At 30.1% G+C, this 71,848-nt stretch overlaps 5 protein-coding genes and 1 long non-coding RNA gene across 21 annotated transcripts; 5 read left to right on the top strand and 1 right to left on the bottom strand.

The window, feature by feature from the left end:
• Window positions 1–2,152: 2,152 nt before the first annotated feature.
• Window positions 2,153–5,260, top strand: LOC137820699 (uncharacterized). 2 transcript variants are annotated; one of them, XM_068624899.1, is made up of 7 exons: window positions 2,439–3,094; window positions 3,219–3,326; window positions 3,584–3,746; window positions 3,833–4,009; window positions 4,097–4,180; window positions 4,307–4,388; window positions 4,515–5,260. In XM_068624899.1, exons 1-7 carry the CDS (start codon window positions 3,063–3,065, stop codon window positions 4,949–4,951), a joined length of 1,083 nt encoding a protein of 360 aa, XP_068481000.1. In that variant the 5' UTR covers window positions 2,439–3,062; the 3' UTR covers window positions 4,952–5,260. The 2 variants fall into 2 exon arrangements, with proteins under 2 accessions (XP_068480999.1, XP_068481000.1); XM_068624898.1 differs by having other exon boundaries at window positions 2,153–3,326.
• Window positions 5,261–5,770: 510 nt separating this feature from the next.
• On the bottom strand, window positions 5,771–6,455 carry LOC137821214 (uncharacterized). The gene is made up of 2 exons (XR_011082754.1): window positions 6,268–6,455; window positions 5,771–6,150 (listed from the first exon to the last, which is right to left on the bottom strand). It is a non-coding gene; the product is annotated as an uncharacterized lncRNA (long non-coding RNA).
• Window positions 6,456–17,870: 11,415 nt separating this feature from the next.
• Window positions 17,871–19,234, top strand: LOC137820701 (large ribosomal subunit protein P1). Its single transcript, XM_068624900.1, has 3 exons — window positions 17,871–18,109; window positions 18,196–18,402; window positions 19,039–19,234. The coding sequence occupies exons 1-3, from the start codon at window positions 18,032–18,034 to the stop codon at window positions 19,090–19,092; spliced, it is 339 nt and encodes a 112-aa protein (XP_068481001.1). The 5' UTR covers window positions 17,871–18,031; the 3' UTR covers window positions 19,093–19,234.
• A 3,143-nt stretch (window positions 19,235–22,377) lies between these two features.
• On the top strand, window positions 22,378–33,367 carry LOC137820702 (protein EMBRYO SAC DEVELOPMENT ARREST 30). The gene is made up of 11 exons (XM_068624901.1): window positions 22,378–22,866; window positions 23,729–23,966; window positions 24,066–24,150; window positions 25,628–25,698; window positions 25,798–25,886; window positions 25,984–26,227; window positions 26,897–27,009; window positions 27,626–27,716; window positions 27,917–28,045; window positions 31,131–31,684; window positions 32,507–33,367. The coding sequence occupies exons 2-11, from the start codon at window positions 23,799–23,801 to the stop codon at window positions 32,952–32,954; spliced, it is 1,992 nt and encodes a 663-aa protein (XP_068481002.1). The 5' UTR covers window positions 22,378–22,866; window positions 23,729–23,798; the 3' UTR covers window positions 32,955–33,367.
• Window positions 33,368–37,092: 3,725 nt separating this feature from the next.
• Window positions 37,093–43,387, top strand: LOC137820703 (serine/arginine-rich splicing factor SR34A). 8 transcript variants are annotated; one of them, XM_068624904.1, is made up of 14 exons: window positions 37,110–37,265; window positions 37,928–38,190; window positions 38,341–38,450; window positions 38,945–39,010; window positions 39,605–39,679; window positions 39,756–39,888; window positions 40,235–40,281; window positions 40,359–40,416; window positions 41,980–42,029; window positions 42,108–42,164; window positions 42,377–42,456; window positions 42,542–42,613; window positions 42,693–42,729; window positions 43,088–43,387. In XM_068624904.1, exons 3-14 carry the CDS (start codon window positions 38,364–38,366, stop codon window positions 43,106–43,108), a joined length of 783 nt encoding a protein of 260 aa, XP_068481005.1. In that variant the 5' UTR covers window positions 37,110–37,265; window positions 37,928–38,190; window positions 38,341–38,363; the 3' UTR covers window positions 43,109–43,387. The 8 variants fall into 8 exon arrangements, with proteins under 8 accessions (XP_068481003.1, XP_068481005.1, XP_068481011.1 ...); XM_068624910.1 differs by having other exon boundaries at window positions 42,545–42,613; XM_068624906.1 differs by having other exon boundaries at window positions 37,127–37,265; window positions 38,345–38,450.
• A 10,655-nt stretch (window positions 43,388–54,042) lies between these two features.
• LOC137820704 (polyadenylate-binding protein-interacting protein 12-like) lies at window positions 54,043–60,740 on the top strand. 8 transcript variants are annotated; one of them, XM_068624913.1, is made up of 12 exons: window positions 54,043–54,459; window positions 54,551–54,597; window positions 54,672–55,213; window positions 55,316–55,438; window positions 55,857–55,901; window positions 55,978–56,050; window positions 56,133–56,245; window positions 56,349–56,408; window positions 56,525–56,572; window positions 56,749–56,817; window positions 60,229–60,290; window positions 60,387–60,740. In XM_068624913.1, the coding sequence occupies exons 3-12, from the start codon at window positions 54,734–54,736 to the stop codon at window positions 60,442–60,444; spliced, it is 1,131 nt and encodes a 376-aa protein (XP_068481014.1). In that variant the 5' UTR covers window positions 54,043–54,459; window positions 54,551–54,597; window positions 54,672–54,733; the 3' UTR covers window positions 60,445–60,740. The 8 variants fall into 8 exon arrangements, with proteins under 8 accessions (XP_068481014.1, XP_068481016.1, XP_068481012.1 ...); XM_068624915.1 differs by having other exon boundaries at window positions 54,109–54,459; window positions 55,328–55,438; window positions 55,972–56,050; XM_068624911.1 differs by having other exon boundaries at window positions 54,133–54,459; window positions 55,972–56,050.
• The last annotated feature ends 11,108 nt before the right edge of the window (window positions 60,741–71,848 follow it).

Genomic DNA, 71,848 nt, shown 5'->3' on the forward strand with positions numbered 1-71,848 from the left:
CAGTTTAAAAAATTAAACAAGATGAAGACAGAACTGAAAAAAGAAATACACATACGCAATTTAAAATTTCATTGATTATGATTTCATATATTAATACTTCACCTACAATTTTGTTAGAAATTCAAATGTCAGTCTAAAATATTTATGGACTATAAATGAGAAAATTGAATAAAATATAAAAAATAAGATTCACAAACTCATTTTCTTAAGTTTTTGAATTGAAAGATGTTTCAATTTCTAAATGAGTTTCATTCGGATATCATTGTTGTGTAATATCTCTAGTGAATCTCTTTCAAAAAGATCCAATAATAATATTAAAACTGATTATGTAAAAATTGTTAATAAAATGATTGTGGTTTTAAAATGTTTCTATTAATTTTTATTTTTATTTTAAGATTTTAAATTCGAAATTGTGTCTATTTTTTTATATATGTTTGACTAATCTTATTAGTATGGAATCATTTAATCAATCTCCCTTGGAAATCTCAAAAAGTTTATATTTATTTGTATTTTATTTATAATATTATGCTATCCAGCTATAAATTTTAAATACAATTATTTTTATTTTTTCCATATTATGATCATAGATACTATATAACGTGCAATTAAAACTTTTTTTGCATAGTTATCTAATAACAAAAAAATATTTTCTTCCTTTTAATATATTGAACATTGTTTTGCTCCAAATAATATAATTATTATAAACATTAATTTTAAATGTGCTTTTAAGAAGTGATTTTTACACACGCAACTTAATTAATCCATAACTGACACATCTCTAAATTTTTGAATCGTTATCTGTAGTTGCTAGAGTTCATTTAAACTAATTGAATTTCTTTTAAGTCTAGAAAATGCTTTTAAAAACGTCACGACTTTTTTTTTAATATTACATGATAACAAACATTATCTAAAATAATTACCTGAATATATAAATAATTGCCAAGTCTAATTCACTTAGTTGGGTGACATGTTCAATTTCTATAAATAAAAAATAATGATTAATTATTACTGTTAAAGGCGAGACACCTTACCATTAAGAAATAAAAAAATATAATTACAATTTATTAAAATCGATCAACTTCGTATCAATAAAAAATTATTAATATAATATATTTATATAAATTAGAAGTATATAAGATATTTTAAAATATTCATTTTTTTGCATAAAAATATTTTGTCGAAATAAAAATAATAATATAAATAACCGTAGATTAAATTTAGTATAGATGGAGTAAGAGGTATAAGATTTCTTGAATGAATGACTGCTACCAAATAGAAAAAAACTGATGACAGATGGACGGTAATATTTTGAATGCATAAATATCATCAAATTAGTTGTATTTCCTCTTCTGGTTGGCTTATGATCTTGGGCGATCCTTGGTGATTAAGTAAGTACGTCGATTTATCGTAGGTGTAGTTCAACTTGGTGATCAAGTACAACTTTAAGTTAGCAGAAGTCTTATTTGCCTGCGCATAAGATTGGGGGACATGTTGGGTTATGGGTCTTGGGTCGACCTTTGGTCATTTAGGTAGAAAGCCGATGTAAATAAATAATGTAAAAGAAATAGAATAGTACGAGAATTTGGATTAATTAGCATTAATCAGACAGTAAAGAGAGAATCATAACGACAGACAAATGGTTAAGACTTACTCTATATATACTAGGTAAAACATCTCATATAGACATATCACAAATTAGGTTAAGAGCACACTTGTTCTTGACTACCTTGAATGTTCTGGGTTTAGGTCTCCAATTGGCCGGGGGCGTCACACTTTCGTGTTTAGAGCATTGTCCGAGTGAAGTGAATAGGCAGCGCCTACCAAGCAGCTCCGCCATGTGTACGAGGAGGATGCTGCCATACTTGGCCGTAAGGACCCGAACCCAGTTCGGCTCTTGTAACACCTCTAAACAAAACTATGGGCATCTCAATAATAAAATAAAAAAAAATTGTATTTATTTAGTGAACATAATGATTAGTAATAGACGTTATAAGAGGATTGAAGGAGATTTTTGAAAGAAAATTGTGATATAAAAATATTTATAACTATTTTTAGCAAATTAAAGATTCGCAAAGGATGTGTGTTCAGTATTACCTAAAGTATGTAGTAAAATGTAGTATATTTTTGTATTGATAAAAAAAAATCTATTTGTATGGAAAAAAAAAGAATAGAGGCAGAGGTAATTGGGAAAAGTGAAAGAGAAAGAAAAGAAGATACATGTGTGCCGAAAGGAAGAGTCATAAGAAATGCAAAAAAAACGAGTTCCCGCAACGTGAAAAACAAGGCCTATGAAAAACTCGGTAGTCTGGTCTTAAAAAACCACACCTCACTCGGTCCTTTGAAATGGATTGTCTCCATTAACTTGTTGTGAATTCTCGTATACTATTTATTTATTTGCCTACAAATCAACCCACGAAGCAACAAACACCGTCAGTCAAATTGAGAAACAACGTTAGACTTCCACCTTCACGGTTTCTTTCGGTTCTACGTCAGTGTCGAATAATTCACACGCATCACTCCTTCGCCACCGTTCTTTTTTATGTGGTCATTCTGATTCCTTCCCCTTCACGCCCCTTGGCTCCTCCAAACACTTATCCCTTTCCTTCTTTCACCGCCATTGGCCAAATCACGCCACGGCGTCGTTTTGCGCCAAACCCTCCTCCTCCTCTTCCTCCTCCTCCACCCTTCCCGTCTTTATCCACACACCCTTATCGCCCCAAATCCTTTTTGTCTTTCTCCCCCTCTGATTTTTCGCCAAATTTTTATCTTTTTGTTTCCTCTGCTTGATTTTTCTTCGCCTCAAATATTCTTCTGCACCTCCTTCGCCCAAACCCCCTTTTAACTCTTGTGAGGAGCTGAACAGATTTTGGGGGTTCTTTCTACTTATTATTATTATAACATTCCCTCCTAGTTTTTTATTTTTTCTTTCTTCTTCTTGTTATGCCTTTGCCACAATCTTTATACGATATGTTGGAGAACCCTGCAACATTGGGGTTGTGTACACTTGTTGGAATGTTTTTGAGTCCTCTCTGTGCAGCATTTTTCGTTGGGGTCATTGTTGGATGGTTGTGGAAACCGAAATGGGCGAGGTTGGGTAAGGAAAAATTAACTACTTCTCTTGTCAAATCCTTAGATTTTGCCTCACCCTCCTCGGCTTCTTCTCCTTCTAAGTCTGTAGTTTCTACCATTAAGAGTTGCTATTCGTCTCCTTGCCTTAGTTCCATTAAGATGCAACGACCAAATCCAGAATCTTTGGCCCTGAAGAAAGGAACAGAGAAAAAAACTTCTTCTTCATCCTCTCCCGTCAAATTTGCAAGTTCCGTTAGGTATTTTTTTAATTTATCCATTATTCTTATGTTATTCTGATAACATAAACAGTTGTTGCACAAATACAGGGTCTAAATCCATCTATTTTTTTTGTTGTTCTTACAATGAAATTGGGAGAAAAAAAATGGAGACAAAAGAAATTTGGACATATTGCTATGAATTTGTAACATGTTAGCCAGACTGTTCTTTTGTTTTTGACAAATTAGAATGTGGTGTTAGCATGCCGTCTTATTTATCACTTTGTTTTACCTTGTAGTTCACCCAAAGCTATCGAAGAAACTCCTGATGCTGTGACAACAAGGGATTTACATCATCTGTGGTTGCTTGTGGAGGAGAAAGATGGAAGTCTCCCTTGGATTCAGATGATGGATCGTTCTACCCCTACTATGTGTTATAAAGCATGGCATAGAGAGCCAAAGGTATGCTATTTCCTTCGTAAAATCTTCTGGTCGTATTTGAATTACCTACTTGGTTGTTTTTAATATTTGTTTTGTTGGCTTGTTAGGATGGTCCTCCCCAGTATAGAAGCAGCACCATTTTTGAAGATGCTACCCCTGAGATGGTGAGGGACTTGTTTTGGGATGATGAGTTCAGACCTAGATGGGACGACATGCTTGCAAGCTCCTCAATTATTGAAGAGTGTCCCACTACTGGTACCATGAAAGTGCAGTGGATACGGAAGGTGCATAACAGTTTTTCCTGATTTAAGTGTATTGAATTGTGCTCTTAGCTCAGTGTGCTAATGGATGCTAATTAATCTGTGGAACAGTTTCCCTTTTTCTGTAAGGATAGAGAATACATAATTGGTCGGCGAATATGGGAATCTGGAAGACATTACTATTGTGTGACTAAGGTATGAGAATAAAACTCACCTTCTTTTGTTCTGGAATTTTTGAAGATGTTGACTGATGGTGGTTATTTTCCACCGTTATTACAGAGTTATGCTTAATTTTTATTTTTTTATGTTTTGTTCTTTCAGGGAATAGATTGCCCTTCAATCCCTAAAAGAGATAAACCTAGACGTGTTGATGTGTACTACTCTAGTTGGTGCATTAGAGCAGGTGAAATTTGATACCCTTGTAATTGAATTACTCATGTATCTACTTGTTCTTGTCTATCCCACCACTTAAACTAGCTGTTCCGTCACTGATAGACTTGTTGTGACTGATATGGTATTCTTGTAACAGTGGAATCAAAGAGAGGTACCGGCCAGTTAACTGCCTGTGAAGTCTTGCTCTTCCATCATGAAGAAATGGGCATTCCATGGGAAATTGCAAAGCTTGGAGTAAGGAAAGGAATGTGGGGAACTGTTCAGAAGATTGAACCTGGTTTGAGAGCCTATCAAGAAGCAAGAACTTCTGGTGCTGCACTTTCTCATTCAGCCTTTATGGCTCAAGTCAACACAAAAATAAGTCCCGAAGACTTGCAAACCGTTGGGGCCAATGATAATTCAGAGGAGGAAGAAAGTGTTACTTCTTATCAGAAACCACAGGGCGTGAACATTCCCAAGATGCTAGTTATTGGTGGTGCTGTTGCTCTTGCTTGTAGTCTTGATAGGGGTCTAGTGACCAAGTATCTTTTATTTGGTGTTGCAAGAAGATTTGCTAATATAGGTAAAAGATAGTAAAAATGGAGGAGGTATCAATGCCTTGAATGCCATTCTTTTGGACGATAACTCTTGTTATTATTACTCGATAGTTTAGAATTTAAAGACTCTTTTGTGGAATAATTAAGTTATAGTTAAAAAATAATATATATAAAAAACAAGACAATCCCAAGAGGGTGGAGGGAGTAGGTGGCGATTTTTTTTTCTTGGACTGAGTAGTTCTCGTTGGTCAAGATTCAAGGCTGTAGAATTTTAAGCCTGTGTAAGTTGGTGTAAACTCAGTATCAATTAAAAAGGAAATTCAAAGAAAAAGTCTTTTTGTGGCTCCTTTATTCTCCAAGACCGGTAACAATTTTTAGATTCTATTTGCAATGCTTGGAGCTAATGAGTATTTCGCTCTGTCAGGCGACATCATCTTCCAACCACCGAGATACTAGTTTTGAAATGTTTTCATCTGACTATGTTTTTTGTGCGTTTAACGTCTATTTCTACAATTCTACGTTCCCCAAAAAAAAAAATCCAACATAAAAATGACAGTGGGATTCGTTATTTTTAATTTTAAATAAATGCATGTAAACTGCCTCAGTTTTAAAAATTCAAGAAGCTTTAACAAATCATGAAGAAAAGAAAATAGACACTAATATGATACGGTCACAAAGATACGTATAATTTTTAAAAATACGGATACACGGATCTATATATATTATATAATTATGAATTATATAAATTGACAATAAAGATGTATGTGCGCAGGTATGTTCTAAATTATTTTTTGGAGCAGAAAGATGGATCTATATATTATGTAATTATGAATTATATAAATTGACAATAAAGATGTATGTGCACAAGTATGTTTCAAATTATTTTTTGAAGCAGAAACATAAGAGTGGGGTGCTTTTGTCACATATTATTTTTCATTATATTTGAACTAATGACATGTCAACGCTCCTCTGTTTAAAACGTTGCCAAAACCTAGTGAAGGTGGAATTGATATGAAAAAATAATGAGGTTGTTGGGAGGAAATATCACATAATAACAAATATGTGTACGAGTACAAATAGTCCCCATCCCAAGCAAATTCAATTCATCACCAAGGTTTCGAAACAATCTAAACCATCAAGCTGTGGTGCCAATTTTGGCTTTTGAAGGCTCTTTGCTCCTTCATTCATTTCTGCTAGCATCTTTTGACTGGATACTGATGACCCTTGTTTGATTTCCTACAGACAAAACATCTTGAACTTTAGCTATACAAAACATTGGATATATAGCCTTTCTTACCTTGACATGCCCTTATGTTGTTCCTAAATAAAACAATAGAATGCAACCTTTCTTACCTTGAGATTGTTTCTGCCAATGAAATAAAATCCAGCAGCAGCAGCAACGGCTGGCACAACTGCAAAAATACTTCCCATGGCCATTATTCCCCTTGAAAGCTTAATTCTTGAAAATGGAATGAACAACTAGTCTTTCAGCCATATATAAGGCAAGGGTGGACCTAAAGAGACAGAGAAGATGCCTTGGTGATGAAGAGAAGCAAACACTGATCTATAAAGATAGGAAAAGGATAAAAAGACAGTTGAGTAAGTTTGCACTATCTTGAACTTTGTGAAAAGTAAACTTCAAATGGCGGGATCATGGGAATATTTAACACCAGAAGACTTCCCTTATTCTATATTTCTGCTGTAAAAAGCCTTTATTTTTTTTCCCTAATCGTTAAGAAATTATATCATCCCTTGTTATTTCATCAGAGTTTGTCACCTATTCCACAAAGTATCTGTAAAAATTGACTGCATCTGTAAAAAAAAAATTAAAATTTCAAAATTTAATGCAAATTTTGAACTTTATACAAATAAAATAAGTGAACTTTTAATAGTTTTATCTTTTAAAAGAAATATCAGTAAGAGATAAGAGTGTAGTAAGAGATAAGAGTGTATATAAATTGTTATTAACCTTAACTTTTATTCATTGTGAAACTTTTCTTAAGAAAACATCTGCATATTGTTGATTTATTCTTTACTTAAGGCGAGTCACTACCTGACCCAAAGCTAATTTAGCGCACTCATCGATGAAATCCGAATTTCAAGTCCCATTTAAGCATATACGTGCTAGATAATTTGTAAACTAAAATCAGATTACATGATTACACAATAATGCAAGAAAGTTCTCAAATGTAAAGGTGATTCAAACACCATATTCTGAGAGGGAGAAAGTAATTTCAATTTTTCTTATTCTTCATTTCATAATGCTAATTATATGAATCTCTGCAGAAATTATATACGGTCCGTATGCGCAACATAAAAAGAGGTAGATTTGATTAAAGGATGTGATTGTTGTGTGAGAACCGCACATGTCATTTAGCCCCTGCTTTTTTCCACCCTCCACCGTCCCTTCAGTTCTTCCCCTTCCAATTTTTTTCTGCTTTCTTACAGAAAACATGTTTTTCCTTCTTTTGTTGACTCTAATGAAGTACAGGAGGAGGAGATTTATCCACCTGTTAATGTCATGGTCGGTTTTTAGTATGTTGAAGCAGAGTGGAATGGGAAAAGAAGAAGTACGCAATTTTGGTGGCAATGAAATTACGTGCACCACATGCGTTGAAACAAAATCTCCACGTGCTTCATATTTTGCTTTCCTCTAACTGAATAAGTAATTACCGACCAAAATACTTTTTAGTTATCCCTTTACCTTGATTGAATTGTGTGGATGATGAGTGTAGTTATTAAGAACTGTTTTCTCTTCATTATCAGATGCTTGCTGCCACTACTTTCAGACTGTTTCATTGCCTTTAATGGAAGCAGTTTCACGTTATTATATATCCAGTTATTTAAACTTAATAAAGTGCATAAGTTTTAAACATTCCTATTAGTTATGATTTGGTTAAATATGGTTTATTTAGTCATAATTTATCTCAATCGTAGTTAATTTAAATAATTTTTTTACATTAAACTGAAAGAACGGTTCATATACACGATGATCGATGAAGATTGCTGGTAAAAAGGTAGAACTGCAATTACGGCCATGAACAACAAGAAGACTACAATTTCAAAATTCAACTCGGGGCTATACACACAGAAGGTTTCTGAACCATTGGTTAAACTATACAGTAAAAATGAATTGAATTGTGGCATTTTTTTATATGACGTAATTATTACAAACAAATTGAGATGGTTGGAGACGAAGGGAATCCATCTAACATGGGACGATGGATTCGAAGCAGTGTAACCCGTCGAACTCGGGAGCAAACCTGGGCCTCAAACGGGCCGGGTTTTGCTTGGATCCATCGGTGGATGATTGGTTCGGATCTTTTCCGGCGGTTTTAGAGTCGGCGGAGGAAGAAGTGGCGTCGGAGTTGGGTCCTTTTACCGGGCCTAGGCCCAAAGCGAACCTCCAGTTGTGGCCCTCCGCGATCTCGAAGTGGCTGAACATAGACATGAACATGTTGTTGTGTTCTGAGGATTTTGAAAACAGGTGTCTGTTATTTTGCTGAGGTTGTTGTGTGTGCAACGATGCAAGGATGATACGTGAGTATTTATATTGGATTAGACGAATAGGTGGAAAGGAAGAGTCGTGGGAAATTTGATTTGGATTTTTCAAGAAGTTTCTGCACTTATGCGGTGTTTGGCTGGACGCGGCTAGAAGTTTCGTTGCATTGACACGTAGTTGAATCATTTCGGTCAACCTTCACCTTCGTTGACTCCTCTTATGGACAACCAACTTTGATTCAACTCACTCTTCTCCTTACACGCTTCACCAACAACTATCTCATCTTTATACCTTATTACAACACATTAATTGAAAATTACTATAATAATACAATAATCGTTGCATATTGGTTAGTGATAATGTAAAAGCCTTGCTATCACACATCTATAATTACCGAGAATTCATCTCCCTTACTCAACTTCTTCTTCCTATTCATCTCTACCTAACTCTATAAACCTGCATCTTTCAATTTTTGCACCCAATCCTCCTCCACTACAAGAACAATCTACCGCACGGGCAATACAGAGAAGAAAATGATATCAAAGTGCACTCTCCATTGATTTTCACATCCACTTAAATTGTAGTGTCTTTTATTTTAATATTTCTTCTATATCTTCGTACACATATTCTTTTGAATGTGTATCTGGATACATTATCTTTATTGCTTATTATTCTCTGAAATCTTTCCTAGTTTATCAATTATAATGATAATATATTAGAATATTTTTTAACGGTTGAATCGTATCGAACTATTAATGATAATGTAATTACTCATCATAATTAGACAATAATAATTAAAACATTCAAGAATTTCTTCTTCTAGATCCCACATCATACTTAGAATGTTTACTCAAGAGTCACACCTTGTTCGGAACAGTTCATAGTCCCTTGACCTCAAGTCCAATAATTTAAAGAAGTTTATTTAGTAAAATAAATTATGTAAGTCTTTTTGAATAATTCTTCTTAATGTTCAACTAAATGAGTTGCCTGATTCATATTGACTCTAAGCTATTTTGATCAAGACTTGAATCCAACAATTAAAAAAGAAAATTGATTCGTACATGTATTCTTAACCATTGTTTTTCGCTTGTGGTTGCTAGTCACTAAAAAATCTTTATATCATTATCAAACTTTTGAAAATCATCACGTTGTAATAAAAAATATTTACACCATATAAAATGATTGATCTTAATATGTGACCATTGCGGTCATCATGTAGGCGGTCTTACGCTTTGCGCTACGTAGGCACTCTTACGCTTTATGGTTGTCACATAGGTAGTCTCATGCTTTGCATACGCCACATTGGCACTCTCACGCTTTATAGTTGTCACATAGGCAGTCTCATGCTTTGCATACGCCACATAGTTAATCTCATGCTCTACCTATATAAATAAAATTGCCACATTAAATACTTAAAAAAATAATAAAATAAAATATTGATAAAAAAAAATATAAAAAAATTATTATGAAAAATCCCCTATATATAATTATACATATAATATAAAATTAAATTAAAAAAAACAGCTAATTTACCCATCTCCTGTAGCCCAGATACTAAAATGCTCAAACAATCTACCAAAATATAATTATTAAATAAGATTTACACTTTAATTGGATTTGGAGAAAAAGAAATAAAGAAAACAAAATATGTATAGATAAATTCCACAAATAGTATAAAATGAATGTTTAATATAATTTATATAATTTGATTGATTTCATAGTACTTTATATAATTCCTATAATTTCCTGAATAAAAAGAAGTTGCTGTGGTTGTTTTGTGTTTAATTGATAAATGAATCTATAGCAAATTAATGAATTCATTTAATGGTTAATGTTCACCATCATTAAAGTGTGGATAATTTGCTTGGTGATAAAGTCTGACTTGTTTGTATAACTGTGTGACATATGATACTGATGTAATATGAATAGTTTTGGTAAAATTAATTTTAAATCACTTGTAGAATTTTAAACATTTATTTTATGTCAAAGTAGAATTGAATCCAGTATTAAACTTAACATGCCCTAATCTTGATTATAGACCAAGCTTGTTTAGAACTAAAATGGTTCAAAAATAAAAAAATTTAATAGTGTTATCAAATTTTGACTTTTTATAATTTTATAATTTTTTATTTTATTTTGATAATTAAATTATTACACTAATCAGCAATAAGAAAGAAGAAGAATACTGCATCAAAATTCAACTTCAGATTTTCAAGTCTCTTAGAAACACAATTAGATCAGCACAATACATGGCTTTTTCTCAAGAACATAACCACTAATAAAAATGAATTGAATTCGCTAAGATTATAAGTTGTGAGTTTAAACGAATTGAGATCAGAGACTAAAGGAATCCATCTAACAGGGTAAGATAGATTCAAAACAGTGTAACCCATCAAACTCCGGCGCAAATCTGGGTTTCAAACGGGTCGGGTTTTGTTTGGGTCCAGCTGCCGGCGATGGATTCGGATCTTTTCCGGCGGTTTTGGACTCAGCGGTGGAAGAAGTGCCTTGGGTGTTGGGTTTGGAAGACAATCCTTTGGGGCCCGTGCCCAAGGAAAAACCCCACTTCTGGCCCTGTCGGATCTCGAAGTGGCTGAACATAGACATCATCGTGATGTTGTTAAGGAAGTGGTGGATCTGTCTGAGGTGGTAGTTGTGTTCTCTGCAACTATAGCATAGGAATGAGAAGTATTTATATTGAATTAGAGGAAAAGGGTGCGAAGAAAGGGTAGTGGACTCTGGTAGAAGTTTGTGTGGTTGACACGAAGTTGAATCGTTTACTGGTTCAACCTTTATCTTGTAATGGTAAGCCAAGTTTGATTCAATTTAATTTTCCATAAATTTCTTGACTCTTCTCCATACGCGCTTCTCCTCCAAACACCTCATCACACAGAGATAAGTCTTACTAGTATAATATGATTTATTCTTTTTTTAGGTTTACGTTTCATTTTTTCATTTTGTCTGTTCAAGTCAATCCAAATATAGACTGTTTTGTAAATTAGATCAAAGGTGATAGCAGTTTGCATGATTAAGGTACAATTTCTTTACGCTTTTGATGAAGGCAAAAACCATATAACACTCCCACCTGTCATACAAAGTGCAACCTGATTAAATCAATTACGGGGTCTATGTGCAATGGATAACAATGACCAAGTTTGTTTTTGTCGAATTCTTTATTGCACCTGAGCCTTAGGTATTATATTATGCCTTGCAATATAATTTATATTCTTTTATAAGAAAATTGTAAGATCAAGTGTAAAAATAATCGCATGAGACAATCGTTGAATTTTCTAATTGAAATCAACCGATGATTTTGATGAAAAGGTTTTTTCGTCATGGATATTACTTTTGAAATCTGAAAGCATAATTGCAATTTTGGAATTTGCTCAGATGGTTAAGGGTTAAGGATTTTATGTGAAGGGGTAATTTTCGTTGGAATTAATTGTATGATAGATTTATAATTATTAAAGTGATGAAATATTTATGTTTTATTTAGTTTTAAATTAATGATAAATTTCATATTAATTACATATAAAATGGATGTTAAATTATAAATTATTAATTTATAAATAAATTGAAATTTATTATTATAAGGTATTTATGGATTATTCAAAGGTTGATTAGTTATTTTTATAAGTGTTATTAGCTTTATTTATATATCCAAAGATAATTAATATTTCTAGTTAATATATATGTCTTGCCGAATAATGTTGTGTATTAATGTATCACCCAAAGGTGAACATTAGTATGCATAAAATGCTTGTTTGTTATTTGAATTTGTATTAAATGTGTAATTTATGACTCAAAACATTAATGTTAAGCATGTATTAACTACAATATTTGTTCTTGTATCTTTACATCTGCATGTTACGTCTCTTCCCGTATTTAGTGAATTAAATTTTTTAGTGAACATGTCCAATTTCACAAATTGAGAAACACGCAGCTATTACTGATGCTAGTAACAATGAAAAGAAAGCTCATTATAAGGTTTGGAAAGTTCAAACCGACTTAGCTTGATGATGTTTATGCGAATGAGCATAACAAGTAGTATTAAGTCAGCTCTACCCAAAATTGAGAGTGCAAAAGAATTTATAAGATTTGTAGAAGAGCACTCTCAAACTATTGATAAGTTTCTTGTCGAAACATTAATGAGTACCTTATCTACCATGAAATTTGATGGTTCTCGTATTATGTATGAACATGTTATTGAGATGACAAATATTGCAGCAAAACTTAAGTATCTTGGAATGACAGTGGATGAAAATTTTCTTGTGCAGTTCATCTTGATCTCATTACCGTTTGAGTACGGCTCTTTTTAAATCAACTGTAATACCAAGACAAATGCAATATGCATGAATTGCGCAATATGTTAGTTCAGGAAGAGACCAAACTTAATAATCAAGGAAACCACTCCATTCATTATGTGAATAATCAGGGAGCTAGAAAGAAAGTTCATAAGAAACATGAAAAAGGTAAAGGACCATCAAAGATTAACGAGTCCTCTACTAAAACCTATAAGAAAAATGACACATGTCATTTATGTGGGAAATCTGGACATTTCTACAAGGGTTGCCCTAAACGTAAAGTTTGGTTCGAAAAGAAAGGGGAGCATAATGCTTATGTATGTTTTGAATCAAACTTAACTAAAGTTCCACATAATACTTGGTGGATTGATTATGGATTTACAACTCATGTTTCTAATATGATGCAGGGATTCCTTTCAACCCGATTCATAAACCCAAATGAGAAGTTTGTTTTCATGGGGAATAAAGTGAAAGTTTTAGTGAAAGCTGTCGGGGCTTATCATTTAATCCTTGACACTATATTTCATTTAGACTTGTTTGATACTTTTTATGTACCTAGTATTTTTAGGAATTTAGTTTGTTTGTTGTTGGATACTCTTTTAAGTTTGGGAATAATTATTTCAATTTATATAAGCATGCTTGTATGGTTGGATCTGATACACTTTTTGATGGTTTATATAAATTGAATCTTGATAATTTATATGTTGAAACTCTTATGACCTCGCATCATAATGTTGGTACTAAACGTAGTTTAGTGAATGAATGTTCTTTTTACTTATGACAAGCGTTTGGAACACATTTCCAAAGAAAGGATGCAAAGATTAGTAAAAAAATGAAATACTTTCGAATCTATATTTTACTGATTTGAATGCATGTGTGGAATGTATTAAAGGCAAACAAACAAAACACAAAAAGAAATGAGTCACAAGAAGCACTCAACTTCTTGAAATTGTACACATGGATATATGTGGACATTTTTTATTTAAATTCCTTCTACAAAAAAATGTATTTTATCACTTTTATTGATGATTTTTCATATTATGGTTATGTTTATCTACTACGTACATGAGAAATCTCAAGCAGTGAATGCCTTGGAAATGTACATAAATAAAGTGGAAAGGCAATTAAACGAAAATGTGGAAATTGATAGGTCAGATAGAGATGGTGAATATTATGGAAAGTATGGTGAAAGTGGACAACACTTTGATCCATTTGTTAAGTTCCTTGAGAAACGAGGTATTTGTTCTCAATACACAATGTCAGGTACACCACAACAAAATGGTGTGTCAAAAAGGCGTAATCGAACCTTAATGGATATGATTAACAGCATGTTAAGTAAATCATCTTTACCTGTATCAATGTGAATGTATGCTTTAAAAACTGCCATGTATTTTGTTGAACAAGATTCCTAGTAAGGCAGTTCAAAATACACCTTTTGAATTGTTGATAGGTATGAACCCAATTTGAGACACCTGCATGTTTAGGGTTGTCATACAAAAATTAAAATATACAATTCGCAAAAAAAGAAACTGGATGCAAGAATAATCAGTGAATATTTCATTGGTTATTTAGCAAAGTTAAAAGTATATATGCTTTACTATATAGCCATGGTACAAGAATTATTGAAATTGGAAATGTTCGATTCATTGAGAATGGTGAAACTAATGGGAGTGAAACTTCACGAAATGTGGAGATTAAGGAAGTTAGATTACAAGTTCCTTTAACTAGTACTTATACTTCAAAATTTGTTGTTCCTCATGTTGTTGAACCACACAATGATGAAGAAGAAGAACAACAAATTATTGATCCCGATATTAATAATGAACATATAGTAGAACAACCACAAGAAATAATATTAAAAAGATCTCAAAGAGAAAGGAAATTTGTTATTTCAAATTGTTATATGGTTTATCTACAAGAGTCAGAAAATGACTTAGGCATTGATAATGATCCAATTTCTTTTTCAGAAGCCATAAATGGTGATGATTATGATAAGTAGTTAGATGCCATGAAAGATGGACTTAAATCAATGGGACAAAATGATGTATGAGACCTTATGGAATTGTCAAAATGATGCAAAAGAGTTGGGTGTAAATGGGTCTTTAAGACTAAATGTGACTATAATGGTAATATTGAACGTTACAATGCTAACTTGTTGCTAAAGATTTTACTTAGAAGGATGACATTGACTATAAGAATGATATTGATTATAAGGATGACATTGACTATAAGAAAATATTTTTCTTATGCGGCAGACCCACAGGTTACCTCTTACGCGGGACAAACTAGTAAAATAAATTCATACCCCTTACACAGGGCGGACCAACCTAACCCACATTTTACGGACCAAGAACATAACATACCTCTGCGAAACGGGTCAACCCACATTGTCACTTATAATTCAAACTCTCCGCATAAAAACACACAAGAACACTCTTTCATAAGAAATGAGCATAAAGCATAAGAATAAAGAAAAATAAGTACTAGAAAAAATTAACCTTCAAACTCTCAGTTTGAAACTGCAAAAAAAAGTTTTAAAAAAATATTTTTAATAAATTAATCCTTTATAATATAATTTAATTTTATTAAAATTATATTTTGTAAATAAATAATTGAAACAAATATTAATATATTATTTTAATAATATATTGAAATAAATTATTTTATTCTCATTTTAAAATATAATTTTTTATATATTAAAATTTATAATAATTTAAAATTTATTTTAAGTTTATTTACATTTTTAAAAATCATTTTTTTACATTAATTTTTTAAAAAATAATATTTTTATCAATTGGGAAAAATTAAAATCACGATTAGGAAATTTTTCTTCCATTGTAAGTGATTAATTATTTTTTTTATTAGTGTTGGAAGTAATACTTAGGTTTTGAATTTATTAAATTTTCTTTTAATTATATTATTCTTCTATATGGTTGATAAATATAAGAGTTTAGTCACTTTTAACTTATTCAATAGAGATTTATTTAATATTGGAAAATATTTTTATACCTAAAATATTGAAAATAACATTTAAAAGAAAATTAATACAAGAAACAAGTTATATTTGAATTAAGATTCGTGGTTTTCTTTATCGGCAGATTCGTTTATGATGATGACTGAGATTTATTTATTTGAACTTTTTTTTAATTAATATTAGTTTATGAGTATTTTTGTATGTGAAACTCACCCTAATGGCTTTTTTACCTTCTTACCAATTCTTTAACCTTCAATAAATTGTTAATAGCTTAGAATATAGACTTGTTTATCTTGTTTTAATTTTTTTTTATCTTTTCTATTTTTTTATCTTTCCGTCTCCCCTATTCATCTTTTATTCTTATTATTATTACTAGCAGGAACACAGGCACGTCAGTGTCTGTGTATCCGCATTTTTTATTTTTGTTTCTTTAGTATTTTTTTTTTCAAAAACAATTTCTCTTAATAAAATTAAAATGAGAAGTTAAAGGATATACAATTAAAGAGTAGGTTAATAAAATAGTGGAGAGCGGTAATTAAAAGTTATATATGGCAAAGAGAATGAATGAATTTATTTATTTCCATGAAAGTTAAAAGGAAAAGAGAAAAGAAAGTGAGAAGTATGGTAAAAAAAACGTGTTATGTGTAGTGGAGAGAGAGAGTGGGGAGTAGGTACCTATATATGAGAGAGAAGGTGGGAAGTAAGATAATCATAAAATCCGTTTCTTAAATCAATTTTAATAAAAAAGAATATTAGTTTAAATAAAAAAAAGTAACGTAACAAATTTCCACTTTCCCACTAGAGTGGTCCACAAAATATTACAAATATTTTTAATTTTTTATTGAATAGAGGAGAAGATCTTTAAAACAAGAAAGTAACTAATCAATCTATCTACTCTCTCCACTCTCAGTTAAATAATAACAAATAAAATAAATTTTAAAATTATTTTATTAATTTTTGAAATTATAAAATGTCCAAATAACCAAAATAAATTAATACAATAAATTATTAAGTAAGGATAAAATGGAAAAAAAATTAAGAACAGTTAAGAGGGGAATAAGAAATGACATAATAACCATAATATAATAATAAAATTAAATATTAATATAAGGATAAAATAGGAAAAAAAATTAAGAGCAGTTAAGAGGGGAATTCCTTTTATATATAGGTATAGATTATTATTTATTCTTGTAATTAAAGTGAAATATTTAATTTTAAACTTTTTTAATAAATAAGTAAAATTTCATGGACACGAACACTATGATAGTCCTTTTTGATAGTCCTTTTTGGATTCAATACTTGTTTTTTAAAAATTCATTCTTCTACTGGTAAACTTATTACTATAAAAAAATTCATCCCTCAACAAAATGTAAACAAAATATAATCATATACTAAAAAGAGAATATTGGAACAAAATAATGAATATTAGTGAAAGAGGATGGTAATAATAATAATTTGAGTTCATAATTAAAAAATTATTCCAAATTTATTAAATTATCGTGCAAAATAACAAAAATATAATTGATTAACTGTAAAAAAAATTAAAAGAAATATTTTAGATTAAATAAACTATCTAATTTATATAATTAAAAAATTATTTACTTTCCATTTTTTTTTCTTTTTCACCCAAACCCAACCCAGTTAAAAATAAAATAAGACTCCCTTATTTTAGGATCTGACATGAATAGTTGAAATAAAGTGAATTATAAAAACTAATCAAATACCTGCACATTATATTATACATGTATTTTGTTTATCATTTCAATTTTTTAAGCTATTTTTGAAGTTATGTTGCACCATAATATCATCAAAATATTTTTTTTCCATGTTAAAATTTGATAATACACTCATTTTGTATAAATTTAATTTTTTTGTTAATTAAATAATTCCATCATACTCACCTTTTTTTAATGTACTTACTACATTTCTAACACGTTTTATTTGGCATAAAAAAAATGCACAAAGTTGAAGAAAATCTATAGACAAGATTAAAAAATAAAAAGAAATAAAAAGTGTGAATACAAGCGTTAAAATGTTAATAATAATCTCATTTAAAATTTATTAAAAAAGTAAGAAGATGTTTTTTTTTATCAAATACTGATTTTAAAAATTTCTTAAAATACATCTTTTTTAAAATAAAATTTATATTTACTCGTTTAATAAGGAAACGTAGTGAGCCAGCCCAAATAACCTCGAAGGCCCATGTAATAGGAAACCAAACAAAAGGAAACCCTACTTAGACTCTACCAACATTATATATTCAATCGTCCTCCTCGCCAAAACCCTAGTTTCATTTCTCTACAACTTCGCAAGCAGCAGCTTCTACTCGATCCGGCCATGGCTGCTATGGATTCTGGTGTTCAGGGTTGCATCTTATCCGTTTTAATTCTCCACGACGAGGAAATCGCAGTCACGGTTAGTTTACTATTTCATCCTAACCCTTCTTCTTCCATTATTATTCTCCCTCAATCGTAGATCTCAATTTCTGTGTTCCTTTTTAGGCTGAGAAGATCAACGCTTTGTTGAAGGCTTCCAATGTCTCCACAGAGTCCTACTGGCCAAGCCTCTTCGCTAAGCTCTCTCAGAATAAGAACATCGAAGACCTCATCTTGAACGCTGGTGGCGGAGGTGCCGCTGTCGCCGTCGCGGCTCCCGCTGCCGGTGGTGCTGGTGCCGCTGCTGCAGCACCTGCTGTTGAGGAAAAGAAGGTAAAGGGTCTTGAATATACACCTAACAATATTGAAAATGCTTTAAGATTATTGATGTGATTGTGATGTTTAATGTTAGATATAGTTTCAAAAACCAGGACTCAATTGAATATGCTAGTTTGAGTCATACTGATTAACTCAATCTTCCCATCTTCTAGGGAGAGGAATAATTGCATATTTAGAAATTGTATTTTTTGAGCAGGAAATTAATTAGACCCAAATGATATTTTGCTGCATAAACATGCCCCATGAGATTTAAACCTAAAATGCAACTCTAACCTAAAGTTTCTCGCTGCTCTTGTTGTGATTGACATTGATAGCAGACCCAGTTTGACTACATGGAATTTTTTTAAACTTGTAATTAAGTAGTGTTTGTTTTTCTACATTATGTATGGTCAAAAACTTTAAGGCATGTTTTGTAATATTTTTGGAAATCTTATATGCTTTTATAGGTAATGGCTATATGTAGTAACATGCATTGCACAAACATTTTGATTCCACTTGAATGTTTAGTGTTAGCAGTATGCACTGCCCAGACATTTGGTACCTTTTGTTTGGTTCTTGTGTTGTGTTTATTATTTATCTTCCCCTTCTATTCATTATTTATTCAAGGTTGCTTTCAATTTGTGTTTACAGGAAGAAGTGAAGGAAGAAAGTGATGACGACATGGGATTTGGTTTGTTTGATTAGGTCTTTTTAAATAGTTGTAGCCAGTTTTTGAGTATTTGAATTTGAAACATGTTTTGTTCTATAGAATTTTTATTGCTGAGATTCTTAACCATGATTTTTGGTGGGTTTTTAATATATCTGTTGCAATTAAATTTCTGATCAACCTATTTATTTTATTGTTTTACTCTTTGCTAGTAATTTCATTTTGAAAGATTTCAGGTGGTTTTCTGCCTAATGACTGTTGTAAAATGAATATCGGTTTAGTATTTAGTGTGGTAGTACCACACGCCATAGTCTTTTTGAGGTGAGATCTCTGCATACATTTTCAGTTCGAATACTGAATTATACCTTACGCTTGATGGTGTCTTCAGATATCTCTTAATGGAATTACAGTTTTGAAATTTAAACTAATAGCCCGTGTCATTTTGGTTTGCGTTTTCGCTCGAGGGGTTTCCCCCTTTTTAATATAATTGGTATAGATGTTTTAACAAAACTGAGGGCAAATATCCTTATCAAAGAGTCTTTCTGTTGGTCAGATGAATTCAAGATAATTTTATGAAACGCTAGTGAGGGCTATCATTTAATGTGAAGGAAATTGTTTTTTCCTTTTGTTTCGATACTCTTCAAGGTTATTCGATATTGCTGACAATGGTATTTTTAGTTTTAAATATCCTTGTTTAAGTCTCTTCGATATTGCTGACTATGGTTATTCGATATACTATGTACAAGGAAATGTGTAGCTGTTGTATTAATTTAGGCGTATATGGATGAAAAAAGTCAGTAAGATGACTTTGAAATCATGTAGTTTTCGAAAAAATTTGAGAGACCTAATATATTTGAAAGGCTAATTTAGGAGTTGAGGAAGGAATCCAGTTTGAGGTCCTAAAATTTTGGCTGAAGTAATATTTAACCAAGTTGGACTTGGATTTCTAAGATCCGTCTTTATATAAATGGGGATTCTAGGTGATTAAAGTCGTCCACTAAACATGATTTCAAGTTCTTTCAATGACCTGATTTTTGTGTTAAATTCAGCTAAGGAAGTTCTGCTCATCTCATTTTCGCCTTTACATACCTTCTGGCTTCACATGATATCATTTCCAAGTAGTCATTTTGAAAAAGTATATTTTGAAAATAAATAATTTATAATTAATCTAACAAAAGTTAATATTTAGGTAAATTTTCCAAGTATTTACTATTTGTTCTAAAGCTTTCCTGAAACCAAAATATGGGGAAAGCTTTGGTAAAATTGAAATTGGGTCAAAACTTTCTGAATTCAATATTCCATAATACAATTTAAATTATTCTCTTTCGTTTCTTAAGCATTAATTTTATTATGAAATGTTTCTAACGACTAATATAAATTTTTTAATTATCAGTTTTGAGTTATATATTTTAAATTTTTTACTCAATTTTTTTCTATCATGCTTAGAGAATATATAATCTGAAATTTATTTAATATATCTTACATAACATTAACACTGTTTAGAAAGTGTAAATATTTTAGGGGATTATTTTATTCATTCTAGACTGGAGGTACACAAGAAGATAATAATTTAAAAAATGTAAAGAAGATAATAAAACAGAGAAACAGTGTAAAGGAGGTATTCTTAATTTTTTTTTAAAGTTTTATCACTTAATGCGTTAAGACAGAGAAAATATTTCAATGAAAATATGTATCTTTCTTCATAGAAAATTTGTTTATATTTTAAAACATTTATACATAAAATACCCTAAGGTTTTCTTTTGGACCATAAAATATGAGAATAGGCTCTAAACCTGCTTTCTTGACTAATTTGTTTCAGGATAACAGTACAAAAATTAATAAAAATCATCTTAATTCAACAAGAATTTGAGGTGAACTTAGCTGAAAAATATCAAACATCATTACATAATGTTGGATGAAAAAGTTATTTAGATATCTCAATTAGTATTTCTAGAACATATAAACAAATTAAGGTTAAATGTCATTTATAACTTTAAAGGCCAATTTGACCTTTTGTTTAATTTAGTTTAATATCTACGTTTCCATATACAATAAAGAAAACAGTGGAACCACTTTTCTTTTTGGAAATGTGTTGCCAGTATCGTATGGCGCAAAACTTGATTCCTGGATTCAAGCCTTATATTATGGAATTCATATATAGTTGTAGAGTTTATTAAGTTTCTCAGATTCATTATCATGTCATGATGCTCAAATTGATTCCTTTTTTTAAACTATTCAATAAACTCATAATTTTTTTCTTATTTTAACAAAACTGACTACGATTGACGTAGATAACTCACCAAAATAAAACTTTATAAAAAAAACTACAATTCAAACACTAAGAAACCAAGGTTACTTAACTTTACAATCCAAGGACCAATTATTTTCATTTTTAAATCCCTGCATTTTTTATTAAAAATTCAATGGTAAAAAAAAATCTCAATATCCAGTTCTGTCAATATTTGAATTAAAATTAAAAAAGTTTGTATTCATAGGAGAATTATTTGTATTCATAGGAGAATTATCATTATTCGTTAGTAATTAGTAATCAGTAATATGTCTACACATTAGAAAAATAATTTATAATTGTTTACTAATGCAAAACTTTACCGAGTGGATCGACCAAATAGTAGAATATTTGAATAGTTTACCAATTTTTTTAACTTTAAATTTGATTGACGCCATTGCATATAAAAATAATGCAAATTTTTAATACTGAATATGCTGTTTTTTAAATACCGCACTTTTAAACATTTAATTACTATTTTTTTAATAGTTTTGCAAAACGGGTGGTCGAATTTGATAAACAAAATATGTTAAATGTGTCTGACCAAATCACTTTTTTAGATTGCATCTTTTAGGCGTGACCCAACTTATGTCTAAAATAGATCAATATTAATATGATTAAAAAAAACATTTCAAATCTAAAAAAATAAAAATAAAACATGTATTTTTAAAATTAATTTGAATAATTAAAATTATTTAACTTGTTTCATGTAGATATATAAATTCTAAAACATATACGTTTTAGCAAAATGTTACTACTTTCAATTTTTTTAGAATTATAATTTCTTTTTATGTAAAACGGGTTAAGCTTTGTGGACTATTCCGACCGATTAATCATGTCAAATCCATTTTGCAGGAAGGAAGTAAAAGGTTAAAGCGAGAGAGAAGTATATAAAATGTTTATTTTTTTAGAAATTGTTTAGTATTTATAACATGAATATTTATGATATTATAGATTAAATTGTTATAGAATTAAAACAATGTTTTTCTTGTTCTTTTGGAACAATATAAAAAAACACTTGATTTTGCCCCTTCCTGTTATTTACCTTCTTAAACGAAACAAAGGTTGTAGTAGAAGGATGTTGTGAATGATAGGGCATGTGTTTATTATTAATAATATTTCCCTTTTGAAGCGTTTCATTGATAGATGGAGATGTTGTAGTAGTGGTTGGACTTAGCAGTTGAGATGAGGGAAGAGTATGAGTGAATAAAAAGATCGATGTGACAGTGAGGTGCAAGGGGCGTCACCGTGATTTTGGATCCACAATCACACCCAAAACAAAATCCATACACATTCAAACCTCTCTTTCTCTCCTTTACCCCAAACAACAACGCACCCTTCATCTTCCTCACACACACTCTTCTTCACACTGCCCCAATTTCTCAATTTGTCAATTCCGAATCTCGCCGCCACCAACCGCGGAATCGTTTGAGCTGAGACGCCCCACGCTACGCTACGTGCTGGCTGGGCGCTTTCGCTCGCTTCCCAACTCTCTTCCCCGCCCTCCTCTGATTGCGAATCGCAGGTTCGCTTTTCAATCCCTATTCAATTCTCTCGTTGCTCGGAGCCAATTGCATGTGCTCACCTTCTGATCCAACGCTCGATTCTCTGTCGATTCTTTTTTAGGCCTTTTATGTTCTTTTCGTGTTTGCATGGTTGACTTTGTCCTGAGATATGCTGCTTCGATACTCATTTTGTATCCTCCGTGATTGCAGAGGAGAAATCCATGGCCGTTCGCCTTGGATGTTGCGCGTTTCTTATGATCTGACTAGTTAAACTATCTGTCTTTTTCTGTAACATTATTATTTTAATTTCTTTTTGAAAGAAAATAATAACGGTCACCTTATTGCTGTTATTTGCTGCATACACTTCAAATTTTACATGTGATGCTGTAATGTGAGTAATTACTGATATTGATCTTAATGTCGGTGCATTGGGATTACAGTGGAGAAGCTGTTATTTAGGGGCCTAGTTATACCATGGCCCTCTTTGGATTTAGCATATTTTTTTTATAAACACAGAAATGAGAAGAAATTAAGAAGATAAAACGAGTTGAGTTTCTCTTCTGAAGTGAAATCAACTGACGAACTTCAGTTTTTAGGGATGTTAAATGAGAGAGTTTCTATAAAGGTTAGCGACATAAGTTAATTTTAACTCATGGGAGAAGCGCAATTGATTTTGTTTCGTATTTTCTTTTTTTGTAGTCTTTATGTTGAAGTTTTTCCTTACCAGGGCCTAATTAAAGTTTGTAAGGAGATTAGGAATTGAATTGAGGACAGTGGTAGCAAAACATTCTTCTTTGTTGCTGTGCTTGTCAACTATGACTCTATGAGCACTGTGGTGCTTACTTTTTTGATGAACCAAATTTTTTGTACACTTTCTTGCAGATTGATGTCGCAGCTATTTAGTTCAAAGTTGGCTGGTGCAGGATTGGTGATGTATACTCACTGAACCAAGATGGCATTCGTAACGAAGATAAAATGGGTTGTTCTTTCTGTAGTCACTTTATCTGTGGCATCTATCATCATTCATCTATCTTTGGCAAAGTTGTGGTCTGTTAACTTAGTGCAGTATAAAGCACTACCCATTCTTCCTGAAGATTTTGGGTTTGTGTTGGGTAGACAGGTTAGTCTTTAATATTTTTTGTATTTACTGCTTGCGTGTTCTAATGTTTTTTGAGTTTAACTCAAATTATTTTGATTTTGTTTGCTCCAAATGCTACAGGTTATAAAGAATAAGAAGCTATGGGGTTCCATTAAGTCTTTGGAAACATTACAACCTAATGCCAATGCTAGAAGCAATTATTCTGGTAATAATTTTGGTCAAATTTCTTAACTTATTATGTGGGAGGGAGACATGAGAGGAATGTAAATGTGCAATTAGGTTTTTAGTTAAGTCATAAGTGGGTGTGACTTAAACTAGTTTGAAGTGTAAATATAATTTTTATCATTATGACTTGTTTTTTGATTTTTTGTTTTTCCTTTGTTAAGGTATTATCTTATAAAAAGAAAATAGATTAGGGAAATCTATGCTCTATGTGATATTGGAGACAGTAATTTTTTTTCAAAAGTATTACTTTCATATTTTAAAAGATTTTTATTTTAATCTAGTTTGAAGCATTTTTCATTTGAGTGTTATTGAAGTGGTATTGGGAGTAAAATTAAATTCCGACAAAGGCTTTTCTTGGGAATGGATAATTCAAAGAGTCAGCCTTTGGACATAATGTCCACGTAATTAGATGCTGTGATAGAATGAGCCATCATGATCGATGAATGAAACAGGCTGACTAAAATTTGGTCGCTGATGATGTCAGATAAATTTGTTGATTGAAGATTTGTCATCAACAGTGTGAGACAGATTTGTCCTTGTAAGATTTTGTTGTTGACAGTAATTGATCAAACAAGTACCTGAGAATGATTGTATAAATTAACCGTTTGCGTGGTTTCTAGTTTATGGAACCAATATTTGGTGGGTTTTTCAGTTTGTGACAATTTTTAACAAGAGAAAGGACAATTTTTTCCAAGTAGTTAGCTCGCCTTACATTTTACATTTCATTTAATTTAACATTATCATCAATGCAATCTTATTTCCTTTACATTTTTGGCATCTTTATCGTTCTAGGCTTCTAGCTCTATAATTTTCTTTCACTTTAATTTCTTCTTCCATTTTATTCCTAACACTTCACCTTTCTGAACTTTTACTATTTCTTACCATTTAGTTTTGTTTTCTTTTAATTTCAAAGAATATTATCTGGTCTGCAACTTTATTTTTTAACACTCTTTATGTTTCTGGTATTTTACTTTATTTGCACACTTAACTGCTTTCTCTTTTCAGGTTCATTTACTTCCTTCACCTTTTTTATGCTTTTTAATTTCCTGTTAATTTAATTTTCCTATCATATATTTAAGTTTTTTATCAATCTAATTTTAGGTCTAAAGGTTTAATTTTCTTTGCCATTTCATCTTTTCTGTCAACCCATCTCTCCACCATTTTGTATCAGACATTTTCGCACCTTGTCAAAATTGTGGTTTTTCAATGTCAAAGGCTTTTTCTCAAAAGGTCACAACCCAGACATAAGAATCTCAATCTCTTGGACAAAATTTCACTACAAAAAAGTTGGCAATTCTCCAGTGTTGACTATCAACATACATAATTGAGCATGACCTAATACTAAATTGGGGATTTTGATCTTTGACAAAATTTTAACAAAAATAAAGATGATATATTTCTTCATCTTTTGTACACGTGTTGTTTTCACATCAAGTTTGTGTTTCTTTCATTTGCAGTTCCAAAGGAGCATAGCAATGGTTTCATATATGCAAAAGTTTTTGGTGGGTTTGCAAAGATAAGATCATCGGTATGATATACCAGACATGTATTATTATTTTTTTTAGGGGCTGAAAAATCATTTTCTATCACTGTTTGTAGTTTAACAACTTTATTCTTGTTTTCACAGATCTCCGATTTGGTTGCTATTTCTAGACTTTTAAATGCTACTCTTGTCATTCCTGAAATTCAAGAAAGTACTCACTCAAAAGGAATTAGGTATGTGCTGCAAGTTTTCTGCTGCCATTGTGCATTACATATTAGTATTTTATTGCTGTGGTTTCATACATAATTTTTTTTTTGAAATTTTATTCAGCGCAAAGTTCAAGAGTTTTTCCTATATTTACAATGAGGAGCAGTTCATAGCATATCTAAAAAATGATGTAGTTATTGCAAAGAGCTTGCCAGAAAGTTTATTGGAAAGGAGAAAAAGAAATGAAATTCCTACATTTAAGCCCACAAGTTCATCTTCTCTAAACTTTTACACCAAAGAAATTTTACCAAAGCTAAAGAAATCAAAGGTTATTGGATTAGTTATTGCCAATGGCGGAGCCCTACAGGTATTTTAATATTCTTTTGTTGTCAATTAACGTTTATGTCATTGTTGCAAACTTTTGGATGTCATTAAAACATGTCATCAGTTATTTGCAGATACCAAAATATTATCTATACTGTATTAAGACAATTAGTGAATTATGTAATTGTTAATGTTATCAAAAGTACTGTTTTTAGATCTTTGAAGCTTTGTGGTAACTTTGAAATCTTATCATGGCCTGCTTTTTTGTTGTGTTTGTGTGTGCTTATTACCGACTTCTTTACCAATCATAGACTTTAGATTTCCATCCATATACTTTTTTTTATTGGCTTCCATCCATATACTTGTCAGCTTAACATTTTATCGAGTGCTTCAGTCATACTTATATTTATATTCCTACCAATTCATCATAGACTTTGGACTTTGCATGTTGTTGCTAGTAAATCAATTTTCTTTTTACTTGCTCCACTTTGACATTGTTTTAGAGGGATTTTAATTCCTTCAGCATTTTCATCATCTTAGCCTTTCCATGCTTTTCCCCTCCTTTCAATTGTTTCCTTGTTTTGTTTATTTACTCTCGCAACTCCCAAGGGCATTGTTTCTTTAGTATGTGATGTTTTCAGCTTCTTAGATACTATAATTTCTTACCTTGTTGCTAGAGTTAAATTTGAGAATGTTATATACATTTTTGCAGTCAATACTCCCAACTAGTATGGCTGAGATTCAGAGGCTAAGATGCAGGGTTGCTTTCCATGCCCTGCAATTTCGTCCAGAGATTCAAATGCTTGGTCGTCGAATGGTTCATAAGTATGCATTCCTTTTTGTTAAAACAAATTGATCTGTGTTTGCTTTGCACCATGCAGATTACTGCCTGGTTTTTCTTGGCACTTCCATTTCTTAGTGGGTCTTATGTATGATTCTACAATGTTTCTGTTTTCCAAAATAAGTGGATGAGATTTTGGTTTGTGATGGGAAATTAAACTTCTAAGTGGGATAAGCCTTTTAAGGTGTATTCAGAAAGCCCCAAAACAATAGGGGCCTAAAATTATTTTCTGAGGGGAGATGGTGGAAGTTAGTTAGAAGAGAGAGAAATTGTAAGGGGAAAAGTCTGTTATATGAGGAATTGAGCAGAATAATGGGGACATTTTGAATGAGAATTGGAAACTAGCTAATCTTTCTCCGACTTGCGGGGGTATTGCTTTCATTATACTTTTGAGCATTCTCTTTTATTTTCCCTGTTTCTTCATACTTTGCTGGTGATTGATATCCAAATGCATATCAGTTTCTTAGTAGGTATTGGGTTTAGCTTGTCAGTAGAGTTTTTATATGGACCTTCTCTATGGCGGTCATGTTCTGCCCATAAGTCACTGCTCACTAACATGTCCCGGAGTTAATGTATAAGAGATTCTACTTTCTTTTTAAGGTTGAGAGCCCTGGGTCAACCATTCTTGGCATTCCATCCTGGCTTATTGAGAGAAACCTTGGCATACAATGGTTGTGCAGAACTTTTTCAGGTTTGCTCTGTATTTCTCTTTTGTATAATTGCCTAGTTATTGGAGCTATTAGTCTATATTGCAGTGCAATAACTTTAGGGGTTCATTTCTTCTAAATTCGTGGTACACCAGAAATTTGTAATGAGTTAGACAGTCAATGTTCAGCTTTTCTCTCTGCTTTTTTTTTCTTTGGTTATTTTTTTAAGGTGTTGTTTCGTTAGGATGTACACACTGAACTCATTCAACATCAAAGGTCTCAGATGATAAAGGAAGGAATTCTGAAGGAAGAATTGAATGTAAATTCACACTCAAGAAGAGAAAAAGGTCTATGTCCTCTCATGCCTGAAGAGGTATGCTAAATTTTACTATAGGGTTTCCTGGTAGTAATGAAGTATTTGTGATGCTATCATAAAGTTATAATTGCTGTTACGTCTAATAGTTTCATCATAGATGGCCTTTTGCATTGGCAACAATTGTCGAAGTAGTCTTTTTTATTACATTTTACAATGACCCTGGATGGATGCCATGTGGCAGCATATGTTTTTGAATAATTCTACTAGTGTATACTTAAAATATGTTTTTTATCCTAAACTGTTAGCATGGGATTAGACACTGATTTCTTAATTTAGTTCTTAAGAATTTTTCGGCAACCTTACAAAATTGGCTTGTACGGTAACAGTTGTCCTCTACTTATATATTCTACTTTAGGTATATCATTAGTGGATGATAGATCTTTAGCACAGACTCCTCACTTTGAAGACTGTGACGTAATAGGCCCAATAACAATTACAAAGGTAGACAAAGTCTTGTGCCATCTTAATGCATTTGAGTTTAATTCAGCTTCATAAAACTGACTTGTAAAGTTAGGGCTGCCCTCTACTTAAATATTCTACTTTGGCCATATCACTTATCAATGTGGGATTTTCAACTAATATACTTTGGCTCCAAATTGTAAAAGATGAACATTGTTTGGATAGTTCCAAAAATTACGACTGTTTATAGGTTAAAAATAAATTAGTAGTTGCTTAGCTGGTTTTGAAGTTTATTCTTTTATGCACAAAACTATGCGAATTGTCCTTATCACTTTTTGACTTTGTGGTATGGCCACACAAATACAATTAAACTGAAAGGTTTAAGAAACAAATCCTTGAATGATTAAGATGGAGTAGAATTAGTTTTGTGAAGAGAAAACATAAGAGGTTGTTTGGGTTTGTAGGGGGATAGTTGTTCTAAGAAATCATGCTGTAATGACAAATTGACAATAAGTAGAATTTTGTCAATTCAGTTTTGTAGTATTTTATATTTATATGATTACAACAACAAAAGCCTCATCCAACTAGGTAAGCTAGTAGGGGGGATTAGTTTTTCTAAGCAATCATTATGTCTAATGGCACATTGACAATAAATAGGATTTTATTAATTCTTTTACGAAAAATGGAATTTAAGCCTAATTCAATCTTACAACATCGACTTAATGAGGTGAAATTTACACACACTTATATATTATAATTTGGCTATATTTCTTGTTGTTGTGAAATCTCCAACACATCCCCTTCATGTCAAAGACTTAATATCTCGAGCACGGGACTAAAAGAGAACCCAATAGCTGATGATACTTTTGGCCCAACAAACATGACAAGGATATACTCTGAATCACTTTGATACCATCTTAAAAAGTGAAATTTGTTGGTTTACACCCATTTATATACTATAATTTGACCTTATCTGATAGCATCCTCTACTTCTAGCATTGTTTTGTTTTGTATCTTTGAATGGAGCTGTAGAAGCAGCTAGATGTAGGTGCAGAATACTCTGAATTTGAGGCAGAGAAAATAGGTTTGGGAGAGTGAGAGGTGAGGCCAACTCACTAGGAAGGAGTCTAGGGGAGACTACACAAGAGACTACCTAGAGAGATCTCAAGAACAAGTGTTTACGGCCAAACTTGGGCAGCACAACTCTTATTCAAACTGGAAAATAGAAGGGTTGAGCACATTTATTTATAGTGTCATGGTTAGCCAAGAAATGGAGCCAAATTATTTTCGAGGACAATGTTGATAGTTCAATTCATTCTCCTTTAACTTAGTAAATTACAAAACACTGTTTTGTTGAAGTGTATAATAATTTAAAGGGAAAAAGTAATACAGTACAACAACAATCATAAACTCTGGCATTTGCAAGTAGGCAACACTCACTTCTTCCTAATTAATCCATAAGCTCAATAGACCCTTTTGTTTACTCTTACTCAGAGTTTAAGGATTAATTGGGATGAACCATAAAGACTTAAGAAGTCTACTTGCAAAAGACACTAAGTTTAGGATGGTTATATTTGTTTACCTATAATAATTTAATCCCCAGTGAATGGAAGGTCTATTATAACAATAGTAAGAGTTTAAAGATGATCTGTGACAAAGTGAAAGTACTTATTTGTTCTTTTCCCTAATTTCAATAATACAAGTCTTTTTTTTATATTATTTTTTGTGAACTTTGAATGATGAATACATTAAGGATAGACTGAAATATCTTAAGCAGGTACAAATATAGTGATATATGATTTAGTCCAAGTTAGCAGTAGAGCTAGTCTTGAAGATGTCAGTGGCTCCCGGGTTTGTGTGGAATCTCAGCCTCTGCTGAGGCAGCCAATTTGACAATCTCTATGCATTACTACTGGTGTATTGTGGCCTTTTGGAAACATTGTTTCCCCTTTTCTGGATAAATATGCATTGTCTCTTTGGAATATCAAAATACTATGCAGAGGTTAATTTAAAGGGAAAAGTAATACAGTACAACAACCACCATAAACTCTGTGGCATTTGCAAGTAGGCGACATTCATTTCTTCCTAATTAATCCATAAGCTCCTACTATCGTTATAATAGACCCTTTTGTTTACTCTTACTAAGAGTTTAAGGATTAATTGGGACGAACTGTAAAGACTTAAGAAGTCTAATTGCAAAAGACACTAAGTTTAGGATGGTTATATTTGTTTACCTATAATAATTTAATCCCCAGTGAATGGAAGGTCTATTATAACAATAGTAAGAGTTTAAAGATGAACTGGGACAAAGTGAAAGTACTTATTTGTTCTTTTCCCGAATTTCAATAATACAAGCCTTTCTTTTATATTTGTTTTTGTGAACTTTGAATGATGAATACATTAAGGATAGACTGAAATATATTAAGCAGGTACAAATATAGTGATATATGTTAGTCCAACTTAGCAGTAGAGCTAGTCTTGAAGATGTCAGTTGCTCCCCAGGTTTGTGTGAGCCTCTGCTGAGGGCAGCCAATTTTACAATCTCTATGCATTACTACTTGTGTATTGTGGCCTTTTGGAAACATTGTTTCCCTTTTTCTGGATAAATATTGGATTGTCTCTTTGGAATTTCAAAATGCTATGCAGAGGTTGGATGTTTATGTTGTTCTTTAAACTTTTGCAGGTTGGCATTCTCCTTCGAGTAATGGGTTATCCTTCCAAAACAGTCATTTACCTGGCTGGCTCTGAAACATTTGGAGGTCAACGTGTGCTAATTCCTTTGCGGTCCATGTTTATGAATACTCTGGATCGCACTTCCTTGTGCAGTGAGAAGGAGTTGTCTGATTTGGTTGGACCTGAAACACCTCTTCCTCTAAATAGGTTTCAACCACCTCCTGTGAAAAGTGAGAAAGAACTCAACGAAGCATGGAAGAAGGCCGGTCCTCAGCCTCGGCCTCTTCCCCCGCCCCCTGATAGACCAATTTACCAGCATGAAAAAGAAGGTTGGTATGCATGGATCACCGAGACCCCTACTGAACCTGATCCTTCCCCCATGGACCTGAGGATGAAAGCACACAGGTTACTTTGGGATGCGCTTGATTACATTGTTTCTTTGGAAGCAGATGCCTTCTTTCCTGGATTTAACAATGATGGTAGTAGATGGTCAGATTTTTCAAGCCTTGTCATGGGGCATCGACTGTATGAGACTGCTTCTTTTAGAACATACCGACCAGACAGGTAAAATGCTCTTGGGATTTGGAATTAATTTATTGATGATATAGGTTTCATTCTCACGTTATCAGGTAACAATAAATTCCTTGGTTATCTAGTGGAATAAGCTGTAAAAGTTAACGTAGTTTCAGGACCCTTTTTTCCTTTTGAGCTGGAGCTAGGTAGAAGAGGTAAAGGTATAGGGAAGAGAGGCCAAGTCTTTTAGTCCGTTTCAGCAACCAGGAATGCTTTCTAGCGAAGTTACACACACTGTTTAGTATTTATCTCATGAACTAAACTTTCTAATGTCAGGTTTCAAACACGATAAGAAAAATCTACGTATCAGATTAGAAAAATTGAATACCTTTGCTAGACAAGACATTTTCTCTTATAGTAGAACAAGGGAATGTCTTTGACACTTCCTCTAAATTTTTGTAGATCTCCATTTCTTGTTCCTTGCATTAAGGCAAATAATCAAATGTTTGTATGAGATGCCCTCCTTTTCACGTGCATTTTGAGCATGTAATTTTTCCTTTTCCTCGATTGTGGGTCAATTAATGCCTTGAAAATTGTATGTGTATTTGAATTTGAAGTAATGAGTATGATGACCTTCCATTACTATGAGCATGCTACTTGACTGAACATCACTTAGTGTACGTGGTTTTAATTAGTGGTTGGGATTCTCTTTTGAAGTTATATATTGGTATTTCCCTAAATTTTGAATTTTATTATTATGACACAACTGTATCTTGGTCTTTCACAGGAAAGTTGTTTTGAAGTTATATATTGGTATTTCCCTAAATTTTGAATTTTATTATTATGACACAACTGTATCTTGGTCTTTCACAGGAAAGTTGTGGCGAAACTTTTCAACATGACTCGTGAAAATTTGTACCATCCTAAACATAATTGGACGATTTTAGTGCAGGAACATCTTAACAAAAGTTTAACTGAAGAAGGCCTCATAAGGCAATTCCTTTTGTCAAAACCAGCAATTTTCCTTTCACATCCACTTCCAGAATGCTCCTGTAGAATAGATTCTACCAAGGCTACTAATCCTGTTAGAGGTGAGGATGGCCAGGTTCTATATGGAGGCGAAGATGTATGCCCCAAATGGATGCAACATGCTAATGAGGCAGTTTCATTGGAGAAAGAAGGGGTCAAATCTGATGATGAAGGGCTGGCAGACTATGAAAGTAATGATTTTGTTGATGAGTCTGAATCTGACAAAAACGGTAGCAAAAGCAATCAAACTCCACTCTGGGATCAAGATGAGGAAATGGATCCAAATGACTAAGAGGGGATGTCAATACATGGTTATACATCGTCCAAATTTTCCATAATTTGTCAGAGACATAGGTTATAACTTCGTGTCACAGTCTCTATGCTGAGCGTATATGGGTATTCAAATCTATTCTTTCATTAAATTTGGGTTATTTTTCCAAGGACCAAGGGAATATTTTTCTTTTTATTTTTCACTTTATACTTACCACTTCCAGCGGAATTTTTGTTGTAACATACACACATTACAAAGAGAAAAAAAATATCAGCCTTTGGCTTAATTGGAGCACAACAGATGTAGTTTCGAAGAAGATTTTGTGTCTAGAGTTTTTACTTGGAATGTATGGTTGCAGGCCAATTGTTTGTTTTGTACAATGCTACGTATCTCCATTTTTAATAGATAAAACTTGTCGCGGTTTGGATATTCAATGTAGTTCCTACCATTTACATATATTTGACGTCACAACAGTCATAAGTAATCTAATTCAATCGAGAGGAATTTATGCAGAAGAATACAATTAAATTTGAATTCAAAAGATATTCAAGAGAGATAAAATAGATTGTCCTTAGCATTAAACCAAATATTAATGATAATATATATTTAAGTTGGTTCAAAACATTATATTGTCACCCTTTTTACATTATATATCCATCCCTCATAAATTTCGAAAACATTGTATCTACACTTACAGTTAGCAAGACCACTGCAATAGTGAACAATCAGGTGTAATTTAAACAAATCTTAAAAAATCATTATAATTTAAACAAATCTTTGAGTGCAGGATAATATTTTACATTGGCTTCATAGAACTGAATATTTTTTTTTTAATTTAATTACTGTGCACAAGAGTGAAAATAGGAAAAATGATTTATATGACCTATAGTCTTACGTATCAAGGCTCTTTCTTTACCTCACCCATAGTTTCGTGTTCCACCTCCATAACTGTAGAAGATTTCAAATTGTTCAAAACATTATGATGTTTTGAAATTACATAATTAGTAATACGTTTTGAATTAAGTAATTAATAAATACATTTTGAAATATGTAATTCATAATAAAAAATGTATTTTAGATGGTTCAGTTTGAAAATATATTATGTATTTAAGTTTGATATTTTGAAAACAGATTTTGAATTATATAATCCATACTATATTTTTGGACAGTGCACTAGGAAAATACATCTGATCATACAATTAAGAATATATTTATAGGTTGTGCATATTAAAATATATTTCTGGTTCTTAAAATGTATTATAAATTATGTAATTTAAAATATATTTAGATTAGGTAATTTAAAATGTTTTTCCAAAGTGAATAATGTTTTGACAATCTGAAAATCTAAATCATGAATAATTTAGACTTTTCGAACATGTCCATAAAGGTACATGAGAAAATCATAGAAAGACCATTAATAAATGGTTATAGCATTGATCTAGCCTAACTTATTCACAAGTGGACTTATTTACACACGTAACACACTAGTAAAAGCATAAGTGCTTATGCATGGGTGTCCACTTTTTTCATGATAATAAAAAATAATTACTATAATAATTATTAAAAGTATTATTTATAAGGAATATAAAATAGCTTAGAATAGAAATGATATATTTTGAATGAAACTTGGATGTTTTATTATCTAAGAAAAAATACTATATAAATAAATAAAAAATTAGTTACTCAATTTTCATTCTAAAAAAATTATCATTTTTCCAAACTTTTTATTTTTCTTTCATCTATCTTCTCTCTAACTTCTTGAACCTCTCGATAGGAGTCCGCCATTAGATTTATGACAACAAAGAATAAAAGATTATTCAATTAGAGTTTTAAAGAAAGTAAGTTCATTTTTTCTTCTTCTTCTTTTGATTCAGTTTTGAATTTGTTAGATTATCTTTGGTATAAGTTTTGCATGTGGTGTTTTAGCTTTGAGATCAGCTCTGTTAGCTCAAAGTCATAGTGATATAGTTAGATATTTGATGAGAACTTTGTGGTGCAGGTTAAGCTACCCTTGAGTCGTAGAATTGTAGTTTGTGAGTCCACCTACTTGAGGTCAGGAGAAACTAGTTTTATTCCTTTTAATAAAACCTTAACTTAAAAGATTTAGATGTGGGGTGATATGGTCACCAATCTCAAATTTTTTTGCAATTGTTTTTCTAATTGAGTAAAGTGGGTATATTATTGAAATGGTTGATTTTGTGTATTTTGTATAGTATATATTGATTTTGATATGAATGAATTTTTGTGTGTGTTATATTTGAATGAATTGATTTTAATTGTTGACATTACGACTCTATTGAAGCATTGATTGTTTGATTCTAAAGGATTGAAATTGATTTATATGTAATGAATATATATAGGTTAACATAGTAGTTTAATGAGAATATCTCTACAACTTTGAGCTAGATATATTACGTGATCTGAATTGTTGATGAAATTCAAGTTTTTGTATGATTTTTTGGTGTAAATAATGAAACATAACAACTTTGTATAGTTTAAAATATGCATATCTCGCTTAAGAAAAAAATTATCGCTCAAACAAGAATAAAGTGAAAAATGGGGTGCGAGTCCATTTTCGCTCAAGCGAGGGGAGATCTCGCTCAAACAAAAATTAAGTGAAATTTAGGGGTGCTCTCGCGTCTGTTTTCAGTGAAGCGAGAGAATTTTCGTTTAAGTGATATCCATTCTAGCTTAAACGAGATAATATTTGCTAAAACTAATTTTTTTAAATAATGATAAAAGAACTCAAAATTTAAGATTTACTTATGTGTCTATGTGTTTATTGTTTTTAATTAATTTTTATTTTTATTTTAATTATATATTTAATTAAAAGTGTTTTAGTTTATGTATTTTATGTGATGTTAGATAATTTTTGTTTTGATTGAATTTTTGTGTTTTTGTGTGATTTAATGGTTTGATTAGGTGTAATATGAGATATAAGATATGAAAATTGTGATCGAGACATAGTATTTTTCAGGTAAAGAAATAGCGTGTTGGGATTGTTAGGACGTGCATTAACTATGAATTCATGTAGAAAGAGGTATATTGACTTTATTGATATCATGTAACTATATAGATGAAGTTATTTAGGTGGTAAGAGTCCAAGGAGATTCATATGAATATATAAATTCTTTGAAAGATAATTAACTTGACCTGTTATATGACCCTGTTATATTAGATAATATGATATTGAGATTATTATGCACATAAGTGTGTGAATTTCTTATTGAGATAGTATGACATGTGAAAATCTCTTAGTCAATATACATGTCTTTGGAAGTATAATCAAGTGTCTATGTAGGTTGGTCAATATAAGTTTGATATGAGAAATATGAATTATGAATAATTACAAACACTTAATTGCTTTAAAAAAATGTATGAGAATTGATAAATTGATGTTTTTTTTATTTAAAATGACATTTATATTAGAATTTATAAAAATAGTTAGTTTATTCTTTTAGTTGTGTAGTATTTATTTTCTTCATATGTGATGATTATGTATTTACACGGGGTAGGTGATGTTTAGGTGATAGAGCTTCACTCTAAGTTGATGGACACAACTTATGTCGATTTGATATTTTAAAATATTGTAATACTGAAATTATATATAAATATAATATTTAATTAGATATTACATGTTATATTAGTTACATCATTATATTTTATATTAAATATAAAAACATGTTCATAACGCCATTTGTAAAAATAAATCAATTTTATTAACTTTATAATAAGTGGATATTTTTTTTATTGATAGGAAAATTAATACAGGAAAGTCAATTGAGTTTAAAAGAGATAAAACAACACAAAAAGAAGACATTTACAAAACACGATAATTAAAATTGTAAGGATTTTTTAATAAAAAAAGTTAAAAAAATCCTTTTGTTAACCATATAAATTTAGAATAATTTATACCAATAATAATGTAATAACATAATTAATAATGATGTTTTAACGCCATTCAGGCATAGATTTTATATTTAAAACAAAGTGCACCTTTAAATTAGATCTTCACACATGTCAATCAAAATTTTAAAAAATGATATATAGATAAATAAATTCGATTCAAATTTTATAATTACTAACTAAACTTAATCAATCCTCCTTAAATTATTAATTAATTGATTATTTTCACTTTTCAAGAGTAAAATTGGGCCAGGGCTGTAGTGGAGGTCCAAACCCCTTTGGGTCCATAAATTGGTTCAACCCTACACTTTTGCCACCTACACTGCTCTGCTCTCCTCCTTGGAAGTGTCGTGTTTCTCAACTTCAGCCTCGTCAAGAAGAAGAAGCGTTCGATTGTGTCCTGTAGCTGTTCCTTCTCTGTTTCTGGTATGACATTTATCGAATTATTCCTGTCTTCTTGAATTTATATATGTCACATGCCTCTATCGATTTGGGTGACCCAATGTACAATTAGGGTTTTGATTTTGATTTCTTCAGTGAGTTTTGAATTTTTATTTTATTTTTTTCATGTCGTGCACGACTTGGTTATTGTGGGCATATTCTGAAGACTTTGCTCAATAGTTAGGTTTTAATCTCGAATTATTTTTCTCTCTTTTTCTTCTTTGTAGTAGTTTCTTGGAGTTATCTTACAGGAATTTAGCTTACTCCAAATTAGCTGATTTGATTGCCAAGGTTGTAAGTCACCGGGGGCGAAATCTTTAGAAGGGGTTCAAGAACCTGGTTACCGGTTTCTTCGTTGCAACTTCTGAACTTTAGGGTTGCAATAGTAATTCAAACAAACAGTGTTCCTGTAAATGGTTTGTGTACATACGCGTGTGTTTCAGACAGGGAGGGTAGAGAATTGTAGTCCCACTACATTCAGGACAATTAAGCTGATTTAACTAGTATATACCATTACAAAAAGAGGTCATGTTGCGAATTTTTGCCAGGGATGATTTTTCAATGCTGTTAAAAAGAGAGCTGAGTAAGGTTTAAGTCTATGTCGATCTTAATTTGATCTCATGACATCAATGCTTTCTTTATGATAGATGACAAGCGCTTGGACAAATATGAGCTTTGCACTCAAACATAGGGATATAGAAAGGGAATGGGAGAATCGGGGTGGAGTTATGGTTATTTTTTTAAAATTATTGGAGATTCTTGCTCACTCAGAAGATGTATGCCTGCTAAAATACTGGAAAGGATGAGGAGATCCAATTTAGTTTCAATATTGTTATAGCTTTGGAGCATCTTGGAGCAAATGAGCAATGGAGCTTGTGGAGCACGGCTCACCTCAAGGATTGCTCTCTTGGTTTGCTTCATAGTTTTGGTTTTATTTATTTTTGTATAATCATTAGAGTAATAATGATGATAATTAGAAAATTTTAGGTTTTTGCCTAAGGCTTCAAAAAGGCGAGAGAAATCCCCCTCTTTACTGATGAGCTTCAAATTTTGTTTGTAGACAGACTGTATAACATATCAAACATGAGTGGTCGCTTCTCTCGCACAATTTACGTAGGCAACCTGCCTTCTGACATAAGAGAGTCAGAAATTGAAGATCTATTCTACAAGGTTGGATTTTTACTTTTCCTGTGCAATATATTTGTTGCATCCAGTAGATTATATTTTGTGTATGTTCAGTTTGTTTGGTCTCCTGATTTATTCTATATTTAATATAATTTGACTCATTATCTGGAATCTACCTCAGTGCTTTTGAAAAATTAATGTGAATTTCCTTACTAGAACCATTTTTGTACGCACACACTTTTAAAAAAAATGTGAAATCAATTTTGGGATTATTTTAACTGATGAATAACCAACCAGTATGAAGTATTACTCTTATTTTGACTTGTCAGCAAGGATAAATAATGTTTGACCTGCATACTTGTGTATTTTCTTGTCATGGACCTTGTTTATATTTACCATACCTGCATTACACTTGCGTCCTTCATTAGTAATAATCACATGTTTAGTTCATTTCAATGTAAGTTATAGTTAAGGTCTGATAAGTGGGGTTGATAGTTTTGTACTAATGTAGTTGTGTTGCATTGATTTTTCCACTGCAGTATGGCCGAGTAATGGATATTGAATTGAAGATTCCTCCCCGCCCTCCATGTTATTGTTTTGTTGAGGTATTTTTCTTTTCTTTATTTCGTATACTCGTTGAAGTATTTTTCTTTTCTTCATTTAGTATACTCGTTGAAGTATTTTTCTTTTCTTCATTTAGTATACTCGTTGAAGTATTTTTCTTTTCTTCATTTAGTATACTCGTTGAAGTATTTTTCTTTTCTTCATTTAGTATACTCGTTGAAGTATTTTTCTTTTCTTCATTTAGTATACTCGTTGAAGTATTTTTCTTTTCTTCATTTAGTATACTCGTTGAAGTATTTTTCTTTTCTTCACTTAGTATACTCGTTGAAGTATTTTTCTTTTCTTCACTTAGTATACTCGTTGAAGTATTTTTCTTTTCTTCATTTAGTATACTCGTTGAAGTATTTTTCTTTTCTTCATTTAGTATACTCGTTGAAGTATTTTTCTTTTCTTCATTTAGTATACTCGTTGAAGTATTTTTCTTTTCTTCATTTAGTATACTCGTTGAAGTATTTTTCTTTTCTTCATTTAGTATACTCGTTAAAGTATTTTTCCTCTCATCCATGTGTTTTTTTTTTTCTCTTTCTCTTTTTCTCTTTTACCATTTGATCATTTATTTTTTGTTGGGTTACTAGTTTGATAATGCTCGAGATGCTGAAGATGCGATTCGAGGTAGAGATGGATACAACTTTGACGGTTGTCGGTTAAGGGTAAGGAGCTCTTCCAACTTTTGGCTTTTGGGGTAAATTCTGCTATAATGGTATGCCTCATGTGTTCTGGTTGCAGGTGGAGCTTGCCCATGGAGGTAGAGGACCATCATCAAGTGATCGACGTGGATATGGTGGAAGTGGTGGGGGTGGGGGTGGGGGTGGGGCTAGTGGGGGTCGTTTTGGCATCTCACGCCATTCTGAATTTCGAGGTATGTTCATTGTGCTTTTAGCAAAATCTTGTTATTATGGAGAAGGATAGGGAGCAATGCTACATATTTTTCTTCAGACTGCATACACATCTATTTAGCTATCCCTTGTTTGTTTGTGTATCTTTTTTAATTATATTAATTTTTCAGTCTTTTATGCTTAGACTGTTGGTGCTCAGGTTTATGGATTTTTCATTATGAGAAGCTTGTTTTGTTTGTCTTCTCTTTTCTTTTATATGGTTCATATTTTGTATGAAATAGTTGTTTAATGTATTAATAAATCAACTGTAGTTGAACTTTTCATATTTTTACCCACACCATTGAACTAAGTTTTTATTTTCGTCTGCAGTTATTGTTCGTGGACTCCCATCTTCTGCATCCTGGCAAGATTTGAAGGTATCATAATCTTCATGCTTGTAAACTTTACTACTCAAATTGTTCTTACCTCACTATGTTATGATATTTGGTTTCAGGATCATATGCGAAAAGCTGGTGATGTTTGTTTTGCTGAGGTTTCCCGTGATAGTGAAGGTACACCTTCATTTCAGTTATTGTTTTTGCTTACCTTAAATTACTTATTACATTGATACAATTATAAATAATATTTGTTTGTTAAACCAGCTGTGATCTCCCTCTTCTGTATGAAAATTAAAATATTATAAGATCCCAGGGGCTTGAACGTCATAATCTTGAACCATATATAAAAACAATCTGAATATTAATTCATTGTTGATTCTGATGTTTTAAGTTAATATGATTGAAGAAATGGACATGAAACTCTTAATAGGCAAGGACATCCAAATTTGTTGTTCCATGGCTTCTACGGGTGTGCTTTATAATGATGACAGAGGGCATACGGGACAATATAACATCTATTCCACTATTAACTTGCAACTCGTTCTAATCAGTGCATATATGTGTTTGTGTGTGTATATATCATTTTCTGCATTATTAGCAATTTGGACTCCACAATTCATAGGCTTAAGGTAATGTTAAATGTACCATGGAGCAATTGTGAAGTTCACAATTCTAGTTCACTGTGTCCAAGGTTCCCTGTGAGGGCTTTAAACAGTGGGAATTTATTGACCTAAACAATAATTGAGGATATAAATTTTACCCTGATGCTATTGAATTTAATTCTTTATTGAATGTGTAATAGTTGCAAAAGAAATTAAAGTGTAGGTTGAGGATTACCTTTAATTGTATATCACAAACAATAGTGGAACTATTGTGCCAGTGTGTTATGTCGTGACATTGTCACTCCTCGAAGGCCTGTTGCATTGCAGTCATTCGTGGCTGCTCCTCTATTTCCATCGTTGCCAGATGGGCTGTGACCTCTGGCATTGCTAGACAGCCTTTCATTTGTGTTTTTGGCAACTTCTGTGACAGACACAATGATTGGGTGAGGAGGAGTTGGTGTTTGATGGGAGAAGAGGCCAGGGTTTTTGTTTTTTCTTGGTGATAGGAGGTGATGGATGAATGGAGAAGTGACTGGGTTATTTTTTCTCGGTGATAGAAGGTGATGGCGGATATTGGGAATGAATTTTTTGCATTATAGAATTTTATTCAGTATGAAGTGTGATGAGAACGATCAAGTATGTGGCTGTATAATTTCAGATTACCTTGCATAATTCAACTTGTATAGTTGTATGGGTTGGAGTTATATAAAGTTGGCAAATTGCAATTTTTAGGATTGAATGTTTGCAGTTGAGGGCCATGAACACTTGATATCCTTTTGTATTAATTCATGCATCACTGGCGTCATATTAATAGACATCAAGCATCCCTGATAATTTGTTATATTAAGGCTTTATTGCACAAAGCTGCCTACGTTTTGAGCATATAATTTATCAACTTTGCTTTGGTGAATAAAATCTATGAAATTGAGTATAGATTTAATTATTATCATGGTAGAGGAACATCCTTCTGGAGATAATTTCGAGCTTAGTGTCTCAACTTTTACATAAGCCTTTTGTGTGATATCAAATGGTTTACGTATAGCTTTCTACTCTACAAATGTATTCCAATTCTGATCCTTCAATTTTAAATTTTTTGTTTTAGTGTATATCACTCATACTATTGCTCTCTGTTTAGGGACTTTTGGCATTGTTGATTACACTAATTATGACGACATGAAGTATGCTGTAAGTTCTTCATCTTGTTGAATGATACCAAAATTACTGCTATACTCTTCTATCCGTTTTCTAACACACCTTTTACAGATTCGGAAACTGGATGACACTGAGTTTAGAAATCCTTGGGCAAGAGCCTATATTCGGGTAATTTCCAAAACTCAAGCAGCTTTTAAAAAATGCTTATAGATCTTGCAATCTTCTTTCTTTTGCCTCTTTTTTCCCTGTAAAATGATTTTGTACCCCATACACATGAGGGTGCTGGATTATTCAATGGTTTGAGATTTTGTGAAAAGTGATATGTGGATGTTATCCTTTAATGAAAAATAGTGGACAAAAAATTACTGGTGTTTGTGCAGGTGAGAAAGTATGAGAGTAGTCGTTCTAGGAGCCGCAGCCGAAGCCCCAGCAGGAGTAGAAGTCCAAAAAGGGTCAGAAGGTGTGTGCTCTTTGTTAATGTTCATTGCCAAATAGCTTTTAGACATTACTTTTATTCATGGAAAACCTGTTATTTCAATCTACAGTAGATCTTTGGAGCGTTCTGTGTCTAGGTCACGATCTAGATCTCGATCAGCATCACCAATCAAATCTTCAAGGTACGTAAAACATACTATGTTGAGTAAATGGTTTGCAATACCTTCTATATGCGCCTGAGTTGTTCATTGAATTATGCAGGCCAAGATCACGCTCACGGTCTGGATCTCCTCGCCAGGTATATATGCTTTTAAAAATTAAATGATTTAGAATCATGATAACATTTTTGTTGCGAACTAGGAATGTGACAATTTTGAAAGTGTTGTGATGAATCCTTATGTATTTGAGGATTTAGCTAGCTTGGTTTATCAAATAAATATGTATTCAGAATTTTCTACACCTTGTTTTTCTTATGTTTAATGAAAAACAATTTAAGTAAAACGCTGAATTTTTTAACAACGAAGGGTCGTGATAAATAATTGTTTCGTAACAAGAATCACACAAGTTTTGGTTATTCCGACTTGTTTGAGTTTTGGTGATTAGTCATAAATGAATAATCTGTGTTAATTGGCAGCAATGAACTTTGTTTTTTGTAGGTGCTGTCAGGTAGTGGATGAATTTCAGAAAAGACGCCGGTGGTTCTCTTGAGATATTGTCCCGATCTAGGCAGTATCAGAATTATATTTAAGTTGAACTAAATTGTTCTAAGGGCAAACTTTTGATGTACCTAGGCTGTTTTCTTGGTAAATGTTTACCAGTTCGGTTATTGTGTTGTTTCATTTAAACAAAAATGTTCGATATTAGCCTAGCCGTTGCATTGTACCTTTTAAAGTTTCTATGACAATTATTAACATTCGCGAAGTGTAATTTCATTTTGAGACCACTTGGCTCTTCAACGGTGAGTTTGATACCTTATAAAGACCCAGAAATTAGAGTTTAAAAAGTAGGGACTAACTATTATTGTTTCCCACAAAACAGAGAATAGAGTTGAAAACGTTCACATTTGCTGTACAACTTATCAGTTATTTTAAAATGCAGTTAAAATAACGTGGTAGTCCCATATTTGATTATGATCACTCAGTCGATTGATGGGGTTGTTTAAATTTTCCAGGTTTACCCTTTGTAATGTTATAATGATACTGAAGTTATTCAATAAAAAATGAACCGAATATTGAATAAGTTTTTTTTTAATATTGCACCCATTTAAGTTCTTAATTTTTTCTCTGACGTAAATTATACCTATTTGACACAATTTAACTTCAGTATAAATGGTGTGTAATAAATACTACAGGAAAGGATAAAATCACAAAAATGTGAAATTTGAACTGGTGTCTGATTGGGAAAATTAAAATTTAATATTAACAGTGAAGTTAAGATTATTAGAATTTTTGTTTTTTTATTTTTTATTAAATTAATATGTAAAATTATATAGGAATTCGAAGAATTTGATTGATATATGTTTAACTTGTTTGATATTGGGTTTGGAGTGGGTGATACTTGGCATATATTGTCTCCGCCATAATTTCAATAAAATGTTAATCCAATTTCAGGAGTTGATTAAGGCTTTACATGAATTGTTTAGGTATCTTTGTATCATTTTTTAAGATGTCATAATGTTGACAATAGTAATATACCATTCTACATATGTAAGATGTTTTTGAAAGTATCTAACATTTTACGAGATTAATCATTGTCACTAATATTTATATTAATAGTATAGGTTTATAAACAATGACAATGTTGATATCAATGGTTTCTTTAAGTTGAAATGTTGATATTTATGGTTTTGAGATTTATATAGGAGTCTGAGAATAAAAAAATGAAATGTTAGACTTATATTTAATGGTAGATTCATGAATATCGAAAGAAAGAAGATTTAGATGTTGCATAATTTAAAAGGACATGATTTGGCTATTTTAGGCTGCATTGATGCTTATTTGTCCAATAGATTATACTCCTATGTGGTTTTGTCAACCCAGTACAAATATAAAGGTTGTGGTATAGGGATATACTTTAATTAAGAAATAATATATTATTGTCGTTTATATAGTTTATTAATTGTAAATTACTAATGATTTTTCTATTTAGTATAATTAATGTATGTAGTGTATTAGATGGTAGATTAACTTCATCATCTGGATTTATCTAAGTATTTAGTTCTTCATTGGAACTATTAAATTTTATATTTTTAGTTTTTCAATAAATTAACTTTGTTCAATTTCATATAATATAGTATAATGCAACTATTATGTAATTTTTTTGGATGTGGATCATAGTCATTGATTATTAAGAGCAGATATTAAAACACTTTAAATATTCTAAAAATGCTAATTAGAGATTTTATACATATCATCATGAAGACTATTTCTTTCGCGTTTTTATAGGTTTTTACAAATAACGAACTATTGGACATAAACACAATAGAAGAAATTCGTCATGATTCATGAATGAATAAAATATTTATACGCATAAGAAGTAAGAACATGTTATGATTTAGAATTGTGCATATACATTGTGTTTTCATATTGCTAGTTTAGTTTTTATTATGTTATGCTTGACTTTATTTTTCTAAGTAATGTTTTGGCAAAATTTTGTTATTCCTTGGATAAATACATAATATTTTGTTATATTTGTTTAGAAATTATAGGTGGGAGAAATAATAAAATTAACAAATTATTAAAAAATATCACATATTACATCAATTCTCATCACAATCTTATTAAGTCTATTTTTTTTTTCTTTTAAGTTGACTTTTTTAATCATGCTTTTATATCAGTCAAAATATTTAAATATGATATAATATTTGTATACTTTACATTAGTTTTGCAACCGTTGTAACATGTGCAGTATCCTTACTTTTAAATAATTATATTAATTAATTTATCTTTAACTTTAAAAAAATAAAAAAATCTTTCATATGATTATATATATATATATATATATATATTATCTAGATCAAGTCCGAATATTGGAAAATAAATCAATTTTAAGAAGTATTATGATTAAATAAAATAAAATAAAAAAACTAATTAATTAATAAAAAATATATAATTATTAAACATAATTATCTAAAAGACTAAAAAAGCCTTCTAATGAATAAGAAGGAATAAAATCAATAAATAAAATATAAACAATAATAAGAAATTATTTTATAAAAATATTAAAATTAAAAGTTTTATTTAATTCTTTTTATTTATCTTAAGTTACACACTAATTCAATTTATTTATTTATATTATTTAATTTACCTCCTATTATGTATTGATTTATTTATTTATTTATAGTATTTAATTTCTCTAGTAATGCATTAGTCTATTTATTGATTTATATTTTTGTTATTTTATTTTTCTATAATATACTAATCCATAGCTAATTATTTAAAGTTCTTGATTCAATTCTTATTTTACTTTATATCATTTGAAATATAATTTTTTTATAATTCAAAGAAATATATAAAGTAATAGTAAAATAAAATAAAAATAATAATTATTTTTATTTAATGAGTTTGGATAGAAGAAAGTTACTTATATGCTTTATTATTATTTTTATATTTTTTTTAACTGTTTGAATTGTGTGTAAAGATTATTGGTAAGATAAATATTACATATCTTAAAAACATCATGTTATGTGTTTTTTGAAAGTGTCAAAGAATATGTTAGTTGAGAAAGAGTCATAAAATTAGTTACATTGAGTTAAGACTATGTTAATCTATGAGTATTTGTATATGAAAAGTCATAGTTTGGTACACTGCGAGATAAAAGGCAAGAACCATGGTGGGGTCTAAGGAAGTTTACCAAGTATGTGAATATCTAGGGTTCATAATAACTTCCTAGGATGTTCATAAAGTAAGATTAAGTCTTAAGGTTGTGAGTCAAGTCATAGGCCTCATTGTTTGAATTATATGATAAGTTTATTAAGATTGATATTTAAGGCTTATAAAGACCTCACTCCTTTTCATGTTTTTCTTTGATATATGTATTTGTTGTACGAGTAGAAGTAGAACATGTTTAGTAAGAATTATTCAATAAGATTTTGGGAGATCTCCTATAGAACGTTGACTTATGGAGAACTTAGTTTTAATATCTCTAAAATGTATAAGATATATGGATATTTCTCTATCCGTATGTAAATTTTTTATTATTGTAAATCATATATATTTTTGGAATATATTGTGAATAGTTACAAAAAAATGTAAAATATTGACTTATATCGACGAGGTTATGTTATAATTAATGTTATCTCTAAGAAAATATATAAGACTTATATTGACGACTTATTTTGACTTTATCATTTAATTATTGCGGGGAATGATAAAGTTGCATTGATTAGTTTTAAGTGTTACCTTGACATGTGTTTTTATATAGAGTTTGAGAGTTTAAAAATATTTCTTAGGACTAAAGTTATCTCAGAACAAAAGATTTTTTTTACCAAATATACACTTAAGATAATTTCTAAAATAGGTTTAATGGGAACAAAACCTACAAATGTAAGATAAATATTTGAGCGAGTATGGACACAAGTATAAGTATACTCATAACCCAATAGAGATGAAATGAGACACAAATTTTATACTCATCGAATATGGAGATTGGGGATGTGTTTGAGTTTTTACTTTGAGAACAAGGACAACATAATCAAACTCATACATGTCCCACCTTGTTGCCATCCCTAGTAAAGAAATTGATTTACTTGTTTGTAATGAGACCTGATTTGTAAATTCAACTTATCTTTTATCTCAATTTATGCAACAAATTTGTTAGAATTATTGAGAGGCGACTCTCAAAGTTGTCAGATATTTGAAAAAAAAAAAACAAGGGAAAGGTTATGCTCCATGTTGATAATGATCTAAGTCTATAGGGGTATTGTGATTTTGATTGGATTGGTTGTCCACTTACACGACATTCCTTGATTGGATGGTTTGTGTTACTTGTTGGTTCTCTCATGTCATTGAACACCTAGAAGAAACAAACATTGTCTAGATCATTTGAGAAGGTTGAGTATGAATCAATGGTGTCAACAATGTGCAAGTTAAAATAGTCCAAACAACCTGTAGAGGACTTGGGGGTGCAACATCCAAAGTGTCTGAAGTTGTATTATGATATTCAATTGAAATTTTACATTCCTCAAAATCTAAATTTTTACAAAACAAAACATATAGAGGTTGACTATTATTTTGTTCAATATGCAGCAACTGAATGAGTGATTTGTTCGTCACATATATTTAATAATGTTTAATTGACAAACATCTTCAGAAAAACATTAGGGATAACAAAATTTGAGTTTTTACTCCATAAGTTACGCAATTGAGAATTTCATGCTCCAACTTTATAGGATTAACACATATATACTATGGGAATAAAAAAAGAGGGAAATTGATGAAAAAAATTTCAGATTTTCTAAGCTTTCACCTTCATAATTAATACACAAGTCCCATTTAACATGCCCAACATAGAAGGAGTAAAATGCTTGAAGCGAGACAACGAATGATGACGCTTGAGCTCAAGTTCTATCCGTACATAGGGTCAAAGGTGGTAATAAAGTTTATACACTGGTTAATGTGCAATTAATGTTTGTCTTTTTATGATATATTTGTTAGAGTTCAAGTATAAGTTGAAATATCACATTGTGTAATGGGCCAGTTGATTAATATATAAGTGATAAGGATCCACAAAGTTATAACCTTAAGATTTTGGATTGAAGGTGGTCCTAAGTTCTTTTGTGTTGTTGGTTCACAACCTATTGGTAAAAATATCCTTATTGTTTCCCCCCTCAAATTACCTAACTTTTGGTATTAAAGCCTAGGAAAATATCTCTATCTTTATCTTTATTTTCTCCTTTTTTTTTTCTTACCATTTGCATCTATTTGAAATACATAGTTTTTTTGTGTTAGAATTATTGAGACTTACACATCATATTTATATGTTACTAAATTAATTCTAAAATATAAATTAAATTATCTACAAAATTAAAATCATTGCATCAAATTCACCTTCCACCCTAAATAAAGGAAAGAACTTGTCTGTTTGCAATATTTATATTCATAAGAGCAATTTTTCATCATAAATAATGAGAGTTATTTCAATTTTTATCTTGATATCTTTGTAAATGGTCAGATCACACAAAATGTGAAAAATATCCACTTTTAATGTGCTTCTTGTAAATTGTTTAGGATTGTTAGAAATCCCACATCGACTATAGATTAGAGCCTTTCATTGTATATAAGTGGGTGCAATCCTCAATCTCTCTGATACCATATTACGAAGTGAACTTTAAGCCTAACTCAACCCCATAAAACCAACTCATGAGGTTGAGGATTGCACTCACTTATATACAATGAAAGACTCTAATCTATAGTCGATGTGAGATTTCCAACACACCCTCCTCACATCGAGAGTGACAACACACAATATTCAATAAATTGTACTACCATCAATCTATGACGACCTAATTAAGTATGATACTACCAAGATACTAATTGATATCCATGTAGGGCAAATGAATTCTGATAACTCCCAATGTCATTTGAATACCATGATTGAATTATACATCAAGTTTCAAATATTTATGGTAGAAATTATAATGCTTTTAAACCAACTTAATGCAAGTCTTTTCAAAAATCTTAACTTTAAAACTTCCTCAAACCCTAACTTCAACACTTCCACTAAAGTAATATTTTACTTCGAATGACTTATCCAACAATTTATTATTATGAAAGTAGAAATGATTACGACATTACCTACATATTGTTGTAACTCTAAAATTATGATTATCCAACAACATTGATCTTTCAATAAGTTATGTCGTAGATCACCAAAGTATTATACTACATGGACAGTACACAAGTGATAAAAATCAACTACGGATGGTTGATTTGAGTTGTTAACCAAAAAATCATCCAAGACTCAATACAAATAAAAAATTATGTTAATGTGATGCAAATGATCAAGCATTGAATAAAAAGTTGTGTTTTTCATCCAATCATACAATTGAAGAATTATATGACAACATTGAATTGTTTGTTAAAACCAAAGACTTACACATAACAACAACTAATAAAATTGTTTTTTACTTATAAAACAATACTTAAACATAACATATGAAAATCCACATTTGAGTAAACATGCATATTTTTATTTAAATTATACTTTTTATTCTTCAATTTCATTTACTTTCCTTCCCTATACTTTTTACTTTCAAATAAGTAAAATTTCAATTACTTTTATATAAAAATTCAAATCTATCTATATTTAAATATTACATTATTTAATATTATTTCACTAAAAAAGTGTTATTACCTACTGATAATTACTCATGGATTTGATCCATAGGTAATTTAGGACATACATACGAAGTTTATCTATGAATTATTATTAGTAGTAACAATCGAGTAACCTATGAATTTTTTCGTATATAACATTGAAGTAGTTTGGAAAAAAAAATCTTAAGTAAAATTTGTATATAATTGTGACGGGTTGATGTGAGAAATTGTTACTTATGGATATTATCTATAGATTTATTCATAGGTAAAATTTTTTTGTCTCGGCATGTTAAAATTAGATACAAATTTTACCTAGATATTTTTATAGTCAAACTACCTGACTATTACATACGAAAAAATTGTAGGTAACATAAAATAAAATAAAATTATCTACAAATATTATTTACGTTGTTATTATTATTATTACTAACATTATGATTATTAGTAATATTAATAATAAGAATAAGAATAAAAATAATTATTATAATATTAATAGGTAATATTTGTAAGTAATATAATATTAATATTTTTAATCATAATACTAAAAATATTATTAATATTTTTATTATTATTAATAATAATAATCATAATATAATTATAAAGTTTTGTTAGTATAGTAATTAAAGATTATGTATGTACTCACGTGATCTTGGTTCAATTTTCTCTCTTACAAAATGTTAATAATAATGATAAAAAGATTAATAATAATAATAATCATAGGTAATAATACCAACTAACAAAAGTTCGTACAAATTTCTTTTATTACTTACGAATTGATGCAGTAGGTAATTGTGAATTTTCTTGTTGTAGTGTTTATATATTTTTAAATAATTTTTTCTCATATATTATTAATTAAATTTATTATATTTCATTAAATATATAAAAAAAATTATATTTTAAATAAATTTTATTTCTTAAGTGTAAATTTTATAGCGATACTGTTTATTTCATACCGCTAGTAATGATTTCGAACTTTTAATAACAAAAATTATAAAATAAAAAGATTTAATGATTAATTAAATTATAATTAATAATATATGAAAATGGTATTCTAAATTTAAAAAAGTTATATTTCTAATTTATTAAATTTTTATATCAATCAATAATAATAACAACAATTTATGTTATAAATTAAATTATATAACACTAATTAAATTTAATATATTTTAACTATTTATTATCTATATATATTATTTAATTCATTATTTAAAAAAAATTATACTAAACTTTTTATTGTTTATTTCAAATTTTATTAATTATTTTTCTTTATTTTCTAAAAAAGATGTAAGAATCTTACACAGAATTAATTTTCTTAACTAACAAATTTGAAACAGTGTTCCTGAGGAGAGAGAATGACAGTCTTCGAGTTCAATTCTCTTTAACCAAATTTTGATTATGAATGATAATTGAATATATTTGAATAGATGAAATTTGGAGGTTATTTTTGTAATTTTATAAAGTAGGTTTATTACACACAAGATGTCTAGCAACAGCAGTTTTGTTTTTCTTTAAAGTGTCACAATCTCGAGAATTTGTAAGAAAAGGTAATTTTTTTAATAGTATCCTCTAGTGTACGAAATCCAAACTTTGTCCAAAATTAGAAAAAATTGGTCATTATTATCAAAATTCAAATCAAGACAATTGCTGCTAATACAGTGAGTCTATGTAACATGTGGTTTTATAGTATAACAATTATTAATGCTACATTTATAAATTCTATGTAATTTGTAGATGACTAAAAAAGTTTATTTAAACTTTTTAACATTATATGTACATGGCAATCACATTAAAAAATGATTACTAGTTCAGTTCAATGAGTCATGCCTTCAACCATTCATTTTAATAATTTGTCTATATTTACTTTGGATGTTTTTAAAAAAATTATGCCCTCTTTTTTATATTCATGCCCTTCAATTTCTCTAAATTCCAAAGTTGTTTAATTTTTTTCCATTCACATATCTATTTTATAATAATTACTTTACTTTCAAGTTTATCAAGCATCTCTATCTATAACTTTTAAAAAATCCTTTTATTTTATTTGAATCTTTCAAATTAATTCTTTGAAGTTTAGGGTTTATTAGTCATATAACATGGGTGCTTTGTTGTATTTTACTTTGCTAGTTCAATCATTCAATTATTTTTATCAATATCATTCTATTCTCGGTTTACGAAGTGAAAATTGATCATTCATATTTGTTTGTATATAAAAATATTAATCAAAATAAATAATTATCATTTTATAAATAAGTTTTATAGAATAAATCACATTAAAAATAACATAATAAGAGAGTTAAAGTTGATACAAATATGATATAAAGTTCATTTAGATCATATTTATGCCTACCTTTTATATATACAAAGAGAGTTCAAGTTCATTTATATCACACTTAATTCTAAAGATTTACATCAAATTTCGACATTAATTTTATATGATGCTTCAAATCAATTCAGATTAAGGACCCTTATCATTAACAATTAATGAAAGAAAAAAATAAATAAAAAACGTAAAAGAATATCAAATATAATAAAATTAAAGATTAGGATTTAATGTAAGTAAACGGATTCTAACACTATATATACATATCACTCACACAGTATTTAAAAGGGTTAATCTTTACTTTTTCATTTTTTCCCCTCTTAATTTAATGTTTAAATATTATTTATTGATTCATTAAATTGAGAATAAAAAAAAAATTAGAATAAGAAATAACATAAAGTTTGCTTGAATACACTTTTTTTCTAAGAAAATTTATGATAAAAAAATAAGAAATAAATTGGAATAATTTTTCTAAAAGTTATTATTACCTTAATTTGTAAAAATTATCTTATGTATTTGATTTTTTTAAACTTATACATAAGTTAATTTTAATTTACGGAAAAACTAGTTTTATTTTTTCTTCTAAAAATCTTTATAAATAAGTTATTAATTACTCAAAAAAAATATTATTTATTTATTCATTTCATTTTATCATATTATTTCGATTTAAAATTTGTGAATAACTTATTGTTTGTTTTGAAATTTTTTAACTTTGTCACTATTTTATTTTTAGAAAACAAATTAATAAGTTAAAAGAGAAAGATATATTTAAATTATTTTAACCTCAATTTTTAACAATTTTTAAACTGATATGAAATTATAGTGAGAATACCGAAATACATATATTAGTAATTGAAACAAAAGATTATCACAATTACATATACTTTACACGTAAACGTTCTGCTACTCATTTGTTGGTAAAATGTACATCCTTAATATTAACCAGTGATATCTTATATTTTACAAACTTTATTTATTCTTTCGTATTAAATAAGGAAAAAAATTGAATTCTTTATCTGTAATTTTTTTTATCAACCTTTTCTTTATGCATTGAAAGATGCGAAAATAAAGTTGTATAGTTGACATATGGAAGAATCCTTTCGAGTGGTTTTTTTTTTCCGACAAATGAATCGATGCAAAATTTACTTGTTAGAGTGTATGTAGAATTAAAAAATTAATTAAAAAAAAAACTAGTTTAATGAATTCCTTTTGAATCACTAATTTAAAAATGATTATACATATTTTATTTTTAACTTCCTATCTTTTACCGTGATATTTTCAAATGAAATACAAAAATAATATTTTGACACCAAAAAAGTAAAAACATTCATTACAATAATATATTTGTCTTTTAAATTAAAAATAAATAAATAAAGTTAAAATATTAATTTATTAAGTTATTAAGTTATTAAATAAGTATAATTACTGTTTAATGTATCAAAATATCAACACTCTCTATTAAATAGCATAAGACGAGTATTAAATATACTTATGAATTATTAAATAGCATAATACGAGTATTAAGTATAGTTATGAATAATTCATATGGTATCATTGTTAATAAATTTTTGTTAAAAAAGTTTTCTTATAAATTAAAACAGTTCTATCATATAATTTTTAAATTTTGTTGAATAAAACATTTTAAAATATAATAGCATATCCAATTTAATTTTAAAAAACGAAAAATTAAAACTAAAAATTATATATTTATTTAAAATTAGCTCCTAGACTAATTTTAATTTATAAAAAAAGACTGATTTAATTTTTTTCTTATCTTTATTTCTTGAAACAAATTCACCTAGAGATATCTTAAGGTTATGAAAATATTAAAAATATTTGTTCACAATAGTATATTATAAGTTTTTTGTTATTTAATAAATTTAATTTTAATTTTAATTTTTTTAAGTGCTGATATCAGTATATTATATAAAAAAACGTCAAAATCAAACTTAAAAAACCAATACCCTTTTGCATTAAAAAAAATCAAAAGATTATTCTATGTTTTACATTGTTATTACATGATTAGCCAGAGCTAATTATGTTTAATGGCATTAACATCATCTGACATGAAAGATAAGTGTGTCATTAATTGATGTATGGAATAACAAATCCGTGGCTTTGGTTTATGAGTAGCATCCTGGTGGATGCATCAGACGCGTGGCGACATGTGTGACTGAATGGGCAGTTGTGGAAAATTAATGAACAAAAAAAAAAAACAAAAAAAAAATTGAGTCAAGCTGTTCAATTTTTTCTTTGATGCATTCATCATCACCATCAAGACATCAAGTTGGGACGTTCTTCTCTGCTGCAAGGGTCTAAAAAGTCAGTGCAGTGAAAACGGACGATCCGAAGAATAATACCTTCTTACATCTCTCTATAACATTATTAATCATCAGTAAGATAAACCTCTATCACCAATTTCTCTCTGTTTCTTTTCTGGGTTTTTAAGGTTGTTTTTGTTGTTGTTGTTGTGTCTCAATCTCCAGGATCAGTTTGATCTTACGTCAATGAAGAATTTTTAGACAAAACCCAGGTTTGTTTTCGTTAGGAATAAGGTTTTCTCATTCTGGGTCTTTTCCTTTTTTAAGGTTTTACTGGTTGATACAGATTCACGAAAATACCTTAAAGCGGAGAAAAAGACAACGACTTTCATCTCTAGTTAAGTGATTATGGCGGTTGCTGAGAATGTTGGGGCGAAAATCGGTTCTTCGAGTCAGAGTTTGGACAGCGGTGTAGTGTCTGCGGATTCGAGTGAGGTCGAGAAATCGAAGACCAGAAGCGATCAGAATCTGAACAACGGTGTGTTCACCCATCAACAGCATCCAGAGAGAGTTCCGAGTTCTATGACAGTTCCTAACGGAAATTACAGCTACAATACTCAGATGCACGCAAATGGGGTGAACAACGATGGGTATGGAATGAATGGGGTCATGAGTGGGGAGAATGGGGGTGAGAGTTTCAAGCGTGATATGAGGGATTTGGAAGAGCTTTTGTCAAAGCTGAACCCCATGGCTGAGGAGTTTGTGCCCCCATCACTAACCAATACTCATGGCTTTTTAGCTGGACCTAATGCTGGGTTTGGTTACACTAACAATTTTATGCTGCCTAATAACTTTGGCAGTACTAATGGACAAACTAACAATAGAAGGGTATGAGTAAATTGTTTTTTATTTCTATTAGATTATGTTCTTTTCCTTCTAATACTAGGTCACTAGCATGAATGTTTTACTTTTTTTTCTTTGATACTATAGTATGTGTTACAGAGGAAGAATGGCTATACTCCTGGGAAGCGAAGAGTGAATCATAAAATGGATATGGAGAAAAGAGAAGAGATGATTCGGAGGACCGTTTATGTGTCTGACATTGATCAACTGGTATAAATTTTAGCTCTGTTGTTGATTGTCTTGTTTCAGTTAGCTTTCAATGTTTGCCACGTCTATTAGTGCCAATCATTATTGTTTAGCTTTTTTGTGGATTGTCTTGTTTCAGCTAGTTTGCAACGTGTATTAGTGTTAGTGCCAATTACTATTGTTTAGCTGTTTTGTGAATTCTCTTGTTTCAGCTAGCTTGCAATGTTTGCAAGGTGTATTCGTGTGAACCGGTCATGTTTGGAGGTGTTGTGGATTGCTTGCAATGTTTGCCACGTGTATTCATGCTAATGATTGTTGTCTAGTTCCGTTGTGGATTCTCTTGTTTCAACTAGCTTGCAATGTTTGTGACATGTATTTGTGCAATTGATTGTTTTTCTCTGTTGGAATACACGCAAATGATTGTGTTTTTGTTGGTATCTAGGTTACTGAAGAGCAGCTGGCTGCTCTCTTTCTCAACTGTGGCCAGGTATCATTTGTTACAATTTTTCTTCTTAATTATTGTGGATTATATTACTAAATTGATACTATGTTCCTAGTTACAGGTTGTTGATTGCCGTGTATGTGGAGATCCTAATTCTATTCTTCGTTTTGCCTTCATTGAGTTTACTGATGAAGGTAAAATTGTTGCCAAATGTATGTTGCTCGTAAGCTGTGATTGTTATTGATGTTTCACTGTGTAACGTTGTTATGTGCATAGAGGGAGCAAGGGCTGCCTTGAGCTTGTCTGGTACCATGCTTGGATATTACCCGCTGAGAGTGCTGCCTTCAAAAACTGCCATCGCACCTGTGAATCCAACATTTTTGCCTAGGGTAATATTTTCTGTTCATGATGCCTATTACACATATTAGAAGATGATTGACCATTGTGAAGTAACATTGCTTGTTACCTTTCTAATGGTGCTGTATTTCTCAGTCTGAAGATGAAAGGGAAATGTGCTCAAGAACAATTTATTGCACAAATATTGACAAGAAGGTACTTTTAGGATTTGAGATATTTGTAGAATCTGACTTGAAGGAACTACTTCGTCTCTCATGTCTTTTGCTGCACTTGAATCTCACTATTCCTTAAAAAAATTGTTGTTCCTGCAGCTTACTCAAGCAGATGTCAAACACTTCTTTGAATCTATTTGTGGAGAGGTTTGTAGCTTTTAATGGAACTAGGATTATAGTAATTTTTTTTTTATGGTTGACTGTAAGCGCTACATGAGAAATTTTCCATTATTTTGGTGTATTCGTTTGGGTTGAATACCGTTTGTTGTTGGTTGATGAGTATGTTGTAAAATATTTTGTAATATTTTGATTTATTCATCTAGGTTCAACGCTTGAGGCTTCTTGGGGATTACCATCATTCAACTCGAATTGCATTTGTTGAGTTTGCACTGGTAATTGCTTGCTAACTTTTCAAATGTCTTGTTTTCTTGAGTGAACTCTGCTTTACTTAGCTATTTTGTGTATTATCTATTGGAGTGCTATTCTCCTATTCTTGTCTCCTCCCCCAAAAGGAATCCATTATATTTGCACTGCCTGTGGCTACACTTCTGTCAATAGTTGTGATTCTTATTTTCAAAGTTATAGTAGCTGCACATGGCCTGCTGAAATAGCTCCAAAACAATCTTTTTGAAGAAAAGAATCAAGAGAAATATGTGTAAAGGCAGTTGTGAAGATCTTTCTACTTTGTTTAGTAGAGTGCCAGTAAGCTATATCTTTACTTTTTGTAGAATCACCCAAACATTCTTTTTAAGTGCTGGGTAATTTAGTAAAACATTACCATTTACTAGTGTAAAACGAGAAAGTAAAACCAAGAAGTCTCTCTTTTAATTTCACATGTCTGTATTGTTTGTAAAAACAAAAACCGTAGATAAAATTTTGAAGTGACTTCATCTTGCTTTTCATTTACCTCCTCTTCATCCACATATTACAGCTATTGTAGAAACTATCACAGTTCCGTAAGTATGTCTCTCATCAACATATTTGATGGAGATTTGGTCTCCTCTTAGTCTTCTCACTCAATTTCCACTAATTCCAAGTGATCATAGTGGTCATATTTCTCTTTTTTGCATAAAAGAGGATTGATGTCTTGGGTTGGTTCTGTATTCCTAACAAGGTTTTCCAGTTCGTGATTTTACTCCAAACATGGTTTTTGTGGTAGGACCAGCTGCCTTGATGACACTCACTGATTTGCATTGGTGAGATTGGGGTTAGATTGCAAAGCAAGATTGTAGAAGCGGTGAACTTGCCAATCTTATCAAGTGCTTAATTTGGCATCTGCAGCCTATATGTGCACATAAATGATGCAGATCTCAGAAGCTATATAAAGCTGCTTCTACCTTAAATTAGATGGTGATGTATTCTGGTTTTTCATGGACATAAAACCAAACACATTTAATGTTGTAGCGAGCTGCCATTTTGGTGGTGGACCAAAACCAATTTGGAGAGAGAAAAAACTATATCCATCTGAACACCAATTTCTTGTTTGATGTCATCTCTCAATGTGTTCTGTGATTGGTCTGTGGTTGATTTGTTCTTGTTGATGATGGGATGGTGGCTGATGGCAATACGGTGGTTGGAATGTGTTTGTGTATCACAGTACAGTTTACCAATTATCTCCTTCAAAGTTCAAACTTGGTTGTCGTAGACTGCTGGGTGTTGCCCATACTAGTTTTTTCTTCTTCATTTTTCCAAATAATATCTCCCCTTTTAAGTAGTTTCTGATTGCTTGCTGATTGTGTCAAACAATGCTATACTGGCTGTGGCTTATAGTTAACTGTAGGAGTTGTAGAAAACATGTAATTTTCTTAAGAATAGTAAAGTTATGTTATTTTGTAATGTATAAGGCTATAGATAAATAAACTTTCCTTTATATTTAGAGCTATAATTTTAACTTCACTTGTGGGTTTCAACTGACTTGTGTATTGTTAATTGAAATGTAATTAAACGTTAGTAACTAACTAATGAGTTTTAAGATTATTTTTCTTATCTGTTATCTTATATGCATATATATTTTTCACCATAAATGTGCATAATAGGTAGGATCTTATGATCTGTGTTATAATCACATTTTAGGTGTTCTCTCCTGATTCTAGATAGGATCTTAATGTTGACAACTTTGGTTTGAAGTCAAGCTACACTGTGATGCCCACACATAGAAAAGGAGAGAGAAGAGTCGGAAGACTAATTAATTTTTTTTTTTATGGTGAACTAAATATTAGATTACAACAATATTCACAATGCAATTCATATAACACCTAAAGGACTTGGCTTTTGTCTACAGAAAACAGTATAGGTTGCATACTTCAAGTTGGAGGATGTTGGCAGCTCTCTTTTAATGTTACTTTGTTTTATGCAACATTTCGTTTCTGCTATCCTTTAAGCCTTGCCCTTTTCCAATAGAATTTGTTTGTTTTCCTTGTTTATATTTTTTAAAAGGAAAAAAAAAAACTGTATTAGGAATCATCCAAATCCATGAAATAGTTTTTGAAACAATTAGTGTGGTGAAATAGGTTGCAATAGTGATTTTTTTTTCCAAATAAATAGAAATGGTTGATTGAATCTCAGACTGACTAGTGTGCCTTGTTTACGCTCCAATTTTTTGGACAATAATATTGTCATAAGGCTTTAGGTGGCTCCCCATTATATTAGAGGAAGGCTGCGCTACTTTTTTTCATCCATGGAGTGTTAGGATTACTATAATACGGGACTGACAAAGTTCATTAGTTTCTTGCCTCAATAATTACTTGCCATGTGCTGCAGCACTGGGTGGAAATTCCACTTCAATAATGTGGTGTGCATTGAATATAGCTGGTGTTTTAAGGTATGTTATCAGATGGAACAAAAGGGGCAGTTGATGATGGGTTTTGGGAAGGATAGAAGAGGCAGATGATGGTCATTGATCGTGTACCTAAGTATTTCAAGATTATAAGTCCAAACTTATGCTTAGTTACAGCACATTACACTTTGCATGCTATGCTCCACTATGATGCTTTCGTGGTCTAGTTGTTAAGAGATGCATATCCATTTGTTATTATCATTATGGTGGGGCTCACTTTGAGCCATGAAAGGGCAATGGTACCTGGGCTTGCTCAACAAGGTACAGGTTGTTTTTCGTGAATCACATGCTGGTGGCTCAGTTTTGAATTGGTGGATCTATTGAGTTTGACTTGTTTGAATTTAATAATTTAAAATTGATAAATTCTAAATATTATGAATTTCAGGTTGTATAGATATTTTTCATTTTAGACTTGCGAAATGACTTGTTCTGAACCCCCATGAATCCAATTAAACCTGGTCTTCAATTTGATGGAGCCATTCTCGAACTTTCTACTGTTTACTCTTAGTAACCAGAGTTGCTTGCTTAATTTTTTGGATATGTTTGTCTGATATAGTTGTTCTTTTCATCCATCTTCCACTTCTATTTCGACATCTTTTTGCAATTTTCAAAGTTGTTTTGTTCCTTTTTCCCCTGATTATTTTGTTGAATGCAGAAAAGCTCTTACACAATAAGATGCTACATCTTTTGCCTTTGTAGTGTTTGTAACTCTGTTTCATCCTGCTTTGTCAGATTCGATTTCTCTCTTTCTGTAAGATGCATCTGTAAAGTTGTTCTTCACTGGTGTGGTCCCAGTAAAATGTTATAGGACGGGTTTAGATATTTAGTGTTCTTTGTATCCGTGAAATAATGAAATTGATAAAATGTTCTACTTCCAAGAATTATATCTTGTGCTAAAGGCAAGTATTAACGTTTGTCTCCAAGTATGTTTGGGCTAATACTTGCTCTTTTTTCCTCATTCTTGCAGGCTGAGAGTGCAATTGCTGCTCTGAGCTGTAGTGGTGTGATTTTGGGTTCACTGCCTATAAGGTTAGATAGACAGATTTTCCTTTGATTTCAGCTGTCCTATCCTGAAAACCTATGGCAACCTTTTTAATGTTTCTTCAAACATTCTATGTTGAGCAGGGTAAGTCCATCAAAGACACCTGTCCGCCCTCGTGCTCCTCGATCCTCCATTCACTGAATCGTTCTTTTGCATATTTCTGGGGTTGCTGTTGCTCGGAGATATATTTTACATATATACATACATAGAAACAGATATATTCTAAGGTACCTGTGGCCTTTTGTTGATACTGTTGTCCTTGATGAGACTTGCAGTATGGTATCTTTGTTTCTTGTTGGGGTCGTGAATTATGTGTTTAGATGTAGAGTTCGATGGCGTTTTGAGGATCTCCAAGGCTTAATTTATGATGGATTGATCTTGCAAGGAGAAAATTTTATAGTTGGATTTTTCTAACATGTGGAATTTACTAAAAGAAACATCTTAGAAAGCCTTTGTTGTAGTTAGGTTGTGTTTGTTTTTTATGTTGCATGCACCAACCATCACATCACCTATACCAGCACCTCTACCTCATTAATTTTTAGCCAATAATGAAAGATATGTGAGAAGAAGTATGTTGCAAACACTAGTATTGGTTGCTAGTGTTACGTTTCTCTTGCTAGCTAGTGGTTGGTGTTGGTGGAAGCCACCTTACTCATTCTCCCAGTCATTTGCTTTCATAATATTGCCCAAACATGTTCCCAATTTTCCGCTACTTTTTGTTTCTATATATTTCTCTTTTGGAGAGTGGACTTCGCCTAACTATAACACTGTTTTCTTATGTATTACGGAAATTCATTGTTTCAGTTTATTTTGGTACTCATAAAAAGACAGGCTTTAAAGTCTTTTACACAAGGTCCTTTCATTATAGAACTTGTTTGTACTTTTTAAGGTTGATTTTTGCATTTAACATTTGACATGACGTAAACTTTAAAATTATGGATCTAAATAAGATTTTGGGTTATAAAAGTAAAAGGTTTTTTTTTTGTACTAGAAGTAATATTTTTTAATAAATTTTGAGAAAAATATTATTAAAATTATTATTAAAGTGGGGTGTGTTTAGATTCTTATGCGATTTTGAAATTAATGTAGGATAGTTGTTTTTTATTCCCTTGGGGTGGTATTAGATATTTATATAATTTAAATTTTAAATTTAGACAATTATTAAATATTATTTTAGAACTTCTCGAATTAAAAAGAAGATCGTTTTGATTCTTTAAATTCAATAAACTATAATCTCTAAGTTTATAAACTCTAAATTTAAAAGAGTGTTTTTAAAAAATATTTTTGATATTTAAATTCAAGAGACTAAAATCAGAACTATCTTAGATTTTAAGGATTAGTCCTTCGACAATTAGTTTATTTTATTTTTATAGTTAGACAATTATGAAATTAATAAATGACTTTAGTTTTAAATTCAAAGTACTTAATTCAAGTTTATATGCTACCTTAGTCGCTTAAAGTTATACTAAATGCTACTTTAATACTATTATAAGTAATACTAGATTATGTTGATGCCGCATTGCACACTACTAGAGAATATTTTTATAAACACTTTTCATTTAAAAGTATCTTATGATTATTTAAAAAAATTATTTTATTATTTTTAGATAGATGAACGTTTTTATGGCAAATATTCAATAAAAAAAGATGTTTGTAGGCCGAGATTGATAGATTTTTATAGGAAGCCATATTCAATAGCTAACGATAGATTTAAGAGTGCTTTTTTTATTAGTAGTTTTACAAATGTAGATTAACTAGTTTTTCTTCATCTTTTTATTTATAAATTTAAAATCCAAAATTGCTAAATTAAATAATTTATTTTATTAACTTGAAAATATTTTATATTTGATATATTCATACCATTGAGACATCTTAGTTTTAGTGTAAAGTGTCTACAAGAATTGTTGTTTGACTTAAAGGTATTATTTGAAAGGTCTATTTTGACCATTAATAAGAATAAATTATGTTTTATTATGAAAAAAATAAAATCATTTGCCACTTAAACATGAAACTTTTGAATTGTAATTTTGGACATTTGTATACAAGATTATACATTAAAATATAATGAACACTAATCTTACTTCTTCCAAAAAATAAAATAAACCATAGCTTTATTTCTCAAGGGTTGACTAAATTGTTCATCATTTTAATGAATAAATAGAAAGTTCACTCCGTGCAACTTATAAAGTCATTATTAATTAATATTAGTTAATTATCCTATCGTAATATGTCATGTAAAGCTACTACGTGTTGACGTTGTCCTACGGTATACTAAAACATTGGGTTTGCTTTTAATATATAAGGATTCAATAGATATATACTACCAATGAAAAAAAGTATACTATAAATTTATTAAAAATTACTTTTTATATGATTATTAAAATAATTGTCATAAAGTCAATATATTTATCACACATTAGTTTATAATTAGACAGGTAAAGAGCACAATATATTTTGATTTCATATTTGAACTTTTTTAGTTTAATGCTTAAAGTATTATTGTTATACTCGATTGGCTTTTTAGTTAGTCTACAACAATAATTTGATCAACTGACAAGTTATAATAAAAAAATAATGTAAAAAAGGAAAATGAAATGACTATTTGATTTCATAAGAGAATATTGGAAGTAAATTTTAAAAGAGGGAGAAAAAGGATAGAGATGGAAAACTTTGCAAAAGAAGAAAGTAAGAAGAGAAGTGAAGAAAGAAAAGAAAGGAAAAAGAAAATAAAAAGGAAAAGGAAAGTGACACGACATGGTATTATGAGGTTCAATATTATTATTATATTAGGGCGAATAAAATAAGAGAACATCATAAAAATATGATTTAAAGAATTTATAACAATTATTTTAATCTGACCTGAAACAAAACAAGAAGTATAATTAAAGTGGCTGCAAAACATTCATATTCCAACTCAATTTTTGTTGTCTTTTAACAACACTTTTTTTTTTTATCCATTTTGTTATATGATTACACGGCACAGTTGACCATTCATTTGAAGAATTGGTATTATAATTTTGGTTTTGTGAAGCTGACAACAAATCCAAGCAAACTTTGATTGAATGAGTGATTCATAATTGACGAGCTAAGAATTGAAGGTTCTTGAATTCAAGATTACCACCTTATGAGGTTTAGGTCTTTGACTCTCATGGTTGAACGTTGAAAAACTTTTTTATTCCATTTCAAACTCAACCAAACACCCACCATACTCTAAGTTACAACAACAAAGTTCTCATGAGACTGCTTTTTTCTAAGAACATGAAATTGATTTCTTCTAATTTAAATTTTAGAAGTACTTGAAACTATTAAAATTGGTTTTTATTAGTGTTTTTTTAACAAACAGATTTTAGAACAAACAAAATTATAAGATTATAATATTTATATTAATATTAATAATAAATTACTATAAAATATTTTCACATCTTACTTCTTGTTAAAAATATGTTTGATATATATTTATTTCAATAGTTTAGATTAAAAACAAAAATTAATTTCGCAACAAAAAACCACATTTAATCTTATTTTTTTCTAATAATTTTCCGACCAAAGTTTAAAGAGGAAATCTTCTGAAATCCATTTAATGTTTGCTTGGTTTTAATATTTTTATTGTATGTATCACATGTATTATTTTCTGAAATAGTTATATTTGAGGTGGATAATATGATTATAGATAACTTAATTACATATTTTAAGATTCAGATTTTATCCTATAACGCGTATCTTTTAATGAATTAGGTGAGATATTAATATGATCTACCATATTGTAATTATATCTTTAAGATTGAAATTGAAAAGTGGGATTTAATTTGAATGGATTAGCAAAGCTAATGGAATGCAGTTTGTATTGAAAAATTAGAATTATATTATATAGGTGAATAAGAATGAGAGAAGGGTAGGAGAGGAAAGAGAAACACATGGGACTCTTTTATGCGAATCCTATTTCTATGTGATAGTGATTGGGACGATGTGTGAGGCAATTATAATTTGGAATTGTATGGGATGAGAAAAATGGTAGCTAAAATTTTCTTTACCAACAAAATGGTTCTGTCGCACTCACCTTTCTCCCTCACCCTTCCCATTTCAATACGTATGCACATCTTCACAAAAATTATATTTGCATTAACAACACAAACCACACACTAATTAAAACTAAGTTTAGTTTGTAATTCTTTTTAATTCTAAATCATAAATCCTAGATCACCCCAAACAGTGTTTTAGGTTTTTTTTTATTGAGATTGAGAGTGAAAAGAAAAAAAAAAGAGTGAGAAGTAAACGTTTGAATTAAAGAAAGTTAGTGAATTCAATAGAAATAGAATCTTGTCGTTTTGATTGATGTAATAAAAAAATAATATGAAAAAATAATTTTTAAAAATATAAATAAAAATAAATTATCATGTTTTTAATATTTTATTACCCATTTTCTTTTCTCATTCCCTTCTAATTTTCCTTTCTTCAACTCCATCCAAACACATAATTAAGATTTGGTTATTATCTCTATATGTTATATGCAAACCAACTCATATGTTTAAACTTTTTTTTATCAACAATAACAAAAATATATAAATGCGAATCATTTCAGGAGTGGATCAATCCTTATACATACAAAGTCTAGTATCTACCAGTAATCATCAGACCAACAAGCATAAATATTGTCCATACAAAAAAAGACCCAAAATACATCAGGCAACCAGTCATATGTTTAAACTTGCACCTGCATTATAATTTTTTTCCATATAATTGTATTTTATAAGAAACTTTAATTTGTATTGCAACAATTTACATCATTAAATAATACTCAATCAATATTAAAAAAAAAAATATTAAACTTTAAGTTGGATTGTGCTTGATGATGCAGGTTGTAGATAAGTATGAAAGAAACTCATTTAATGTGGTTTGAGTGGAACAAGTATAAAATATATACATTAAAATCTTACTAAAAGAATCAAACCCCGCGCATATAGATTACACGGGTGGTTTGTGGATTTTTGTCAAAATACCTAGCTTTAACTATATAATCAAAATTAATTTCATAAATTATAATTTAATTATCAAGCTAGAAAAGTAAATATATGTATCTCTAACCTTTATATCAATGTGTTTTAAAGAATAATTGAATTTGTATATAATTGTTTCAGTACGATTAATCTAGTCTCATATCGCTTAAGAATCGAGGTCAATGACAATTTAAATACGCATCCATTCCTTAGTTCAATGAGACTTTTTTAAGAATAAAATCCTCAAATGTAGTGATTGATTCTAACAATGTTATCTTAACGAATTTGAGATTAAAACATCTTATTACCACGAATTTGATCCGAATTAATATTTAAAAAATAAATAAATTTTGCAATGGATCAAAATTTAAGACTTGACTCTTACAATGCAGTTCATTCAAACTGAACTTGCGGTGGGATGAATTGCCAAGAAAAATAACTATTATTACTTTTGAATGACTAAATGATGTAAACTTTGTTGTTTTTGAGTAGAAGATGTGCTTGTATTACACGATTCTGTACTTAAAAATATATGACAAAGTTGGAACATGGCTTGTAATGTTGATTTGGAAGAAAAAATAAATAAATCTTCAAAATATACACAATTTTTTTAAAAAGTTTTATTGATTGGTAATGATTATTAGCTCTTCAAGGTGTAATCAAGTTATGAAAAAATAGGCTTGAAGGAAATAATTTAGAGAGAAGACAACAAAAATTAAGAGAGATAAAAATAAATAGGAAAATAATTTAGAAGGGTTATGGTCTTGCACATTATGTGTAATTAGTAATATAAAAATTTAATTATTAAAATATACATGTGTATTGATTTCATCACGATCTTTGATGAAAAATTTATTAAATCGAGCACTTATCACTAGTAGATCGGTAGAGTATAATTTTTTCTACTTAATTTGATTGTAGATTGTTAGGTGTAATCATGATTTGATTGTGACTTGATTCACTTATCTCTGTCATTGGACTATTAATGAAACCAACAACAATCTTCCCTCAACAATCACTACATTGGAATTTGAACTTGTATTACATGTTTTTAAATAGAAAATGTTGTGTTCTCATGATAAATTATAATTTGTTGCCATAAATGTTTGATCAAACAATTGGTATAAGAGCCTGAGATATGGGTCCATTAAAAGTCTTTCTTTAACATTCAAGGTTTTTGGCTAATTTTGGTAATTTGTTCATATTAGAGTCTTTCAATCTTATCTTTTATGGATGTGAAACTTTAATAAGCTTTTGGGTGGGGAAGTTCTAGATTGGCTTGATGATGAACTTTTAAGTAGTCAAGACCAAACATTTGGGTTGTCTAGTTATGAGTTTGAGTTACATTTGCCAGACATTTACGATTGAAAAAAATGTTTTCTTGACAATCTTCTCCTCTTTACTGATGAACCACTAATAAAAAAAAATCATAATAAGTAAAGCGGTGAAACAATGGTAATTATAAGAGAATTTATTACATCATTTATCAAAGGAACCATTATAATAAACATATTTTATATCTTTTAAAATGACACATGTCATAGTAAACTTTTTATAATTTTATTCTCTTACTAGCTCATGTTTCTATTCCTCCAACATTGTCTCCGCAAATATTCTTGCTCATGTTTTTTGCTCACGTTTTTTTGCTCACGTCTTCCTATTCTCTCTGCCTAAGTTCAGTTCTACAATCTCTCTCTTTTCCTAATTTCAATTTCACCCTATTTTCTCATATGTGCTTTGTTAGTGAATGTCTCAAATAGATTCCTAAAGCGTTAGAGAGACATTGAAAGTCAGCGCATCTCTCTGAAATTCGCGAGTTTGTGTGGTCTCTCTGAAATTTGTCAAAACTTTTTTGTTTGTGCCTTCCGTTGTGCTCAATATGTATCTTTTCATTTCTTCACTGCAAATCTCTTTCCATTTCTTCTTTTTGTGTCTTCCATTGCGTTCAACAGGTATCTTTTGTTGAAAAATATTACTCTAGTAAAAACTCTTAGTATGTAATAAATTTGAAGGTGGGGGAAAGGAAAATGGAACAATAGGTGTAGGGGAAGAAGTGGATGGGACAGTGCTGGGAGAGGAGAGTGTAAGGGCATGTGACACGGGTGTGCAGAGATGAGAATGGGAGAGCGCGAAAGGTGCAGTAGGCATGGATGCGCATAGATGAATTTGTTTCAATTTGTGCACATGGAGAAAGATTCACATATTTGTTTTTTCACTTTTTCACTTTTTCTTTTGTCTATTCCAATTTTTTTTTAGATAAAATAAGATTTTTACAAATTATTATTAATGTACTAGTAGTAATAACCTAAATAATGAGATTTTGAAAATTTTCCAAAATTTAAATGAGTTTATCTAAATAAGAAAAACATATTTCTTATTTAATTATCCAATTGTCCACCACACATGATTTTGTTTTTACCAAGTAGCACACTTGTCAATCAAAATTTCTCATAAAACATACTATCTTTTATTTATATAAAATAACACATATTATTATAGAATTCAATTTCCTCTTTATTAGCAATAATAAAATTTGTTATGCTAGAAAAGAAGGTTAAAATATGATTTGTGAAGATTGAATTCTAACAAAGATTATGATAAATAAATATAGTACTAAATATTTTTATTAGTTGGTGACATTTAAATTTTCCAAAATAATTTAAGTTTGTACCTAACAACAACCGAGTAAAATGTTTTTACATTATCTATATATAAATTGTTTACATTTTTTATAACACTCAAATTGACTACTATATTTATTTAAAAAATATTTAAAAAATTAATTTAATTTTCTAATATGATAAATTTAAAAATAAATATAATAACATTATATCTAAAAATTTATAATGATCGATAAATTTAGTATATAAAGTTATAATATTATTGGTTTCGTAGTGAGAAAAAAACAATGAGAGAAGACACTAAGTAACCTTTTATTTAATCAGTGTCTCTCAGAAAAAAATTAACATAAATTTGTAGTCAATTACAATATAATTTTTAAATATTATACTATATGTATATAAATAACTTGAAAGTCTAATATTTAAATATTATATTAATATATATACACACTGTACTACCAATTTTAATCATGATAAGTGTTAATACAATTATTTAATTTGTTATTTTTATTTAATGTCAACTTCTTATTCAATTATCCTATTTAGTTATTCTTGTCTCTTGTCAAATCTTATCTTAATAATATTTTATGGCTGTAATTATCTAATCATGTCACTTATTTATGACTAATATTTATTTTGTATTAGCGATTTAATTTAATGACATCTAAAATGTATACAAATTCCTAAAAAATTTAGGATTATAACATTTGTAATGTGTGTTTCTGATTCATATTATACATAGGTTCTTTAGGCCGATTCATCATTTTTAATTAAGAGTTTCTTAACCTTGAGCATCGAGAACAATTAGGTAAAAATGAGTGTTACATAACTTGCCAACAAAAAATTTAAAGAGTAAGATGTTTGTATTAAAAAAAAATAATGTTTGTAAGATGTAAATTATTATTTTATAATAAAATATATTTATATATTCTTACTTTTTTATGTTTTTTTTTTCATTCCTTGAATGCACTAGCTTTCTTGTTTTGCCTCTCCCCAAACGTTGTTGTCTTTGACTCTTTAACCTACGCTATCTAAGGTATGGAAAATATTTATTTTATTATATTTATAATTCGTATGCTATTTAAAATTTGGCAACATTGCATAATGATATTCTCAAAGACAATCCAACATGATCCGTAAATACACTAGTACCCATAAAGTTAAAATATATATTTATATGTTGTATTATGTCAGAGAACATAATAATGGATCGAAGTTGGATCAATTACAAATTCACAACAAATGAATATGAGAATAGAGTACAACAATTTCTTGAATTTGCAAAGGTGAATGCTCTGAATAATAATGGAAGATTTTATTGCCTGTGTGAATTGTTTGAATGAGCGAAGACTACCAACTGAAGTTATTCGAGAGCATGTTCTTTGTGATGGTTTCCTAAAAAGTTATACAAAGTGGATATGATATGGTGAATTAGTAGACATACCAAATGTACATATGTGTGAAGTTGAAGCACAAGAAAATTAATAGTTTGACAATTAGAAATATACTAGATGCGTAAGTTTTAAATTATTTTGTTTTTTATGTTATATGATTTTATAATTAATAAAATTATAATGTATGTAACTATTTATAAAGCTATGGAAGTTCATTTAAGGTTGCAAGGACTTCCACATTGCCAGAAAGAAGCTACAATACATTGCACTATATGTAAGTCATTTGTCTTATTAGTATTAAATTGCAATGTATAAATTATTATATTATTTTATTTGTATTTAACTTGTAGTTCTCACATCTACTGGGAAGCTATGAATGCATGTATTATTTGATAAGACATATGGATAAAATTATATCTGTTAACATTAAAGATTCGTGGAAGGAGGTGATATACACTTAACTCAAATATGTTAAATATCTTAAATGTGTTAAATGTCAATTTCATCTTCAATATTTGATTATGTAGATATTTAATGATCCATCTCCATTGAAATTGGAAGTGTTACAAGGAGTTCATTGTATAATTATTTTGTTAATATGGTTTCACTTGTGAAATGTTAATTTATATATTAATATATATTTTTTTCAATATTACCAGATTTTTGTTATTTTTTTTTCTGATATATGTTATTTAATTTTGTAAAACTGTATATAATTTAATTTATATAATTTTTTTTAAGAGTGTTTGTGAAGAAATTCATTCAAAAAGACCTGACTCTTTGTGAAACAAATTTGAAAGAGATAAGTGTGCAAAATAAACCCCACATAACCTTTCCACATTCTTTTAAGAGTTTATATGCTTATATATATACGTTTAAATGAGTTATGTCTCAAATTATTAATGATATTTTTTAAATAATATATAAAAATTAATAAATAACATAATTAATAATGGACATGGTAGCGGGGGACAAGGTTTACATTCCCAACCCGCTTTTGAAATTTACAAGAACTGGAATTAATTGCAGTCAAATTAAAAAATTTCCTTTAAAATAGGACGAAATTTAACCAATGCCATAAATTCAGATTTGATTATCTTTTCTATGCAATATAGTAAAAGAAATAAATTAACATGTTTTCTGTGTCAATATTCACTGATTTATTCAATGAGTTTTTTTTTTTTATGTATAAGTTTGATTACTTACTTTTAATCTTTTTTTATGTTTTCTTCAATCTACCAAACTTCAAAAGGCTATCATAGTCACAACGTGGATCGCGTGTTTCTTTTTCCAATTAAATTTATCACGCCACCTGAAGTGTATATCATTTAAATTAATATTGTTTAAACTAATCCCTGAGTTAACGTTCAAACAGAAGAGAAAATTAGAATGCAGAAAAAATTATTGTATAAAATAATCCCTGAGATAAAAAAAAAAAATTAATGCTAACCGTTTCATTAAAACGTCTATTAAACCCGGTTGTTTTCATTTCATTATCATTACAAATATTTTTTTATCCGATAATATGGTCCGACCCCTTAATCACACACAACAATCTTTCAAAAAAATAATTTACGTAAATGTTACAATTTTTTTGGGTATATTATGAGAATGATAGATTTATAATTTCTAAGCACGACTCATTGTTCTGAAGTCGTCACATACATGGATGATTTTATCTAAATAAAAAGTTATGCTAAAATTGTCAGTGGTATATATTTTTAGTTTTAAAAATTTAACTACAAAAATTTACGAATTATGAATTTTGAATAGTGGAACAACCAATCACATTACACCTTGATTTACAATTTTTCACACACTTCATCATTATTTATTCCAAATGTAAATTTGTCCACAGACTTAATTGCGGTCATCTCATCTATGGGCACAATTAAAATTCAATGACAAACAACACGTTTATACTACATGTCCCTTCTTCCAAACCAAGCTCACGCATATCAAATTTCGACCGACCCTTACTTGCATCTTCATTACTACATATTAGTACAAATCTCATTCTCATTCCTAATAATGGTAGTATTTGTCCCAAAGATAAACCAACAAGGCTACATTTTTGAACAATAAAATCTCATTCTCCATTTAATTTATTGCACTATGTGTCCTCATAAAACCCCGACTCATTTTGGAAAACGTTTTTTTTCTCACTATAGTCGATGACTATAAACGCAACATCTCTTAGAATCATTCATTACTTTTGCACAAAATCAATTTCAGACATCTATTAAAACCATCCGCGTTGACAACGAATTGGAATTTATTTCACTGCGTAATTTTTTTCTCAAAAAAGTATTGAATGTCAACGCACTTGCGTCTACACTCCTCAACAAAATGGAGTAGCATAACACAAACATAAACACATTTTAAACACAACACGAACTCTCATATTTCAGTCTCATTTACCATTAGAATTTGGGGGAATGTGTTTTAACCACCACATATATCATTAATCGCTTGCCATCACCTACTAAAAAATAAAACACCTTGTTCCTGGAATAAAAAGAGTTCCATCTGTTCC

Source organism: Phaseolus vulgaris, chromosome 9, assembly GCF_000499845.2.
Source record: "Phaseolus vulgaris cultivar G19833 chromosome 9, P. vulgaris v2.0, whole genome shotgun sequence".
NCBI classification, from domain to species: domain Eukaryota; kingdom Viridiplantae; phylum Streptophyta; class Magnoliopsida; order Fabales; family Fabaceae; genus Phaseolus; species Phaseolus vulgaris.

Coding starts and splice junctions, on each gene's coding strand:
- LOC137820703 (XM_068624902.1), top strand. CDS start 38,364: ATGAGTGGTCGCTTCTCTCGCACAATTTACGTAGGCAACCTGCCTTCT. Junction 39,011..39,604: donor CATGTTATTGTTTTGTTGAG/GTATTTTTCTTT, acceptor TTGGGTTACTAG/TTTGATAATGCTCGAGATGC. Junction 39,889..40,234: donor ACGCCATTCTGAATTTCGAG/GTATGTTCATTG, acceptor TTTCGTCTGCAG/TTATTGTTCGTGGACTCCCA.
- LOC137820702 (XM_068624901.1), top strand. CDS start 23,799: ATGGCATTCGTAACGAAGATAAAATGGGTTGTTCTTTCTGTAGTCACT. Junction 25,887..25,983: donor ACTCACTCAAAAGGAATTAG/GTATGTGCTGCA, acceptor AATTTTATTCAG/CGCAAAGTTCAAGAGTTTTT. Junction 28,046..31,130: donor GTCCTCTCATGCCTGAAGAG/GTATGCTAAATT, acceptor AAACTTTTGCAG/GTTGGCATTCTCCTTCGAGT.
- LOC137820701 (XM_068624900.1), top strand. CDS start 18,032: ATGGCTGCTATGGATTCTGGTGTTCAGGGTTGCATCTTATCCGTTTTA. Junction 18,110..18,195: donor ACGAGGAAATCGCAGTCACG/GTTAGTTTACTA, acceptor GTTCCTTTTTAG/GCTGAGAAGATCAACGCTTT. Junction 18,403..19,038: donor CTGCTGTTGAGGAAAAGAAG/GTAAAGGGTCTT, acceptor TTGTGTTTACAG/GAAGAAGTGAAGGAAGAAAG.
- LOC137820699 (XM_068624898.1), top strand. CDS start 2,941: ATGCCTTTGCCACAATCTTTATACGATATGTTGGAGAACCCTGCAACA. Junction 3,327..3,583: donor AAATTTGCAAGTTCCGTTAG/GTATTTTTTTAA, acceptor TTTACCTTGTAG/TTCACCCAAAGCTATCGAAG. Junction 4,181..4,306: donor ATTACTATTGTGTGACTAAG/GTATGAGAATAA, acceptor TTGTTCTTTCAG/GGAATAGATTGCCCTTCAAT.
- LOC137820704 (XM_068624911.1), top strand. CDS start 54,734: ATGGCGGTTGCTGAGAATGTTGGGGCGAAAATCGGTTCTTCGAGTCAG. Junction 55,214..55,315: donor GACAAACTAACAATAGAAGG/GTATGAGTAAAT, acceptor TTGATACTATAG/TATGTGTTACAGAGGAAGAA. Junction 55,902..55,971: donor TCTTTCTCAACTGTGGCCAG/GTATCATTTGTT, acceptor CTATGTTCCTAG/TTACAGGTTGTTGATTGCCG.